Source organism: Myotis nattereri (assembly GCF_964212035.1).
Source record: "Myotis nattereri genome assembly, chromosome: 3".
NCBI classification, from domain to species: Eukaryota; Metazoa; Chordata; class Mammalia; order Chiroptera; family Vespertilionidae; genus Myotis; species Myotis nattereri.
In genome coordinates, this window is record NC_138077.1 from 148776215 (window position 1) to 148837162 (window position 60948).

General features: G+C 39.1%; 2 protein-coding genes across 2 annotated transcripts in view; both read left to right on the forward strand.

Moving 5' to 3' along the window:
* LOC308516719 (guanylate-binding protein 6-like) overlaps nucleotides 1-11792 on the forward strand; it is a 20932-nt gene extending 9140 nt beyond the window's left edge. Inside the window, exons 6-11 of the mRNA XM_081087778.1 lie at nucleotides 4218-4463; nucleotides 6261-6541; nucleotides 7247-7459; nucleotides 8622-8724; nucleotides 9042-9235; nucleotides 10191-11792. Of these exons, the coding sequence (XP_080943904.1) occupies nucleotides 4218-4463; nucleotides 6261-6541; nucleotides 7247-7459; nucleotides 8622-8724; nucleotides 9042-9235; nucleotides 10191-10418 (1265 nt within the window). The 3' untranslated portion in view covers nucleotides 10419-11792. The remainder of the gene's footprint in view (nucleotides 1-4217; nucleotides 4464-6260; nucleotides 6542-7246; nucleotides 7460-8621; nucleotides 8725-9041; nucleotides 9236-10190) is intronic.
* A 20080-nt stretch (nucleotides 11793-31872) lies between these two features.
* LOC308516716 (guanylate-binding protein 6-like) lies at nucleotides 31873-60724 on the forward strand. The gene is made up of 11 exons (XM_081087775.1): nucleotides 31873-32070; nucleotides 38543-38738; nucleotides 42065-42192; nucleotides 43519-43628; nucleotides 43816-44012; nucleotides 54519-54764; nucleotides 56073-56353; nucleotides 56997-57209; nucleotides 58863-58965; nucleotides 59300-59493; nucleotides 60451-60724. Exons 2-11 carry the CDS (start codon nucleotides 38549-38551, stop codon nucleotides 60670-60672), a joined length of 1884 nt encoding a protein of 627 aa, XP_080943901.1. The 5' UTR covers nucleotides 31873-32070; nucleotides 38543-38548; the 3' UTR covers nucleotides 60673-60724.
* Nucleotides 60725-60948: the final 224 nt, after the last annotated feature.

Consider the following 60948-nt stretch of genomic DNA (forward strand, 5'->3'; position numbering starts at 1 on the left):
GTTCACTTAAGAAAAGTAGAGCCTAAAGTAGAGTAAAACTATTCATAACCCATTTGTTCTTTACACTTGTCATTTAGAATCCAATTGTAACATTGAATACAGTGGTGGTAAAGCCTTCTAAAGACCAGACACTTATATTTATTACTTTAGTTTCTGCTTTTCCATGATGAGGAAAACAGCTGATCAGATACTTGGTAGGCATAAAATTATAATGAAAAGCCTATCTCATGAAAAAATATCTTTCATGTAATTAGATATAATTCATCTAAAATGGGTATATAACCTTTTAATGTCTTTATACATATGTAATCTATAAAAATGACTTTATGTTTTAATAAGCCTGAAGAAGTATGGTTTGTCTTTTCAATCTATCCATTTGTGTAATTTTTGATAATTATCAGAATATAATTATAATTTATATATCATAGATTTTTTATTTTAAAAATAATTTATTTTTCAATTGTAGTTTATACTCAATATCATCTTGTATTATTTTCAAATATATAGCATAGTGGTTAGATAATGCATACTTTACAACTAGATCCCACTAGATCCCTACTATATTTCAAGTAGTCACCTGGCACCATGCATAGTTATTACAATATTATGAACTACTAGACAGCCGGTGCACAAAATTCATGCACTGAGAAGGGGGGTATCCCTCAGCCCAGTCTGCACACTCTCCAATATGGGACCCCTCGGGGGATGTCTGACTGTTGGTTTAGGCCTGATCCCTGTTGGCCCAATCCCACTTGCCTGCCTGCCTGATTGACCCTAACTACTTCTGCCTGCCTGCCCGATTACCCCCTTACCACAGGCTGATTGATGCCTAACTGCTCCCCTGCCAGCCCAATCATCGCCAACTGCCCTCCCCTGCCAGCCTGGTCATCCCTAACTGCCTTCCCCTGCTGGCCTGGTCACCCCAAACGTTCCTCCCTCCTTTGCAGGCACGGTTGCCCCCAACTGCCCTCCCCTGCCAGCCTGGTCTCCCTTAACTGTCCTCTCCTGCTGGCCTGATCACCCATAACTGCCCTTCTCTTCCAGCCATCTTGTGGTGACCATCTTTTGACCACATGGGGCAACCATCTTTGACCACATGGGGGCAGCCATCATGTTGCAAGGGTGTGATGGTCAATTTGCATATTACTTTTTTATTCTATAGGATATTCCGTATGCTGTATTTTACATCCCCATGACTATTTTTGTAACTACCAACTTGTATTGGTTAATCCCTTCACCTTTTTCACACAGTGGTCCCCCCTCCCCTCCTCCTGTGCTCCTCTCTTATGCAGCCATCAGGTTTTTCTCTGTGTCTATTAATCTATTTTAATTTTGTTTGTTTATTTTGTTCTTTAGAATCAGATATAAGTAAAATCATTAGATATGTGTCTTTCTCTGTCGAAATTATTTCAGTGAGCATAGTACTCTCTAGATCAGCCGTGGGCAAACTACGGCCCGCGGGCTGGATCCGGCCCATTTGAAATGAATAAAACTATTGAAAAAAAAGACTGTACCTTTTTATGTAATGATGTTTACTTTGAATTTATATTAGTTCACACAAACACTCTATCCATGCTTTTGTTCCGGCCCTCCAGTCCAGTTTAAGAACCCATTGTGGCCCTCGAGTCAAAAAGTTTGCCCACCCCTGCTCTAGATTCATCCATGCTGTCTCAAAAGATACAATTTCATTCTTTTTTATGATCAAGTAGTATTCCATTGTGTATATATACTACCTATTCTTTATCTACTTGTCTGTTTTGGGGCACTTAGGTTATTTCCATATCTTGGCTATTGTAAATAATGCTGCAATGAATATAGGAGTCGTATATTCTTTTGAATTAGTGTTTTGGATTTCTTCAGATATATAACCAGAAGTGAGGTCACTGGCCCATAAGGTAGTTCTATTTCTAATTCTTTTGAGAAACCTCCATTCTTTTTTCCATAGTAACTGTACAAATATGCATATCCACCAACAGTGCCAACACTTATTCTTTGTTGATTTATTGATGAGAGCCACTCAGACAGGCATGAGGTGATATCTCATTGTGGTTTTAACTTGCATTTCTCTGATGATTAGCAAGGTTGAACATCTTTTCATACCTGTATTGGCCACCTGTATGTCCTCTTTGGAGAAATATTTATTCAGGTCCTCAGCTCACTTTTAAATCAGATTGTTTGTTCCTATGATGAATAGTATAAGTACTTTATAAATTTTGGATATTAACCCCTTATCAGATATGTCATTGGAGAATATATTCTCCAATTCAGGTGGTGGTTTATTTGTTTATGGGTTCCTTTGCTGTGCAAAAACTGTTTAGTTTGCTGTAGTCCCATTTGTTTATTTATTTTGTTTCCCTTACCAGAGGAGAGATATGAAAAGAAATACATTGCTAAGAAAAATATCTGAGGTTTTACTTCCTTTGTTTTCTTATAGTAATTTTGAGACTTACATTTAAGCCTTTAATCCATTTTAAGCTTATTCTTGTATATGGTTTAAGAAGGTCATGTAGTTTCATTTTTGTGTGTGTATTTGTCCAATTTTCCCCACACCATGTATTGAAAAAACTGTCTTTACCCCATTGTATGTTGTTTTGCCTCCTTTGTCATCTATTAATTGATCATATTTGTGTGGGTTTATTTCTGGACTCTGTTGTGTTCCGTTGATCTATATGTCTGTTTTTATTCAGCACTATGCTGTTTTGATAACCACAGCATAGATTATAGTTTGATATCAGGTAGCATGATACCTCCAACTTTGTCCTTCTTTCTCAGTATTTCTGTGTCTATTCAGGGTCTTTTTTGGTTTCATATACATTTTTGGGTTATTTATTGTAGTGATGTGAAAAACATCATTGGTATTTTGAGAGGGATTATGTTCAATATATAGATTGCTTTGGGCATTATAGACATCTTAATTATGTCAAATCTTTCTTTCTGTATCATAGCTTTTTTCCATTTCCACATATTTACCCATGCTATAATTTCTTTTTTAAAAAATATATTTTACTGATTTTTTACAGAGAGGAAGGGAGAGGGATAGAGAATTAGAAACATCGATGAGAGAGAAACATCGATCAGCTGCCCCCTGCACACCCTCTACTGGGGATGTGCCCGCAACTAAGGTACATGCCTTTGACCGGAATTGAACCCGGGACCCCTCAGTCAGCAGGCTGATGCTCTATCCATTGAGCCAAACCAGTCAGGGCTACCCATGCTATAATTTCAAAATAATAAAAATATATGAATGGGTTATATTTACATGGGCATGTAGGTATCTGATGAACCCTTGAAAGGAATATCACTTCTGATTTATACACTCTTGATTTCATGTTTCTGTTCATGCTTTCTCAAAAACAATGAGAAATAGGCTACACAGCAAAACTATAAGATTAAATATAGTTCTTTACCTTAAAGAATTTAGAGACTAATGGTGATATCTTAAAATTCCATTTTAGCCCTAACCAGTTTGGCTCAGTGGATAGAGCATTGGCCTGCGGACTGAAAGGTCCCAGGTTTGATTCCGGTCAAGGGCATGTACCTTGGTTGTGGGCACATCCCCAGTAGGAGGTGTGCAGAAGGCAGCTGATCAATGTTTCTCTCTCATTGATGTTTCTAACTCTCTATCCCTCTCCCTTCCTCTCTGTAAAAAATCAATAAAATATATTTTTTAAAATTACATTTTAGATACATTTACTCTTCACTCTTCAGAGGTTTTTATTTTTTTAAGAGCTAATGCTGTACACTTCATTTTTAGCATCTAAACAGTTTTCCTTAAATAATCTGCTGTTATTTCTAACATTGTTTCATTAAGTCTTGTTTGGGCTCTTCATTTTGATACATAGCTTCATTTCCCCATGTGATCAAGTAGACCAAAAACGTACATTTGACCCATGTTTTTGTTATTCATACAGTAAGCAATATAGACAATACACACAATACTCTACCATTTTTAGGTCTGATAGTAGCAACAGGTCATTGTTGTTGTTTTTTAACTATGTTGATCTCTTCAAAAAATTTTCCCTGGAGTTGTATCATGGTAAATTTTATGTTAAAGAAGAATTTGGATGTCCATGCTAGAGGAGTTATAAACAGAAGTTATACAGAGAGAATACAGCAAAGATCCAAAAATCCCTGTCATAAAAATCTTTAGGTCCCTTGTCCTTAGACTGCTTCTACTGTAATACCTGTTTTTGTTTTTCTTTGTTTTAATCTTTCAGGCATGAATCACAAAGCTCAAATATCTAATTTCCGAAGAGAGTGCATCCGGAATTTCTTTCCAAGACGGAAATGTTTTGTCTTTGACCGGCCAACAAATGACAAAAACCTCCTAGCCAATATTGAGAAGGTTGAGGACAAACAATTGGATCCTTACTTCAAGGAAGAAACAAAGAATTTCTGTTCTTACATCTTCACCCAGGCCAGGATCAAGACCCTCAGAGAGGGAATCATGGTCACTGGGAAACGTGAGTCTCCATTTCACATTTTGTGGGGCCTAATATTTTTTTAATATATTATAGGATGTGTTCTCCAGGATTTCTTTTTGATTCTATATAGAATTATGAGTCACAGATGTTCATACTCCATGATGACAAGTGTATATCACACTTTTGGGTGTTTATAAATTCCTCTCCAAAATTACAGCCTTTATCATCAAAATCTACAATATCCATACATATAAAAAAATCTTCTAATCTTAATGAATCACTAACTGGGGTTCTTTATAATGAACTAGTTGCCCAGTACACAAAATTTATGAACATTAAAAGGGAATTAATTAGAGGAAATATTTTAATATTGCTACTTGCCCTTTATAATAGAAGTGTCAGAGATGAAAGAAAATTAGTAAAATGTGTATGAAAATCTTCCTCTTGTTAGAGTCTGGGGTGCACTGCAGGACCCAGAGTCAAGTCCCCGCCCAACCGCGCATACCTCAGACCTGGCTGGCCCCACCCCCATTGGGAAAGATCCAGACCCGTCAAGCCCTGCCAGGCAGGGGGCCCAGCTTTAGGTCCCCCAGCTTGGTGCCAGGGTGGTGGCGCAGCCTGAGGTCCCCTGACACGGCACTGGGGCATGGGGCATGGACTGAAGTCCCCTGTCAAGTGCCACCAGGCGGGGATGCAGCCTCAGGTCCCTGCTGATTGCTTGTTAAGGCTTGTTATGGGAACTCGGCCTCTGCTGTGGGCACAGCCATCTTGACCATTACAGCATGATGGTCAATTTGCATATTCCCTCTTTATCAGATAAGATGAGAGTTGCAAGAGGTATACAGAGGATATTTTGAGTGTTTAGACCAATTTAATAATGCACATTAGCCCATAAAGCTCTGAAAATTTATGGGAATCTTGAGAATTCAGAAAAAAATAGGATCATCTGCCTCATCTGTCCACAATTTGCTGCTAAGATTTTCAATGGGAAATTATGTTTTTTCCATATATCCTTTAGTATGTTAGATAAAGGTTAATATTGAATTATGTTAGCCTTGTGGTCTGAAGAAACATACAAATTAAGAGTCAATGGGACAATAGTGTTACTGGAGGAAATATGTTCTTCTGTGGTGTTGTGTGAAAGGAATTTCAGGGACCCTGATGTAGGAGGAGTTTTACGTGATAGTGGCAAGTTTTATTAAAGTGAAAAGCAAAGTACATTCTCAGGAAGACAGAGAGCTGGCAGGCTAGTGGGCAGATACTCCCCTGGGGTATTTGTGAACCTTCCCCATTTTTATTTTTGGGTTTGGGAAAGGGCAGGCTTTCTTTACAACTATCCAGTCTCTTTCCTGTCTTCTTCAGGGCTTGTGCCCTTCACCTATGCAAACTTTTCCCAGATTTTCCCAGGTTTGTGCCCTCCCTCACTTATGGTCCGCATTTTGGCTCTTTTTGCACATGCTTCTTAGTTCCACTTGGTTATTTGGCTCTTACCTCCCAGGTACTTAGTATAGAAATTTTACCTCTGTGCCATTTTTCTCCCATCCTGGTTAGTTGGGTGGACTCCCCAGAGTGACTGTAAGGCTGTTTTTTTCCTACTTAATCAGGCTTTATCGGACTCTGATTTCATTAGCTCCCTGGTCTCTTGTTAATATCCAACTAACCTTGTACTCCAATAATAATAGAAGGAAGTTTTGGTGTGTTTGTGTGTGTGTGTGTGTGCACATATATGTGTGTTTGTGTGTGAGAGAAAGACACATTTAGAAATGTAATCTCACATAAATGGATCCTGTTGAGTGATAAATTGATATTTATCCCTTAAATTTCCTGGCTTATTAGGGCTAAGGATTCTGGTCGTGACTTATGTGGATGCCATCAACAATGGATCAGTGCCTTGTTTGGAGAATGCGATGACAACTCTGGCCCAGCTTGAGAACTCCAGAGCCGTTCAGAAGGCAGCCAACCACTACAGCGAGCAGATGGCCCAGAGACTGAGCTTCCCCACAGACACCATGCAGGAGCTGCTGGACCTGCACGCAGCCTGTGAGAAGGAAGCCATTGCAATCTTCATGGAGCACTCCTTCAAGGATGACAACCAGGCGTTCCAGAAGAAGCTTGTGGTACTTTGTCTTAGTATTTATTTACCCTTTGAGACCTTTCCATTGTAAATTAAACCTGGAAGATCTTTTCTGACCCCAGTCCTCCTCTCACTCATGGATCGAGTAGTCTGGATTCTTATGAGGGACAGAGTTCAAAAGACTGCAATTTCTTCTTCTTTTCCCCAAAAACCTCAGGTACTTTATGTAAAAATTTCTCTGGTCTATGATGCATAATTAGCATAGACATCTTTCTGCACTGAATACTTATATTGAATTCAAGCCTGCCCTGAATACCCAAAAGTCATTCCTTGGCTAGTCACTTTCTTGAGGACACTCTCCCATTCTCAGGAACCAAATGTCTCTCAACAGATTCTCATACCAGGCTATTTTCAACTCCTATGGCTCCTTGTTGTGTCATTGTGTCATTGAAGATGGAATTAACAAAAGTTACAGCTGCAAGGAGCCATAGAGAAAAGAAAATTCAACACCAACATTTTTTATGAAGGACCTGCGACCCAGGAAGTTAGAAGTTTCCCCTGCCTCACATGGAATTTTCAGGGTTGTGAGTAAATCTAGTCTTGTAATTCCTGTTTTATTCCATGTCCTTCTCCAACAGAATGCCTTTCTCATGAGGACCACAGCTAGACTTTCTTCCACCAGGTTCTTTGGAATTTTTTCTCCTCTGTTCCTTTCTCCTGGTGACAGCCCTCTATACTTCCCTTTCAGGAAATCATAAAGGATAAGCAGGATAAGATCTTGCTGCGGAATGAAGAGGCATCTGTTAAATACTGCCAGGAAAAACTTGAGCAGCTTTCCAAGTCTCTGATGGAAGGTATTTCAGCAGGCATTTTCTCTGTTCCTGGTGGTCACAAGCTCTACATGGAAACAAAGAAAAGGCTTGAACAGGACTACTGGCAAGTGCCCAGGAAAGGAGTGAAGGTGAGGAATAAGGGGAGCATAGGGATCCTCCAGATTAAAGTCAAGAGGGTCTCCTGGAAATTGGTCACAGCATCAGTTGTGGGTAATATGGGAACATGGGGATATCATGACTGTTTTAGCATCGAAGGCCAGTTATTTTGTCTTTCTTTCTATAGAGAATCAAAATGCCCATTCTCAAAAATGAATATAGATTTCTGAAATCCATAAAAGACACAGGAGAAATAATCATTTTCCATCCAACAATATTATATTCAGTGTGTCAAAGGCAGGCAAATTACAAGTTAAAGTCAGAGCCTTTGTGTTTAAGGCAGATCAAAAGAGAAAAGGAAGTCAAACATGTAGACAATTTCTAACACAGGGTTATCATAGTTATGAACCTGAGATAATTGGCTACGAAGGTGATGGTACAAGTAATAACATTAAATAACAATACAATTAATATTTATTGAACTCTTACTGTTAAGACATAATATTGAGCTCTTTCCCTAGAATTTGAATTATTATCCTTTATATAGCATTAGGATGCATCTATACTTTTTTTCAACATTTTACACATCTGAACTGAGAGGCAGATATGGGTTAAAATGACTTGCCTAGAGTTACAGTCAGCAAGTGGCAGAGGAGAGCAGAAGCACTAATTGGAGACAACATTTCTCCCTGGAAAAAAAATATACAAAAGCACCAGAGACAGTGGGTTTGTAGAACTGAACACGGTCTCACTGTCTGGAACGCAGAGTGAAGAGAAGAAAGTAACACTGGGAGAGAGACTGCAGGGAGTATGAAGAGCTCTGGTCACTCCAAGGAGCTTGGAAACTGTGAAATCATGATGCAGTTCTTTTTTAAAAAAATATTTTATTGATTTTTTACAGAGAGGAAGGAAGAGGGATAGAGAGTTAGAAACATCGATGAGAGAGAAACATTGATCAGCTGCCTCCTGCACACTCCCTAATGGGGATGTGCCCGCAACCAAGGCATATGCCCTTGACCGGAATCGAACCTGGGATCCTTGAGTCCACAGGCTGACGCTCTTTCTACTGAGCCAAACCGGTTAGGGCTGATGCAGTTTTAATCATGAAGGAAAAATTACATGGACATACTTCGTTTTGCAGCACTATTCTTCCCAGTGAAAATCAAAGTTCTTTGTTCCTTCTTGTCTCCTCAGGCACATGAGGTTCTCCAGAGGTTCCTGCAGTCGCAGGCAGCAACAGAGAATTCCATCCTGCAAGCAGACAAAGGGCTCACGCAGGAGATGAAGGCCCTGGCAGGTAAGGGGCAAGGCAGGGATCACAATGAGTGTCAGGTACCTGCAGTGTCCTTTGACAGCTGTGAGAACAAAACCCCCCAAAACAAGGAGCTTTCTCTCCTTCTGTGGGACATACTCTCTAACTCTGAAACCATCAGGGCATATCAGCCAGCAAGGGCCTTTCCCATCACACTCTGAAATGTGCTCTTGATGGTGTGGTAAGGGGGCAGTTCAGAGTCTTCCACCTCTCTTACCAGTTTTGTTTGTTCTCAGAGCTCAGAAGGGTAGAGATTAGTCCTCACCTAATTTTCTTCCCTCTGTCAAACCTCCCTGGGGCAGTGGAGCGGGCCAAGAAAGAGGCAGCTGAGAAGGAACAGGAGCTGATAAGACAGGAACTACAGGAGCAGCAGCAGCAGATGGAGGCACAGAAGAGGAGTCGCGAGGAAAATATATTGCAACTGCAGGAGAAGCTGGAGAGGGAAAGAGAGAATATATTAAGAGAGCAGAATATGATATTGGAGCATAAATTAAAGGTAAGTCCTGCCATAGCCTCAGTAGTGCTCCATGGTCATTGTCCTGGTACCTCAGGTGGCATGCAGAATGTTACAACAAGACCATGGAGGAAACATCACTGTCATTTACTACTTGTGATTTGTTAAAACCTTGAATCTTCCCCATGTTCGTTCCCTTTCTTTGTAAAAAATATCTTTGAAATCTACTCTGTGCATACACTCTGGAGTAGTCAGGACAAGCATCTCATCTCTGAATAGTTGTAGAATATAAATAGGGTTTGAGGTGATATTTTAGGTTATTTGGAAATGATCTTATTTGGCCTGAATAAATAGGTGTTTGAAATACATGTATTTGTTATTACCATCAACTGGTTTGCTTTACCAAGATCATTGCCTATTATCAGGAACCCTATTACCACCCAAAGACTCTAAGGTAGATCTGTGGTGACAATAAACTATCAGAAATGTCCAGATTAAAAAAACAAGGATGTGACAGCTTCAAACCTGCTGCGTTGTTCCCAAGTATGGAGAGTCTACCCAAGTTATCATATGGCAAAGAAAGAATGCCTGATTGGCTATCTGTACGTGTTCATAATAGAGTTCTAGAATATGTATAATTTCCCATTTTTTTCTGCATTTTGGTTGGTCATATTATTCCAAGTGGGACTGAGAATTAGTATGAGCAGATTAATGTTACTTCTCTACTGGTATTATGACTGGCACATAGTACATTTGTCCTCAGGCCAGGCTTAGCATCCTAGCAAAACCCTATGGATATGTGAATATTTGTAAGACTGTAAACTATGCTTTCTTTCAGCGTTTAGGTCCAAGACAGGATTATTCCTTGTTGCAAAATTATCTTTGGTTGTGTAACTGAGAACAATTTTAAGAGTAGAAGGAAAGAATTCTTAAATATAAAATGTAATTTTTGAAAAACATGGACATTTAAAACATTTTACTTCTCACCTTTTCTTAGGTTCAAGAAGATTTGCTTAGAGAAGGATTTAAAAGTAAATCTGAAGATATGAATGCAGAGATCAATCATTTGAGAAATATGATTGGTAGTACTCAAAGTGATAATAGTCCCTTGATGACACAAATCATGGATAGACTTGCCAGTGAAATTGACTCAATATTTTGTGCATCTGGTAAATTTTTCAGTAATGTTTTGAGAGGTTTTGGCTCACTATTTAAAGATAAATAGTTCTCCTTTGAAATGAAGTATAGAATGTAGATACATGCTATGGCTTGTTTTTGGTGTGTATCGTTTTGATTTCATTTATCCAAGTCTTAAACATGAAAAGTGCCTACTAAAAGATATCAATGTCTAGCCCTCATTAGATAGGATAAATGCCCATAGGCTTTGTTATAGCATGTTTACTTAATAAAACATACCAGTACATTTTTAAATAAATATACTTACAATTAATCAAGTTATCACTGTAAATGGCAAAAAACTGGAAACTACTAATAAATTCATCTATATAAATTGGTAATATAAATTTAACATTTGCATATGGTGGAATATTATGCATCCAGTAAATAGAGAATTCAACTCAATTTTTATAAATATACAACAATCTTAAAAATACATTTTAAAATGAGGTACACAAGAAGTGTATAATGTGTTTACAGGAAAAATGTAATTTCTGTGTGCAATCATATGTATGTGTACACATTGAATATCTATAGGAGCTCTCAAAGAAGTAATATCAGTTCCTACTTGGAAGAAGTGGGTGAGATCAGAGTAATCAAGTCACATGCTTTTCATGATATACTCTTTCTTTTGAATCCTGAAATGAAATTTTATAAATAAATAAATAACAAAGAAAATGTAAAGTGTAATACTAATCTATACTAATAAAAGTGTAATATGCTAATTATAAACTGGGAGACCAGCTAGGGAGGGCAGTTGGGGGCGATCAGACCAGTGGTGGGGTGGGGGGCAGTTGTGGTGACCAGGCTAGCATGCAGAGTGGTTAAAGTCAATCGGGCAGGCAGGCAGGTGAGCAGTTTGGAGCCAGCTGTCCTGTATTGCAAGAGGGATGTGAGACTGTCAGTTTAGGCCCACAGGGATCGAGCCTAAACCAGCAGTGGGCCATTCCCCGAGTGGTCCCAGATTAGAGAGGGCAGGTCAGTCTGAGGAACACCCCCATGCAAGAATTTCGTGCACTGGGCCACTAGTACTATCTAATAAAAGAGAAACATGGTAATTAGCCGTACCTCCACTACCCTTCCCATTGGCTAATCAGGGGGATATGCAAATTAACTTCCAGCCAAGATGGCGGCCGGCAGCCAGGCAGCTTAAAGCAAACATGAGGCTTGCTTGCTTCAGTGATGGAGGACTCCAACGCTCCCCGCCTGCCGCTGCCAGCCTCTGAGCTTGTAGTTTGAAACATTGTTACAAATATAGAAGCTAAACAAAACCCCAGAAACCTGCTTTCAGCCAGCCAGGATCTCAGAGCTGGAGTTGACACAGTGTTTCGATTATAGAACCCAAACAAACCAGATACCTGCTTTCAGCAGTGAAGGACTAAGAGCTGGAGCCAAGCCTCAGAGCTAAAGTGGAACTAGAATTAAAAAGAAAAAAGAAAAAAAGGAGAGGTTGGTAGCTTCAGTCATCCACCAGCCTTAAAACAGCCCTCAGCCCCTCACCCAGACTGGCCAGGCACCCTAGTGGGGACCCCCACCCTGAAAGGTGTGTGACCAGCTGCAAACAGCCATCATCCCCTCATCCAGGCTAGCCAGGCACCCCAGTGGGGACCCCCACCCTGATCCAGGACACCCTTCAGGGCAAACCAGCCAGCCCCCACCCGTGCACCAGGCCTCTATCCTATATAGTGAAAGGGTAATATGCCTCTCAGCACCGGGATCAGCGGAGCCGCAAGGCCTCCCGGCACCGGGATCAGTGTGACAGGGGGCAGCGCCCAAACCCCCTGATCGCCCTGGGGCTCTGTGTGTGACAGGGGGCGGTGCCCGAACACCCTGATCGCCCCTGCTCTGTGTGTGACAGGGGGTGGTGCCCCAACTCCCCTATCTGCCCTACTCTGTGAGTGACAGGGGGGAGCTCCTCAACCCCCTGATCGGCCCTGCTCTGTGCATGACAGGGGGGAACTCCCCAACACCCTGATTAGCCCTGCTCTGTGCATGACAGGGGGTGGCGCTGCAACCTCCCCATCGACCCTGCCTTGTGTGTGACAGGGGGCAGTGCCTCAGCCCGCCAATCGGCCCTATCCTGACCGTGACTGAGGGTGGCATCGCAACCTCCCGATCCACCCTGCTCTGTACATGACAGGGGGTGGCGCCCCAACTCCCCAATCAGCCCTGCTCTGACCCTGACCAAGGGCTGCACCTAGGGATTGGGCCTGCCCTCTGCCAGGCCTAAACCAGCAGGTCGTTATCTCCTGAGGGGTCCCAGACTGCGAGAGGGCACAGCCCGGGCTGAGGGACCCCCTCCCCCGAGTGCACAAATTTTTGTGCACCGGGCCTCTAGTCTATATATATAAAAGGCTAATATGCTAAGTGTCTGACCATTCATTCGACTGGTCCCTATGATGCCCACTGACCACCAAGGGGCAGATGCTCCTACCAGTAGGTTAGCTTGCTGCTGGGGTCTGGCTGATTGGGATTGGGTGACCTGGATCCCTCCAGCTATCCCTTCCTGGCCTCAATCATGCACCAGGACTGCACTCTCTTTAAATCTGTGACCCCTGGGGGGATGTTGGAGAGCCTGCTTTGGCCCGATCTGTGCAGGCCAGGCCAAGGGACCCCCACTGGTGCACAAATCCATGCATTGGGCCTCTAGTAATGATAAAAAATGACAAGAAAATGTTAAAAATGGCTATTAGATGATGAAAGCTCTCAAGGCTTCTAGATATGACATCAGCCTGCACAATTAGGAGTTTTAGATTAAGTCAAAGTATAAAATTTGCATCCTCATCTTGTTTTCCTTTTTGGCCTGGTTCTCAATCCATTATATTTGCTTCAAAACTAAGATATACACTTTCCTATCTCTCTTGGAAATCTCAGCTAAAAAACATAAAAAAAATCTCAGGTAGAGTAGCTTCTACTTCCTATCCTGAATTATACTTTTAAGCTATTAGAAGCCAATTACCAAACATAAGAACATGCACTGGTGAGAGAGAGCCTATCATCCTTAAAAGTGCAATGGTGGCCTCTATGCTATAAGCAAGAGCCAAGGAGACATGTGCCATTGCAGAACTGCATGGCCTGCTGGTGTTGGGGATGATAAGTCTTGGCACATGGAGCTCAGGTGGTGGCACTTAAATACCAGAAGCCAAGCCCATACAATGATTGCAATCAGTATCATGGTTTGTCTTAGCTCAGGCTGCTACAAAAAGTTACCATATATTGTGTGTCTTAGAAAGCAAATATTTATTTCTTCTAGTTCTTGAGGCTGCTAGTTCCAAATCAGCATGCCAGCACTGGGGGGTTCTTGGTCAGAATTCTCTTCCTGATTTGCTGAGGGCTGCTTTCTTGTTGTGTCTTCACATGATGGGAAGAGTTAATAGGAGCTCTCATAATTTGTATTATAAGGGTAGTCAAACAATAGTGCAAAAGAGAGAATGTAAGGTAGTGAAATATCATTTTTAACCTAAATGTATGGCAGAAAAAATTACTTCCAAAAATGGGTGCAAAATTTATATTTGGAGGAGAGCTTTTCTTAAATAAGTCAAGGAAGTTCTAAATGTTTCAGCTTAGGCAAAAATAAAAATAGCTTAAATATAAAGTCTGCAGTACAAAAGTAAATGCAGATCCAAAACAGCAGTGGATATAAAAACAGTAAATATTAACTTAATAAAAACATCATAATAATGTACTCTGTATTAAAGAGAGGAGATAAAATAATTCGGGAAGAGTCTGTATGTAGATTAAGTATTAGAAGCCCTTTGAATTGTTTTGAGGAGAATAAGGTGAGTAATTTTGAGTTTCATGATTTAAGTCTAAATAGTGCCATTTATAATGTAATCAATTAAAGAACAGAGAAAGTTTTTAATTTCTATATTTGGAGACATAAAAATGATTTTCACAAATCTCAGTAAATAAAAAAATAACACAAAAAATGTCAAGTAAAGTTAGAAAATATATTTAAAAGATGAACAAATTTGGCCTAATGTATAAATGTATAACCCTACACCTAACAATAATAGAATATGCTTTTTTGTAAAGCACACTAAGAAACATCACATAAATTTTACCTGTACCAAACCACAAAGCAGGAATAGTTGTCTTATGTCAGACTCTCTAGATGCAGAGGCTTGGTGATGGGTTTGTGTTCATGTGATTCATTGAGGGCTGCTTTCAATAGAAGGGGTCTAAGGGAAGTGGGAGAGGGCAAGAAAATAGAAATGAAGAGAGGATATGGTTGCAGGGAAAAAATGGCTTCAAGCTGATCCACTGGGATCTCTGTGGCACAAACAGCATGAGAGCTTGTCCCTCCTTGAAGCAAAGTTCTAGATATTTGTACCCCATTAGGCATTGTTGGAGGCTTTCCATCTTGAGCAGAGCAGCTACCAGGCTGTTAAGGGAAATTCTCCAAAGGAAAGAGCAGCTGTGAGCTTTTTAGGAATGAACACCCACAGCAATAGCAGGATGGATGCAAGGCCTTGTAAGATGATCAAATTGAGGCACTAACAGCAAACAGCAACACTATAAAGATTAATATTTGCAGACCTACCCTGTGCCAAGGTCTATGCACACTACCACCCCACATTGGTGGGGTTCCTGTGATCCAGGCAGCCAATTATATAGATCTAGAATCCTTTTGCAGAATTTTAATTTTCAGAGCTCTCTGGGTACAATCTACTATGGACTGAATTCCTTATTAAGCAAATTCTGGGATGGAAATTTGCATATAAAATGTTTATTAGGGAAAACTCCTGGGACAAGCACTTATAATAGAATGTAGAAGGAAATTGGACTGGGAAGGAAGGGAAGTTTAGCTATAGTCTTAACAGTTGCTTCACCCATTTTAATGGAGAACTCTGGACTTTAGTAATCATCTCATTTCCCCCAGTTTTTAAGAGATTGGTCCTTGAATAATGAAGATCCTATGAATGGTTGAATTTAGGCAAAGTGACTATTCAGAAGAGAGCCGAACACATGTGTTTGCAGGAGAACTTGTATTTCAGAACAAGGAATATAAGAAGGTTAGGGGACATGGGAGAGATGAAAAGTGGTGAGAACAATGGACATATACTTCATTGAGGTTCAAGAGAATTTGTGTAGGAGTTGTAGAAGAAGGGCTCACAATACAAAAAGAAACCATGATGGGCAAAGAATTGAATTTGCAATGGCAAGTTTCATAAGTGGAAATGTTATTGTTACTTCCAAAATTTAACCTTGTGTAGCAGTTAGGGTTCTACAAACAAACAAAGAAAACAAAACAAACCCAGAACCAATAGGATGTGTATATATATATAGAAAGAAATTTATTGAAAGGAACTGGCTCAAATAATTATGGAGGTTATCAAGTCCAAAACCTGCAAGGTAAGCCAGCAGGCCCAGGAGAGCTGATGTTCCAATTCTAGTCTGAAGGCCAGGAAGAGCCAAAGTTGCAGATGAAGTTCAGAGTCTACTAGAGACTTTAGTACACAGGTACCTATTATCCTATATAATAAAAGGCTAATATGCAAATCGACCGAACGGTGGAATGACGGTCACTATGATGCGCACTGACCACCAGGGGACAGATGCTCAACACAGGAGCTGCCCCCTGGTGGCCAGTGCACTCCCACAGTGGTTGCACCACTCAGACAGAAGCTGGGCTCTCTGCTGGCAAGTGCAGAGGTGGTGGCAGAAGCCAGCAGTTAGATATCCCCCAAGGGCTCCCATACTGCAACAGGGTGCAGACCAGGCTGAGGGACCTCCCGACTGCACGAATTTCTTGCACTGGGCCTCTAGTTTACAAATAAATGCCTCCTTGCAACTCCCACCCAGATAAAAATATAAAGCATTACTTGAATCCCAGTAATGTTTCTACTTCTAGTTACCCAAGATTAACTACTACTCTGACTTCTATCACCAAGCAAAGTTTAGTCTGTTTCTTAACTTCATATAACACAACTTCATGTACTCTTTTCAGAGTTCTTTGCTCAATGTTTTGTTTGTGACAGTCATCCTTGTTGCAAGCAGAAGCTCATTCCCTTCATTGCTTTACAAAATATTTCTCAGCCTTAGCACTCTTGACATTTTGGGCTTGAAAATTCTTTTTTTGTGGGAGCTGTCTTGGGCATCGTAGGATGTTTAACAGGCAGGCTGACTTCTAAACACTGGGTGCACCTGTTCTGCTAAACAACCCAGTTGTGACAACCAAATATGTTTCCAGTCATTGCTAAATGCTAGCTGGGGCAAAATCACCACCTTTAGGAGCTATTAAGCTTGAATAATTAAAACCATCTCTATAAAATCACATCCCGATCTCATAATAAGTATTCCAGAGTCTAAACAGAAAAGTGTGGAAGAAGGTGCCACTTACCAATGCCTAAGGCCGATGTCTTCTTTATCTCAAAATATATTTAACTTGCCTGGCACTGTGGAGAAGATAAAAGTACCATAATTGAAACTACCAACTCACTTGTACTCCCTCAGGTCTCAGTTTTTTGTCATTGTTGTTGTTTTATAAATGAGTAAGGAAGTGTGTGCTATTTTATTAAATTTTTAACGTTTTTTATTTTTTATTCAGAATGATACTAAGTAAATAACTTAACCCAGAATAAAACCCAAATCCGCAATATTAATACAAAGCAAATGTAAGCACACTCTCTAAAGTTCCTTGGTTTAGCATAATACAATTCTCGCTTAGAGATAAGGGCTTTGTTTGAGTGACAAAAACCAACAAAGACAAACCTAACATAGATGGTGATCGTGATGATAACAATAGTGATGATGGTGATGATAATGATAACAATGATGACAGGAACAAATATAGTATTAACCAGAACTCACCTTCATCAGTTCATGTTTTGTTTATTGTTAATGAATTTTGATAATTTTCACAAGGTTACAATGCAGAAAAAAAGTACTCAAATGTAGTCCTGACTGACATAAAATGGGTACATTTTTTTAAAAAAAATCTTTATTGCTGAAAGTATTACATATGTCCTCCCTCAACCCCCCATTGACTGACCCTTCTAACCTGCCTGCAGCCCAGGCTTTACCATCTATTGTCTGTGTCCATGGGTTATACATATATGCATACAAGCTCTTTGGTTGATCTCTTCTCCACGGCCCCCAATCCCTATCTTCCCTCTGAGAGGGTACTTTTGAACATGACCGCATTTAATCACTCAATAAATATGCACTGACCACTGACCATGGCTGAGCTTTGGGGAAGGCATTGGGAAGGCATTGAGGATTCTATGATAAGCACAACAGCTATGGTCCCTCTGCTCATGCATTATTTTTATCTCAGAAAGAAGACATTAAAACAAGTAATACAAACAAATGTAATATTTGAATGCTTAATAGGCATTGTAAAGGAAGCATACAGAAGGCTATGAGTAAGTGTAGAAAGGAGACTGCATTTGGATTATTCAGTCAGCAATCCTTCTCAGGAAAAATGAGAGGTAAGATGCATTTCTGGTGAACACAGGGAAAAATGACGGAAGAGTTTCAGACAGAGGAGAGCTTGTGTACAAAAGTCCCGATTGGTGAAGATTTGGGTGTGCTTGGTGTCTGAATGAAGGTCCATGTGCTGAAGCTGAGATAACATGTAATGGGGAGAGGGGCACGCAGAAGCCTGATTGTGTAGCAACTTGCAGCCATGGTATTGAGAATGAAACCTTCTAAGGCTTTAGGACTTTGGGTAGAAAAAGTGACAAAACAATTTGTTTTAATAAACTCATAGGGACTACTGTGTGAACATCTATTAGAACTGCCCAAACTGGCCATGCCTTCAGACCTAAAAATAGGCAAACTAGCAGCTTCTTAAAATTACCAGCCTGTTTGTTAAAGATTCAAAATGCTAAAAATAAATAAATAAATAAATAAATGAAACAAACAAACGAATGAATAAAATACTGAGTGTCATATATTTGCTCTAGAAAACGGAAATGAGAGGTTCTGGAAACCTTAAATACAATGTTTTTCCTCTTCTCTTCAAATTTCACACCATGACAGTCATTGTCCCTTACCCCAGTTTTAGTAAAATATAATTGACATATATATAACACATATGAGTTTAAGCTGAACAGTAAGTAGGTTTTAAAATGATCTAATCTAAAGGCTTTCCAGCCAGAAAAACAATCTCTTAGGTTATTCGAGGCCACTGGAAATTGCATTTCATGGAAACAATTCATACTGAAACTGAAAGCAGTGAAGAGCTACTTTTATCACAGGCTCATTTGCAAAAAATCAGCTGCCTTTCTGTAGGAACAATCCTTGAGCCTGGTTTTGACTATCTAAATCCATATCAGAGTGTGTAAAAGTGTTCAGACAATTAAAACACTCTCCCCAATGTGCTTTGCACACTCTCTTTGGACTCCACATTCTTCCCCTGGGGCCCACTTGTATTTCATGGGCAAAAAAATTCATGGAATGTGCAACTGCTGCTTGTTTGGGAACTTGACTAAAACTGCAGAAAGCTGCGGGGACTTTAATTTACACTGCATGTGCCTGTTTTGCTGTGGTACAATTTACTGTAGAGTTTCCAAAACAAAAGCGTCTGGGCACTATTTGCACTCTTAGAGTTGTTCACACACAGCCTCCTTCTTTCTTATAGCAGAATAGATATTGGGATGCCATATTATAAAAAAGATGAAAGGAAGGTTTATTATTTTAACATTTGACCTCGAGTTACCTTTAAAAAATTAGTTTGGGAGAAAGAGGAAGGGAGAGGGAAAGAGAAACTTTGATGTGAAAAAGAACCACCCCCCAAATTTACCCAAACCTGGGATAGAACCTACAACTGGGTATGTGCCTTTACTGGGAATTAAACCTACAACTCTTCCATGCATGGGACATTGCTCCAACAAACTGAGCCCTACTGGCCAGGGCTGACCTCCAGTTCTTTTTAAAAATATATATATATTTTATTGATCTTTTACAAAGCGGAAGGGAGAGGGATAGAGAGTTAGAAACATTGATGAGAGAGAAACACCGATCAGCTGCCTCCTACACACTTCTCACTGGGGATGTGCCCGCAACCAAGGTACATGCCCTTGACTGGACTCGAACCTGGGACCCTGGAGACGGCAGGCCAATGCTCTATCCACTGATCCAAACCGGTTAGGGCCCCAGTTCTTCATAGAGAGGAATATGTGTGTGTTTTCAAAAATCATTAATGACTGTTGAAGAAGAGGGGAGAATACAAGTATGTGTCAGCAGAAACCTCAGCTGGGCACCATAAAAAGTGGTGCCCCGTGCTTTGTTAGGAAAGTTTAATTGCTCCTAAAAGCAAGGTAGTGAGTTAAGGATAGACTAGGATAGGGAGAGGAAAGAGGAACCAGCAAGGTAAAAAGGGCTTGGTTTCGATGGGTTGAAGAGTTCATGGTTCCCTTCAAAACCATGATGGGCAAAGAAATCATAGGGCAAAAGACGTCCTTTTCCATTTTCAGTAAAATCTATTACACTCACATAAGCTTTTTGCATAGTCTTGCATTTGGCAATGAGGTTATAGGAGGTGATATATGCAGTTCTATGTCTGATTGAAGTACCATCCAGGAGAGGTCATTTCTGCAAAAGTCATGCTGTGAGGAAGGAGACAGTGACACAGCATGGTCTCAGCTAGTCCCTGAAATTTCCCCAATGTCACAGGAAATAATGGGAATCATTCCTTTGTCTGCTTTGCCCTTTGGGATGCCAGGTAATTGAAGACATAAGTTTGTATTAGATAAATTGGCTTTTTTTCTAATGAGTAACCTAAGCAGAATGAAGTTCAATGTGAAGTAGCAGACAGGCGCTTTGAGAGTGGATTGCTAGGGAAGAGAATGGAGGATCAGCCACCTATTCTTGGGCTGTTCCAAGTTCTTTACTATGTCTCATGTGTTCATGTTAGGGGCAGAAATAGAGTATTAGAAATTAAGTTAAGAAATTTTAATCATGCTCCATTAACTATGATTGCTCTTTTTTGATTAGAGAATACACATTCTAACCTTGCTGAAAGTTGTATGCCTTAGGACATGGGAGCTAACATGGGAATGCAGTCTGTCCTTCTTCTGAGAACTGCCTATCATTATGGAAAGACTTACAACGTCATAGCACCTAGTCCTGGAGGCACCTGCTCTTTACAACCCTCAGCCCCTATTACCTGTAATCTGGTCCTGCTCAGGGTACCCAGAGGTGCACCCTCTCTGTGATTCCCCTCCAGCCCGCATGACTTGTAATCTGTAATGATTATCCCACGCCTACTTTCCCATACTTGTAATTCCTACTTCCCCATGTAATCTTGTCCTACCCAATATAAGCAGTTTGCTTATGGTGGGGTGGAGGGCAGATTTTTGTGGCTGCTCTCCTATACTGCCAGCATTATTGGAGTAAAAGCTCATATATGATTCAATCCTGTCTCTGCTTAATTGGCTGAAATAGTGACAGGCAGCCCGGACCCCTGGGTTGTCCGGTTATGAAGGGACTGGAGTCTAAATAACTAGTCAGCCACTGAGCCCTCCACACCTACTTGACTGCCTCCAATTACAATACTGGATATCAAGGCTTGGGTGGGCTGCCCCGGTTGGCAATATCCCATATGTGTTGTCACATGTGGTTTCTGAGAGAACTAGATGCTGTTCTGGGAGAAGACAATTGGAAGTCTGTGCTTGGCCTTTCCTGGACTTTAAGCTATGCCCCCTTTGCTTTGGTTGGCTTTAATTTCTAGCCTTTCACTGTAATGAACTGTTGTTCCTCTATGAATGAAACTTTTTAAGAGTGTAATTTTGGAAATCATTGAACCGGAGGGCTGGTTTTGGGGACTCTTGAGTCCAGTTGTTCCTTAAAATGGGATTTTCTGGAGTAACTCTGACTCACTGAAACATAGCAAAAGCATGGTTTGGGAAAAAGAAGTGGTGGTGTTAGGATGGTCTCCTTGTGCACCAACTGTGTAGGCATTTAGTCTTCTTGATCTTTGTATAACCATTTAATAGGACTTTAGCTACAATGATCAAAAAAATATGAAATAGATCCATTGTCTCTTGAATGTATCAGATTTGCCCTAATATGAAATACACATTGCGGAAAGCCCAAAAGTTGTGTTTGTTTCTAGATCTGTCTGTATCAACCTAAAAGGCACTGAAGGAAACTCTTTCTTTGATCAACATGGAGCTTGATAATTCATTTTCCTTACAGGACCAGCATTCTATTATATTTCATTTGTTTTGGGATTGCAACCTCTTTTGGGATTGAGAATTAATTAGCATCATACTTATATTACCTCTCAAAGAGCATCATTTCACTGACATTTTACAGGGATATTTTACAGGCCTCACCTATTAACCTAGCCCCAGCCCCAGTGAGGAGATGATGAAGGAATCTTAATAATGTTCAAATCATGGATATTCCCAGTATCCAATTTCACACATATGGAAATATTGGATGACCTTGTGAAAATGTACTCTAAGGTAGTAGAGAAGTAGGCACACATGCTTAGCTGTTGATAAATACAAAATCCCAACTCTTGGGATAATTGGAGATTTTAAAGAGTGAACTCTCTTTTTTGTAATTCCAAGAAGAACTGCTTACTGAAGGATTTAGAAAGAAATCTGAGAAATAAAGTAACATATATCAACTAAAAACAGCAAGAGATTGAAAGAACTAATGCAATGAAAGCTTATTGCTGCAAAGTCCCTTGATGAAAGTGGCAGTGTGTTCGTTATGGGACTAACACGGTACTGCTAAGATAGTTGGTGTACTGAGCCAAAAATGAAATAGGCTTTAGAATTACTGTTAGTAAATTATAAAATGAAGCTTTTTCTGTTTTAATAGTTTAGTGTTGTGCCTCACTTTTAAAATATATATGTCATGTTTTCTTTATTCAATGGAATAAATTCAATGGAAATTTTTTAAAGTAAACCATAATTTCTAAAAATTCTTAGAAACTGTAATATAGAAAACAAATTGTATGTTGATTGAAATAATTTGAAAAAAATGGGAAACAAGTTAGAAAATGTAATGAAAGACAGAAAAAATTTACAATATCATCAAAAAATGGATGTTTTATTTATTTTTATTAAATATATATATTTTTTATTTCAGAGAAAAAGGGAGAGGGAGAGAGAGAGAAACATCAATGATGAGAGAGCATCATTAATCAGCTGCTTCCCTCATACATTTGATATGATTCAAATAAATATGGCAAAAATATTTTTTGGAAGTAGAAATACTATTTTATACTATATATATATACTAAAAGCAAGAATTTCCAATGCAATTTTGAAACAAAGATGAGGGACTCAACAGTAATCATATGATAAAACATTTCAAAAAATTCGCACAATGGTACTGACATCTAAACATTTAAACAGCAATCAAAGACTTGAAAATTGTAAGAGGGCTCAAATTCACCTGAAAATTTAGTACACAATCGATTTTGTATTTAGCACTAGTGAAGAATTATGAAATATTCAGTAAATATTATTTGGATTATAGGTAGCCATTTGAAAAATATAAAGTTGGAAATTTTCTTATTTTTACATATGTTTCAGATGGATCAAAGTGAAATATGAAAAATTGAACTAAAAACTTAGATAAACTACTTAAGCTTTTAACAAGAGTTTTGTATAAAGAGGTCACTTTTAAGTGTGATAAGAAAAAAGACATAAAAGAAAAGATTTAATAAATTCACTTATATAAAATAATGAAATTCTTTTTAAAAATATGTAAGTCCTGGTTGGGTGACTCAGTTGGTTGGAACATCTATCCATCCACCAAATGTTGTGGGTTCAATCCCTGGTGGCATACAGGAGGCAGCCAATTGATGTTTCTCTCTCACATCAATGTTTCTCTCTCTCTCTCTCTTTTCCTCTCTCTAAAATCAATAAACATATTATTGGGTGAGGATTAAAAATTAGATAGATATAGGTATAGATGCAGTATTGATATAGATAGATAGCCTGGCTGGTGTGGCTCAGTGTTTGAGCATCAACCTATGAGCCAAGAGGTCCCTGGTTTGATTCCTGGTCAGGGCACGTGCAAGGAGGCAGCTGATCAATGTCTCTCTCATCAATGTTTCTATTTCTTTATCCTCTCCTTTCCTCTCTCTCTAAAATAAAAACATATTAAAACATATTAAAAACTTCTAATTAAAAAAGAAGTGATAGCTGCTATTATACACGTGCGTGCGTGCACACACACACACACACACACACACACACAGACACACAAACAAGAGATAAATGGAAAGTAAAGAAAATATTTGCCATTTATATCAGACAAAGAAATAATTTCTTTATGCTATAAGGAGCCCTTTACATATCAGTGAGAAAAGAGCAATGACCATATTAAAAAACTGGGCAAATATAGTACACAAAAATAAAGATGCTTCTTTACACTTACTGATAATAAGGAGATGTGCAAGTTAAAACTATGAGTTACCTGTTTCACTTCTAATATTAGCAAATAATAAAACATTTGCTAGGACAATGGGTTGGCAAGGGTTTGGGGAATCTTTCATATTTCCTAGAGATAGTGCAAATTGTACAATTACATATCAACAATTTAAATGCACCTAAAGCTCTGATCCAGGAAGTCCACATACAGGAATCTATCTTATGGATATATTTGTTCTAGAGAAAGATGACATATGTACTAGGATGTTCCAGGATGTTAGTTGCAGTGTTATTGAAACCGCAAATTGTTGAAACAACTCTAAAGTCATCTGTCAGGAACTAGTAATGTAAACCATGGGATATATGTACAGAACAATACTCCACTGTCACTAAAATAAAGAGGGGAAATACTATTTTTACTAATATGAGTAAATTTCTAAAATATATCATAAAGTGAAAAAAAGATGTAGAAACTATATCATTTAAATTATCACAAAGAAAAAAATAATAATAATTTGTCCCAGTTCCAACCTGCTATTTTCATGAAGTTTTGCCTATTTATTTGCTCACCAGAATAAAATACTTTTTTTGGTCTCTGCAAATCTATCAAAAGCCCAGCTTCTGTCCAAACCACCAGGACCAATATAAATGCTCTTTCTGATGGTGAAAATGAAACATTCTGGGGGGCTAGCAATCTGAATCTGTGCCAGTAACCTAATGAACATTCCTGTTAGCCTATAGTCTCTAGTCACTGCCCCTTCTTTAATTATCTGGTCCTGCAAGACCTGTTTACCTAAGTACTATTCCCATTTTAGAAAGGCCATAAGCCATGAACAATACACAACCCCCAGACGCCAAGCCAGGCCTTTAGATGTGGTCTCATGGCCCCCACCCCAATATACAAGGCTTTTTGCACAGCCCATGAAAGGCCCGGAAGTCCCATCTCATATTTGGGGGACAAAGAAACAAAAGAGTATAAAGGGAAAGCTTCCACCATATTGGCTTGCTCAGGATTTGGAGAGAAACAGTCTCCCCTGAATCACATGTGAAACGTTTGGAAATAAATGGGTTTTTCCTGGGCCTCTGGTACTCCTGCGTATTTTTCGGTCACCTGGTAAATTCTGTAACAATTCCAAGCCACCTTTCCTATCTGACCTACCTTAATATAAAAGACATAAATATACCCAGTTATGTCCTAATGGGAGAGAGAGAGTTCTGGTTGTAGTCAGTGCTTATTAACTACTTGTCTGACCACTAAGTACCTGTTGATTTGCAATAGTGAGAAAAAACATTTTCTTTTTTAAAATGGAAAATATTTTATTATATATGTGTACTTTTATGTTGAAAAAATAACACTCATTGAAAATAAATTCCTAATGCACACAAAATTATAAAAATAACTAATTATTTTAGTGGCCGAGAAATACTGTTAATTTTAGTGTACATGTTGAAGGGTTTTATCTACACCTTATTAATTTATAAGTTTTTTAATAAATAGACTTCTACTCTACATACCATTAATTAAATGATTCTTACAGACAGTTCCAAGTCTAGGTGCATGCAATGTGTAACTTTAGCTTATCTGGAAAGTAGTTCAGAAGATTGGCAAAAATTTTAGGTCACAAAGTCCATGAAAACATTCAGTTATTTCTGGAGCTCTGTTTGCTTCCCTGACATAAACACAGACTTTATTGGTCAGAAGAACAAGCAGCTGATTTCTTAGCATTAGTTTGCTTTCAAAGTAGCCCTGCTCTTGCTTTCATTTTCACCTTTATTAATAGAAAGTTAAGTAACAATTTTTGTCCTGAAATTGACACCAGACCCTTGCATTCACAGAAGGGTGAGGGTGAACTTTAGACCTTATCCTCTGCAAATATTAATCCGTATTAGAGAAGGCAAGAGGAGAGACAGTCAGACCTGGTAAGTTTTCCCCCAGTTTCCCTCAGGGGAGAGTTGCATATTGCCCCCAAATGTATTGATGTACTGGTCATTTTCACATCTGAGACTATGTTACTGGAAGCTTGAGAAAGAATCTGAATTTTAGATCAGATTTTAAATTGTCTAGTAGCCTTTTGATTAGTATAAGAACTTTTACTATAATATTTCACCTTTGAAAGCATAACTTATAAACAGAAAGTTCTAAGCTCAAACATATGCAGTAGATGAAACACACAAAATGAACACATCCCTGTGATTTTTATCTTGGTTTTTAAAGAAGGAGCACTTCCACCTGGCCGGTGTGGCTCAGTATTTGAGTGTAGACTCTTGAACCAGGAGATCACGGTTTGATTTCCGGTCAGTGCACATGCCCGGGCTTCGGGCTCAATCAGTAAAGGGCATACAGGAGGCAGCCGATTGATGATTCTCTCTCATCACTGATGTTTCTCTCCCTTTCCCTTCCTCTCTCTAAAAAAAAAATAAAAACACCATAAAAAAAGGAGCACTCCCAAATCCCAGAAACTTTCTTGGGCTCTTTTTATGCAATAATCACTCCATCCTGATCCAAGATGCTCACTATTATTACTTTTCTCATCAAAGACTAAGTTTGCCTATTTGCCAACTTTATATAAATGGAATAAAATAACATATATTTTCTAGTATGCAATTTGTTTTATTTACCATTATGACTGTCAGATAAATCTATGTTGTGTTTAGGTGTAGTTTGATTATTTTCATTACTATTACATATTCCACTATCCAATATCACAAAGTTTATTTAGCTATTTTAGATGGACATTTAGTCATATTCGGTTTGGAGCTTTTATCCATATTCGTACTATGATCATTCTCTGCAAGTTTTTATGCACATGTATCCACATTTCTGCTGGACCTATACTTAGTTTGAAGCGGCCAGGTCGTATGGAACTTCAGTTTAACTTAAGTATATGTTTCCAAATAATTTTCCTGAGAGTGCTTCAAAACATCTTGACATTTACAATGGTTTCTAAAAGAGAAACAGCTTTTCTAGAGTCTTAATCTGAAATAATTTGTGTATATTTGATTCCGCAACTTCATAACGGCAGATAACCAATACAGTTTATATTTGCTTGGAAATGAAGACACCATGACAACCAGCAGAATAATGTGTGGAATGCTTGGCTGTAAACAGAAATGTCTGATTCACCAGGCTCTGCATAATATCCCAAGAAGCGGGAGGTGTAAAAGGACTGGAGAGGAGAGAAGAGAAGGACAAGATAGGTGGAAATGAACAGAGAATGCTGATTCTGCCAAACTTTGGTGAAATGTACTGGACATATAATCTTAAGAAAAATTAGCATCACGTTCAAAATAACAGCTCCTCTCAGTTACAAGACTTGAAGTCTGTTGGGGCTGACCAGCAGACGCTGAGCAATGGATGAATAATTACTCTGACACATGTTTCTGTGAAAGAGAGGGCTAAGGGACTGATTGGCTTGAGAAACTAAACAGCCCCAGTCTCCTGCCTCCTTAGGCTTTTACTGTAGCAACAGCTTGAACTAAAATTAACTAGACACTATCAGCAGGGTAAGCATCCTTGAGAAGACACATGCGTCTGCAGTGTCCTTTAAGCAAGGACGTCTAAGGACTAAACATAAAGATTCCAGTAAAACACCGGGGGCTCAGACTTGTTCAGAAAAGTCAAGGCAGGAGTTGCCGCCTTTGGCAAGTTCTCCATAGAGGCCCCGACCTTCGGAGATTCCTCCTTACAAACTTTCCAACCAAGTCCTGTGCTTCCCCACTGAAGTCCACCTTCAGGCTTGGTCATATTCTACTATTTGGGAAGGGTAATTCCTGGGTAGCTCTCCACTCATTGACCTAACTGACCTGTTCAAATTGGGACTGGAGAACCTCAAATTTCATGGAATAAGCCCATCTACATACAGAACTCAGGACATTCGGGGATCTTGGACCCTTCAGAGAGCGCTCAGGAGGAGTCTGGATCAAGGAATGCAAAGATGAGTACACTTTCTGGAGTGAACCTTTTCTGAGACTGTGCTACTTCTCATAAGTCTTTTCCTTCAGCACATGCTCGTTTTGAAGACATTGGAGGTATAAAAAGGATAAGCACATCCTATGTAAATCAGTAGCTTTTGCCAGCAGAGCCACAGCTTAAAAATTCTGTAGCTTAGCTCAGCCGGCTTGAGTCAGTGGTTGAGCTTTGACCTATGACCCAGGAGGTATCAGTTTGATTCCGTGGTCAGGGCATATGCCAGGGCTGAAGGCTCCACCCTCAGTGTTCAGCGTGCAGCGTGCAGGAGGCAGCTGACTAATGATTCTCCCTCATCATTGATGTTTCTTTCTCTTCCTTTCCCTTCTTCTCTGAAATCAATAAAAATATATTTTTTAAATTATTTAGCTTAAAATGAATTATCCTTGAAAAGTTTTGGGCACATTTATTAAAAGGCATTTCCAGCAGTAGAATTTAATAGTCATTCCATACATATTTATCATTATCTCAAACCAGATGTCACAGGCCCTGTAGGGAGGCCAATCTGTGCCGGGAGCCGGTCCATCCTTGCTGTTTCAAGGGACCCGGCATATATGGCATACTGTTGTTAATATGTTTGCTCACCTTCTTGGCACTATGTGTTTTAACCAAGGTCTCTGAGAAAGGTTGTTTCCCCAGGTAGGGATTTTCCCCTGAAGTTAGGGAGGGAATAAAACCTCTTAACTAAGTGCCAGGTGGGTAATTAATCACTTTAACTACGAACAATCATGCTTAAACTACATAATCTTTACTCCCTGGAATGGAGATAAGAAACGCCCTAACCTTTGAAATAGAGATTGATAGGATTGGAATCAACTGGTATAAATACAGATGTAACAAGTCAGAACTTAAGAGACAGAGAGAGAGACAGAACCTAGGCACAGAACCTACACAGAACGTTCTCTAGAGACAGAAGAACTTCGCGGGAGAGAACATGGCAAAAGATCCTGGACAGAAACTGGCCTCAGAACCTAGAGACAGAACCTAGCGAGAGAACATGGCAAAAGATCCTGGACTGAACCTGACTACAGAAATTGGCAAGAGAACCTGACTAGAACCTGGTGACTGAACCTGGTTGGAGAACCTGGACAGAACCTGGCTGGAGAACCTAGCAAGAGACCATGGACACAGAACCTGGCTGGAGATCCTAAACAGAACTTCACTGGAGATCCAGACCAGAACTTGGCTGGAGATCCTGGCTAGGCTGCTGATCAACTGAACGCTGTCTCCGTGTCATTCCTTCCTCGCCGACTCCGTCCACACCTTTGGGGATCCCTGGACCTGCTGGGGTTGGACCCTGGCAAATCTGTTGTTTTAATTTCATAAATTGGAACTTGGACTCAGGAGTGAAGATACTACACTCAACACAAATTTTGAACTGAAACTGCTTTAAGTTTGTGCTTCTCTGGAAAGACTGGTATATCAGCAGTTTTATGGTCTTCTACCAAGCTCTGTGTACAGCGTGTTAAAATGAGACTCTTCCTGTCTGAGAATTCCTATCAGTCCCTAAAACCTAGTATACTTGATGCCAAATAAACATACTTTCTAAAACAATTGCAGATAAATTAGGAGAACATGCAAAAATTTCATTTCAGTTAAATCTAGTCTCATTAACCTCCATCGGTTTTGGAAATAATTTTAATAGTTCTTCCTTCACCAATATTACACATTGTGACTTACAGGTTTAGAATATATTTTTAAAGATTTTTTTCTTGAAACCATGTACCACTATGGAAAGAAAGACTCCTAATATATTTTTCTTCAACAATAATAGGAGTAGTAATACATTAAAAATAATATAAATTAGTTAAAACATTAAAAATGATGAATAATAACAACGATAGAATAGTGACTTAAAGGTCAAAAGAACTAACTAGTCTTATATTCTTCATCACCTCTCATCCCACACCATCAATCAATCTCTGTGTCAGTAGTATAGGTTCACTATACTTAACCCAGCTTATGCTCAACTCTAGAAATTGCCAAGTTAAATTAAAGGTCTTTTAATATCTTTTGATATTATTGCATATACTTTTAGAGCTATGACAGAATTTTTGGCTCCAAATATTATATTACTCCATATAATAAGATGAGCTTATAGTAACCTTTGTAGTAGACATTACACCTTTCTAGCTGCTCTTGCATCTAGGTGTGGCCATGTGCACATGCAGTATAACCAGAAGTACATGTATATTATTTGTGGGTTCTCAACCAGTCACTTTTTTCCATCTAACTGTCTGGATATTGCATTCAACCTTTGACCTTGCATATGTGTACAATGCCTTCCTGGATATAGAAGAACAGAATGGAAAGTACCTGAATGCCTGAATTCCTTTGTGGAACCTAGAATGGGGGACTGTGATATACTTTCTAAGCTGTAGCACCAGCCTCTTAAGTGATCTTGTTCTCCAGTGTTCTCAGTTTATTCACTCTCTACTCCTTCCATCAGAGAAATACAATTCAAAATGGCTCAGAGCATGTCCAGTAATCTTTAAAGTCTCACCTGCTTGTGCAACATAGCCCATGATTCAGGTCTCAATCAATCTTTCTACATTATTCTCTGAGAGTCTGTTAATACTGGCTGCATTGGACCAGACTGATTCCTAGCATCCAGTCCCTACTTTCGTATATTTGCTAGTTTCTATCCTTTGCTTTAAAATATCTTTCCTTCAATCACTCTTGTTTCAAAAGTGAGTCATTCTTTAAGATCCAACAGAAATCGGACCTTCTCTATAAAGCCACATACAACCCTTACTAACATAATTATACTACTGCTTTTGTAGTGACCAACACTTCATTTGTAACATCATTTTAGCACTTATCACTTCTGTCTTTATTTTGTATTTGCCTCCTACAAGGTGTAAATTGTCTAAAGGTGAGAACCTTACTCTATTCATCTTTCAATATGCAAAGGCAATGGGCCTCATAATTGTATTAGTTGTACCAGTGAAATGCAGCATCATGTGTTTCAGGAAAACCATACTGTTACCCAAATTAAAAATAGCAAATAAAGATAATTTATAAAAATTGTGCAACAGCATGACACAATAAGAATATATTTTAACTCTGAAAATAGGAAATCTTGGATATAAACTCATACTAAAAGGTAAACATTCCAATAAAAATATGATTGGTAATATTACCTCACATATTTAAAGAAATAAAGAAATTTAAAATTTTCATTTTCAATGTATTTTATGATATTGTATTCAATGTAACAACTTTCTTGGAACAAGATTTTCATTTTAGTAATATATTGTTGATCATGCTATGAAAATGGATATCTGACATTGAACTGTTGTTACTTAGTTTTTACCATGCTTTCAAAGAGCCAATTTCAACCAAACAGATTGATGAAAGTGGAATTAACATTTTACTGTCTTTGAAAGCAACTCAAAATATTGTAGGCAGAGAAAAATAGGCAATGAAACTAACCCCAAATTGGTTCCATTACAGAACCCCTACATATATTCATCCAGAAGGCAACAGATGAAGCAGGGGCCTAATTTGAACTACAGAGTTTGATTCAATGTAATGCCTTAAATTATATATTTATTTTTCTGAATTAATGCTCATACTAAAATTCAAACATGAAGGGGAAAGTTTAATAGGACATAATAAAACCAGACAAGTGAGAGAAAATATGACATTATCAGCTTTTAAAAATGCGATGATTGTGATTTCTTTGCTCATTTTAAATAAATACTCACTTTTGAAATTTTTATAGTATTTTATTTATTTAAAGCAAACACTCAAAATATATAAATTCAGAACCTTTATAATCTCCCACAGAGCTAACACACACACACACACACGAAATGGAAGAATACGTTTCAATACAGCGATTATCTCTGACTGTAAAATTCTTTAATGAAGAATGACTTGTTAATAATAAGAGTACTTAAAATGAGAGACAGAAATGAAATAGTCTAAACGAAAAATTAAAACAAGCAAAACACCCATATTGCCCCCCAAAGTACCCCTGAGAGAAGCAGGAGCCCCCTGGCAGCCTGCTGCTGCTGGCTGGCATTCAGCCTGCGACCCTGTGTTCACTGTGGGGTCAGGGGACACCAGACAGCTGAGGAGCAAGGACAGGAGGCGGATCTCCAAGGAGGAACCAACAGGGATCGCCCACCTCCGTGCGCCTCCACGCTTGGACCGCTCGTCTCCGCTAACAAACATGAGAACCCTTCACAGTTAAAACCACTAGACACTCACTCGTGTGCTTTCGATTTTGACTCTCCCCGACCCGACCCATATAACTGCTTGGCCATAACATTTTCAGGATCTAAAGAGAGTAGTCGGTGCCGGAGGATCCAGACGCAGAAGGAGCGCGGAGGAAGAGCAAGGACAGCTGAGTACTGGCCCCCGGGCGGGGGCACACGCACCACGTAAGTTCGCTCCTAGTCTTGGTCTTCCACACACATGTTCGTAAAACAACGGCCACGCGTGCCCAAGCGCGCACCCTGCACAGGAGGCGCAGGCTGGGCAGGCACCGTGGTCGGTGGGGAAGCAGCGGAGGCGGGTGCGGGAGGCGGGCGCTGGCGGGGCAGGCGGCCAGGCGCTTTGCTCCGGAGCCTCAGCTTTTGCCAAAGGACCCAAGGCGGCTGCAGGGCCACAGCAATGTGTCCCCGGGAGAAACCGCTCCTCCTGGGGCAGCCGCTCACGGCTGCGCAAAGAGCCCTGTATTGGAGAAGCGTCTCTGATCTCGTCGGTGGAAAGGGACTGCAGTCCCCTGGGACTGATGGACTAAACCCTGACTTTGCAGAGGTGCTGGGTGAGGTCCATTCCTTCCCCTTCTCCCTCGCTGCTTCAGACTGGCCCCTGCTAGACACTGGAGAAAAAGAAAAAGGTGGTCCTCAACCTACACTATAATATTTAAAAGTTATTTTTGTATTAACCATATTTAGTATTCAAAAAATTCTAACACGCTCTATTTATAGAAAATAATTCATTCTCAGTCTCTTTAATCAACTGTTAAAAACTCTAAGGTATAAGCCTGTTTTTTATCCTGCACTGTTTCTGAATGTGTGGTCCCTACCAAAATAAAATTAAAAAGACAGAAATTACATTTAATTTCAAATTTTTGCTCCGTTTTCTTTCCACCTTCTATAAACTAGCGAGAGAAAAGCCGGAGTGGGGGAGGGAGCAAGGAGGAGTGAGAAACAGCTGGGAGCTTGATCTTTGACACACTGGCCTGAGGAGCTGAGGGGCAGAAATGCGAATCCTTCAACATTTCTTTGCATGCAACTTGATCTTGAGCTTAAACCTCTCAATTTCTGATTGAAAATGGTCCCTGAGGAATAGGGAGGTAAGAGCCCCTGTAGCCTTAAGGACAGGCTCGACTGCAGGGTTCAGTTGCTGGCTTTCTTCTGGGGAAGCTCAGCTTCCCCCTTTGGAGCAGTGGTCGCTATAAAGTGACAGCCTCGTAGGATGTCACATAACCAGGACAGCAGCAAGTGAAGAGATAAGAGATTATTCTTCTCCTGGCTGTTTAATGGGATGGGGTGGGGGTGGTGAAGGCAGTTTCTTCATCCATGTTCCTCATTATAATTTGCATTAGGATGGATTTATCACTGGTTCTTAGTCTTAACTCCACATAGATTAGATTCACCTCCTATACTCTCTCTTTTTGCATCAAGAGCAGACTGACTCAGAGACTCTGGCTGCCTTCATTTATTGGAGAGGAAAATGATAAAGGAGAACCCCAAACAAATGGGCTGCCTATGGATTACAGCCTCATCCCCATCCCCAGTCTCATCTCTAAAAGTTGGAAACCAGATATTGGCTGTAAATCACTGCTCAGGCCCAAGCTTGCTTTGGACCCCAGGGGCAGCTTCTTTGTTGGTACATCCTGAAAACTGGGCAGAAGCAACTCAGCACTTCCTGGAAAATAAGTAGTTCTTTCCTTCTCCCTAATGAAATTCTATGGCAGATATTTCCAAGAGTTATGCAGACCTACCCAAGGGCAGCTGGGTTCTGAGTCATTCCATGTGGATATTTTTTTTTAAATATATTTTATTGATTTTTCACAGAGAGGAAGGGAGAGAGATAGAAAGTTAGAAACATCGATCAGCTGCCTCCCGCACATCCGCCACTGGGGATGTGCCCGCAACCCAGGTACATGCCCTTGACCGGAATCGAACCTGGGAACTTTCAGTCCGCAGGCCAACGCTCTATCCACTGAGCCAAACCGGTTTCGGACACGTGGATATTTTTGAACATTTACATGGAGAGTGCAGAAATTGAGAGGTTTTCTTGTTATTTTTCATTGGCATATATATATCTTTTTATTAATATATACTTTTTATTGGCCCTTAATATATATCTATTTCTTTATTTTGATGCACAAATCAATCTCCCAGTGACTCAATTTCCCCACATGGGATGAATTTTGAACTTTGTGGGCAAAAGGATTTTAATGACTTCTTAAAAAGGAGAAAAATCAAAAGCTGTTTCCCTTCTGAAACCTAAATTCCTCAGTCCCTTTAGTATTATAAATGGTTCTATAGATATTACATTTCATTGATCTGTCATATGTCAAGTTGAATTGTCAATTTAAAAACTCAGATTTTGATGAATACTTGCCATACTTATTACAATTTTTATAGCTGCTCTCAACAACTAGGACCGTGAGACACAAGAGATGTATGAAGTCTTTGGCTTAACAATTAAATTCATGGCTGTGTCCCTAGGTCATTCCAGTGCCAGGTCCTTCCTCAGCATCATAAGCCTCACTATTCTCTTAAGAACTGGTTAAGCCTTAGGTTTTAGGACACTGGTGCGGTGATGGCTTTGCTTCTCACTGATGATGACCCTGCTTTGGATAGAGCCTCTCTACAGCACTATAGACGTGGCTGTCCAGTGACAGCAATAACATTCAATCTGAGATCCTCACCAAGTTGGGAGCACTTTGGCCCTTTCAGGGATTGTAAGGGCAAAACCAAAAAGGAGAAATTTTTTATTGCAAAATTTTTATGAAATTTTTTAGCCTATGCTTACTGTGCCATGAATGTGACAGGAAAGAACAACTAAACTCAGCCTGCCAAAGTATAGCCTAGATATGAAAACCTTATTTCCAGAGAAGCACAAGGTGGTAATTATCACTGTTATGGTTGGAATGGTGATTGGGGACCACCCAGGAGAAGCTGTTGATATTAGCAGTCCCTTTTGGTTGCTCATTTTGTGTCTCTTTCCTTACAGTTTCCCTGAAAAATAATTAATGGTGAAATTTATACCAGGACCAAATTGTGGGCTCAGAAGCCATCAGGGTGTAGATGGACTTTTTAAGGGAAAGGGGCAAGCATTTACAGTTACCCGAGTCGTGCTTTAGTAAGAACACTCTCCTTTTGTCAGTCTGTGGCTTAGACAACAGACTCCCCGCTCCCCCTTTGGGTCCCTGAGCTATTCACATGAAGGTGATCAAGGAAAAATCCTGTATTGGGGATAGCTGAGATTCTCTTAGGTCCTTTCTCTGCCCATTTGTTTCATGACAGCAGCACCAGCAGAATAAATATCTTGATAAAGGTAAATACATGGCCAATTATAACTGATAGTGTTATTGTAACAACATTCTGTCGCTCCACTTTTTGTTTTCAACTATATTTAAGAGGTCAACAACTAAAAACCATAAAAATGGCTTAAATGAGAAAGTATTTGTATGTTATTGACATTGAACTGGTTTAAATTTAAATTAGGGTGTGATCATTTTAAGATGTTAAATAAAATTACCATGGTAACCGAAAATATAATAGCTATAAGATATACACAAAAGGAAATGATTGGAGCATTAAAATCTTTTAGTATAAAAAATTCAACTGGACATGAAAGAGGGATAAAAAACTATAAGGCATATAGAAAACAAATAGCAAAATGATAGAAGTAATTCATCTTTATAAGTAACTAGAGGCCTGGTGCATGAAATTTGTACACTTGGGCGGGGGAGCATCCCTCAGCCCCGCCTGTGCCTTCTTGCAGTCTGGGATCCCTCGGAGAGTGGGCCTAAGCCATCAGTCGGACATCCTTAGCGCTTCCATGGAGGCGGGAGAAGCTCCCGCCACCACCGCTGCTCTTGCCAGCTGTGAGCCTGGCTCTGTGTTAAGTGTCTGTCCCCTGGTGGTCAGTGCACATCATAGCAACCAGTCATTCTGCCATTCAGTTGATTTGCATATTAGCCTTTTATTAAGGATTACTCTACATGTAAATGAATTAAAGTCTACCATCAAGAGGTAGAAATTGGCAGAATTTATTTTAAAACAAACATGTTAAAACTACATGGTGTCTACAAGAGACTTACTTTATATTCAAAAACACAAATAGTCTGAAAGTGAAATGGTGGAAAAGATGTTTCATGAAAACAGTTACAAAAGGAAAGCACGGGTGGATATATGAATATCAGACAAACTAGACTTTAAAAGTCAGAAAAGTTACAAAAAGCATAGAAAGACATTATATATTAAGAAGAGGTTCAATATAGTAAGAAGTATAGTAAGTGTAAGCATTTACACACCTAATAACAGAAATTCAAAACATACAAGGCAAAAATTGAATAGACATGAAAATAAACAGTACTATTAAAATAGTTGGAGGCTTCAATATCTCACTTTCAATGATGGATAGAAAAATCAGGCAGAAGATAATTAAAGAAATAGAGGAGTTGAACAATGCAATAAACCACTTAGGTCTAACAGAGCTTCTATAAATAACAGCAGAATACACATTCATCTCAAGAGCACATAGGACATTTTCCAGAATAGAACACATGTTAACCAAAAATTAAGTCTTAATAAATATAAAAAGATAGATACCATACAGAGTACCTTCCCTGATTAAAATGGATATAGTTAGAAATCAGTAACAGAAGTAAAACTGGAAAGTTAACTAATTTGTGGAAATAGACAACACACTCATACAACCAATAGATCAAAGAAAATCACTTGAGAAATTGAAAAATATTTAGAGACAAATAATAATAACACAACATACCAAAACTTATGGGATACAGTGAAAGCAGTACTAAGGGGGAGGGGGGAGTTAAAGGTATAAATATTTACATTAAAAAAGAAAAAAATCTCAAATAAAAAAATCTAACTTTTTTTTCTAATCTAAAGAACTAGAAAAAGGAGAACAAACTGAACAGAAGGAAGTAAATAATGAAGATTAGAGTAGAGAATAGAAAGACAATAGAGAAAATCAATAAAACCAAAAGCTGGTTATTTGAAGTGATCAATCAATTGACAAACCTTTAGGTAGCTTGATTAAAAAAAGAGAGAGAAGGCACTAATACTGAAATGAGAAAGTTATTTACATAGACCCTTTTCCATAGGATAATCCCAGAAAAGAGATTACTACCAATTCTGTAGGAAACAGATGAAAGAGCACTATGAACAGCAGCACACCAACAAATTAGATAACTTAGATGAAATGGACAAATTCCTAGGAAACAAAATCTGCAAAGGTGAAATCACAAAGAAAATTATTTTTGACCTACAGTCGGTAAGGATATTTAATTAGTAATAAAAAATCTCCTGACCAAAAAAACCCCAAAACAAAACAAAAAAAAACACCCAATGGCTACTGTTGATTCCTACCAAGCATTGAAGAACTAACACCAATTCTCAAACAATTAAAAACAATTGAAGAGGAGGAAATTCTTCCTCACTCATTCTATGAGGTTAATATTATACTGATACCAAAAATACATAATGAGACTACCAGAAAGGAGACCTATTGACCAATGTCCCTGATGAATATCAATGCAAAAATCTTCCATAAAATACCAGCAAACCAAATTTAGTAGCACATTAAACGAATTATACTCTATGACCCTTCATGACCAAGTGGTGTTTATTCTTAATAAATGTAGTATAGACTAAATTAATAGAATAAGGGGGGAGCACATGATTTTCTCTAGCTATGCAGAAAAAAACATTTCACAAAAGTCAACACTCTTTCACCCAGCAAAGTAGGAATTGAAGAAAACTACCTCCATGTAAAAAAGCCATATATGAGAAACCCACAGCACACATCATAATGGTGAAAGATTGAAAGATTTTTCTCTACAATCAGGAAGTAGACATGAATGCCTGCTTTCACCACTTTCATTTCGACACTGTACTGAAAATTTTAGCCAGAGCATTTGGCAAGAAAAAGAAAGGCATCCAAATTGGAAAGGAAGAAGTAAAATTATTTCTGTTCACAGATGATATGATTATATGTGTAGAAAACTAAAGATTCCACACACAAAAACGTTAAAAATAATAAGCAAATTTAGCAAAGTAGCAGGATACATAGTCAACATGCAAACATTAGTTGCATTTCTATATACTAACTATGAACAGACTTAAAAGGAAATTAAGAAAACAATTTCTAGGAGTATATGGAATACTCAATGTTGTTAAGAAAGATTCTCCCAGATTAGTGATTGCAAAGCATGGAATAGTGACATAGACTCTCTTGGTTTCAAATCCAGGACCTACCACTTGTTCACATATAAATTTGAGCATATCCCTCAGTCTTTCTGAACTGTATTGATTACATATGCAAAGTGGATATAATAAGTCCAAATTTGCAAGGTTTATATAATGAGCAGTGAGGTCAGCTTTGTAATGCATCTGTCACAGAGCTCAGCAATGAATGAGAATCATTGCTTGAATTTTATTTTTATTATGGAAGTAAAACTTTGGAGGCTGATAGTATCTACTGTTTCATCAATACCATCAAATGCTATCCTACATTTTGTGCCATAGAAAAGTACAGAGGTCCCACCAGCCCTCTGCTGATGCACACAGGCTTTGATTAACCTTGAATCAGAGAATGAATTTGTGATGTTATTGCTACAGAGAAACTATTTTGGGTTTGCAGGTTGCCATGACATCTGGACCCATCATGTTGGTCCCCATGTGTTTGGTGGAAAACAAGGATGAGCAGATGTCAGTGAACGAGAAAGCCTTAAAGATTCTTCACAAGATTTCTCAACCAGTGGTGGTTGTGGCCATCGTTGGGCTGTATCGCACAGGAAAATCCTATTTGATGAACTGTCTTGCAAGAGAAAAGTGTGGTAAGTGAAGTCCTGTGACAGAAGCTGTTTGCTTAACTCCAGCTGAATCTCAGCTTCTCACTACTTCTCTAGGGTCACAGGAAGGGAGATCCCACATTTCTTATTAGACACATTTTCTAATTCTAGTTCTCACCAGCAAACTTGCAACTTGACCTTTTTCTGTTCCTAATTCTTACTTCTATGTTTCTGCTTCCTATAAAAGGAAAATCTCCCAAACTAGTGCTCTCAGAGACATCTTTTCTAACCCACCAGACACTAAGCTCTTGAAGTTATGTCTCCCACATGAAATTTTGATTTCTATTACTGTGATATTCTTATTAACTAACCAGCATGCTTGAATATCTGTCATCTTAAAATTTCTCTCTGGACTCCATATCTCATTATGACTACCACCTCCTTTTTTCTTTTTACTCCTCTTCAAGCTAAAATGTTTTGTCTGTCTTAATTTCCTTTCCCGATCCTACTCTTCCCACCTCTCTTTTCAATTGACTTCTCACTGTTTTTAACCCTAACAGTCCACTGAATGCTCTTATTATATTTACCAATGAACTTCATTTTGTACGATCAATGGATGTTTCTTTGGATCCATCTTAGTTCCCTGTCTGACATCTTATCTCATAGTTGATATCTCTCTGCTCCTTGAAATTCTTTCTTTACGCGGCTTCTGTGGCACCACACTCTTTTGGGTTTCTTTTTATCCCTGTGTCTAGTTCTCTTCAATCTCTTTACTGGCCTCCAACTTTTCATCCGCTCATCTGAATTGTAGGTCCCTCCAGGACTTGGCCCTGAGATCTTTTCTCTCCTCTGTTTATACTTTCTCAGTTTGATCTCATCCAGTCTCTGGACTTTAAATGCCACTTTTATTCTCATATCTCTGCAATGGATATTTCTTGCCTCAATATCTCTTCTGACATTCAGACTCATTAATCAATAACTAACTTGTTCTTTTTGAAAGTTTTCCACTTAAAGTTATGTTCACAATAAAAGTCTAGATCAATCCCCACTTTGAAACCCAAATGAAACCAAACCAAACAAAGCAAAGTGACAGCACACTTTCTGCTTTCTCAATCATTTTCTTCCCAGTAGTGTACCAACCTCCAGTTTGAAACTTGATAGCCTCTAACTTGATAGCCCTCACTTAGCTTATCTCCCACATCCAATTCATACATTCCCCTCTTGTTACTCTTACTAAATATATCTCAAATCTGTTTTTCTATTTTTATCTTACTATTTTCATTTGTTTTTAATCCTCACTGGAATACAGGCTCAGTGATTTTAGAGACAGGGGAAAGGATAGAGGTGGGGAGGGAGGGAAGGAGAGAGAGAGAGAGAGAGAGAGAGAGAGAGAGAGAGAGAGAGAGATCAATTGCCTTCCAGTGCTTGCTCCAATGGGGGGATCTAATCCACAACATAGGTATGTATGTGCCCTGACCAAGAATTGAACCCACAACTCTTAGGTGTATAGGACGACACTCCAACCAACTGAGCCACACCGACCAGGACTATTTTAAGATTTTTATTTATGAGGCTAAGTCAGTCTAATCTTTTGCCTGAAATCCTTTCTTTTTTTTTTTCTGAAGTGTCCTTTTTCTACTTTGACCCTCTCTAATAAATTATCTTCAAAGCAGCCAAGCAAAGTTTCATCTAGCTGCTTTTAATGCCTGCCATACGCTTGCATTATTCTTACATAAAATCCATACTCCTCAGAGGCCCACTGTGACCTAGTCTTTCCAGGACCTTATACATTTTCCCCATCACTGGTTATGATACAACCATACCAGCCTCCTTGTTGCCCTTGCAAATTGCAAGCCCTTTCCTATCTCCAGTTCATTGAACCTGTGCTTCACTCTGCTTGCAATACTTGCTTCTTCTTTACCCAGCTGGCTCCTTTTATTCAAGGCTCTGAACAAATGTCCCAGTTATCAAAGAAGTCTTCCCTGCCCGTCCTGTATCATGTTGCCTCTCCATTTAAATTTAACACAATATGAACATATTTTATATAATTATATATTTACTTGTTTTTCTTTTTATATTAAAATTAAAATCAGTAGAGGAAAAAAACCTTACCTGGAGTCTTTGCTACAAATTTGCGGAAACAAGTATAGTGTGTAGAACATAGTAAGCACACAGTAAGTGCTTCTTTAATTGAGTAAGAGAAACATAAATCAGAATGTTTATCTTTTAGGTCACTGCTATTTTTATATGACTTTAGCTAGCCTTCATAAAAATTCTGATTAGAGCACTGTACCTTGGTGTTGCAGAATATCTTGTAGACTAGCATATCCAAATACTAAAAAGCCCATGAATATGGTTTACTGTAAAGAGAATCTGACCCTGGGAATATAAAATAAGTCATAAGAAAAATAGAGGACAACATACTGAGATCCATGGGCAGAAAATGAGAATATAGAAACAGCATCAACCACACATCAACATCTTTTCTATTCTGGTTCAATGTGGGGCTCTCAGAAGTTCTATTTTCCCTCAAAATAGAAAAAAAATCAGAATAAATGTGATGTGATAATGTTTCTCTTAAAGAATGTTTTCATTGTTGCTGGGATTCCTTGAATTAGTTGTGATTCACAGCATCTTCAAAACAAGTAAAAGGTGAGATGCAGCCACAGTCCTTTATGAGGGCTTATAAAGTATGCTTATTAATTATTTATTTATTTGTTTATTTGTTATTTATCTATTTTTCCGTCCCTGTCTCTCCATAGTCCCATCCATTAAGACCAGATTTCACATGCCTGGCTCATAAACTGGTTATAAGTTACCAGGGTCTTAGCCTTCATTGGCTATAAGACTCCAAAGAGAAGGTGTTTCTGTATCTTTTAGCCACTGCGGTGTCTCCTGAGCCTTGAACATACCCCCAATGCCAAGAACATAATGGGTGCTTAATAAATAATGTTAAATAAGTTGCCCTGTTCATTCCTCAGACTATTGAAAGGCCTTGATCTAATTACAGTACATTCAACTCACTTCTTTAGGGAGTCATGATTGTTGAATGGATAAAAACCAAAGCTTTCTTATATGTAACATACTCCTTTTCTCATCCAGTGTGTGGGTAGGGCCACATAGACATGAACAGGGATATATTTACTTTGCAAAATTGAATTAGCAGTCTGAATAAACCAAACTTATGTGAAAAAGTATTACTGCTAGTGAAAGTATGCGTAGATGGTATACAAACGTAGACACCCTTGAAAGAGAGAAAGCACTGTATTGTATCTTAGGGCATTTATAGCCCTGTACGTCTCATTTTGTGGCCCATGGGCTTCTTGGACTCTCTGTTGTCACTCTGTGTTGCATTTGCCATTCCCTTGCAGGTTTCCCTCTTGGCTCCACGGTGCAGTCGGAAACCAAAGGCATCTGGATGTGGTGTGTGCCCCATCCCTCCAAGCCCAACCACACCCTAGTCCTTCTGGACACTGAAGGCCTGGGTGATGTGGCAAAAGTAAGGCAGGGTCACAAGCAGATCCTTTTTGTCCTGGATTTTCTTCTTATCTTTTCATGATCCTTTATAATTTAACTGTGGTGATCTATTCTTGAAATGCTGAAATCTAACTATATTGAACGAGGCAGACTTTGGCCTCTTTGAAACTTATTTCTGGGTTAAATAAAATAATGTGGAATATTAGATAAGATCTTTTATTTCTGAGCACTGAAGTAAATAGTTTTACCCTTTGTAATAAGCCTTTATTGAGAAACTGAATTCAAGGGTTTTGAGCTGAGTTATACATTGTTTATACTACAACTAATTGCTGGCTTCTGCAATAATTTAGTCAACCAAAAATTTGTGGCTGTCTTCAAGGCTCTTCATTATTCTTCACAGGAGTTTGCTTTTGAGCTTTATCTTCTCTACCTACCTTCTGCTCTGTGCCACTCAGAACAATAACTATACTTATTGCATTCTAACTCTCATTTTGCTTCTGCAGATCTTTCTACTTGCAGGCTTCTTTCATTTCTTCAAGTCAAGATTTTATAAATCCTTTAACATCCAGCACAAAATTTTTAGGGATATTTCATATTATAAACCCACTCTTTCTCTAACTCCAGTATATTTTGTTCCTTTTTGACTGACCCATCATTTAAAAATATATATATATATATTTTTATTGATTTCAGAGAGGAAGGGAGAGAAAGAGAGATGAAACATCAATGATGAGAGAGAATCATTGATTGGCTGCTTTTTTATTTTATATAATGGCTGTTGGTTTTACTAACATTCACTATTACTGTGTAACCTTTACATTATATTGTTGTCATCTTCATTGCATTTGTTTTTAAATGTTTGTAAATACCATGAAATAGTTATCTCAAGTCTAACAATTATATTCACCTTTGCTTCCCTATAACTAAGAAAAATATATAACTTTTAGCCGTAGTTCATAAATATTTAATTTACTTGGTTTTATTTTGAGAGTTCAATTGTGACTAGCATAGTAGTTATTTTACAGTTCACTTTTTGTTAAATGAACATGTGGTGTCACTTATGAACTATGAATTGTTCAAAATGATCGTGTTTACTCCCACTTAGAAACAAAGAACACTGGAAGGAAAGCATAATTAGAATTCTTTTATAGGTGAGGAAACTGAGATCACAAGAAATGTCAATGTAATTGCCAAAGCTGAGATTTGCCTTTAATTCTGATTTCAAGGTTTTTTCTTTGTACCAAGCACACTATGATCTGAAATAATAAATTAAAAATGATTAAACAAATAACTGAATGAGTTTCTGAAAATAACACTCCTAAATGTTTTTTTCTAACATGTTTTCTAGGGTGATCCTAAGAATGACTCATGGATCTTTGCCCTGGCTGTGCTTCTGAGTAGCACTTTCATCTATAACAGCATGAGCACTATCAACAATGATGCCTTAGAGAAACTGCAGTATCCTTCCCAGTTTTATTGAGAAATCGATGGGAATGGAGACAAAGCTGAATTCTCTTTCCCTGCGGCTGAGTGGCCTTTGGTGGAGCAGAGGGAACCCAGGCAAAAGACAATGTTTATAATAATTCTTTTGAAGAAAGTGTAAGAATTGTGGGTAGAAAGTTCCTTTTCCTTAGCCAGGTCCTAGTTATGTGACAGAGTTGACAGAACTCATCAGGGCAAAGTCTTCTCCTAGACACGGTGGAGTAGAAGATGCCACAGAGTTTGTGAGTTTCTTTCCAGACTTTATCTGGGTCGTACGGGATTTCACCCTAGAGCTGAAGTTAAATGGTCACCCTATCACAGAAGATGAGTACCTGGAGAATTCCTTGAAGCTGATTCCAGGTAACAGGTTGGCTGGGCAGTGGATGGTCCAATACAGGGAGAGGGGGTGTATTAAACATTGTCTATTATCTCTAATATTTGCATTTGTATTTTAAGATTAGATCGAGCCCCATAGAATTGGTTTTTGGAACCTAGGTTGCTATTTGTTGGTAAGATCTAGTAACTACATAGTTAAGCTCACCCAAGAAGACAGGGGCTTAATGTAGAGTGCAAATTATTCAAAACTAAATTTCACCTAAGATAATTTATACCTTAACATTAAAATATAATGGATGCTAAAACTTTCCAAAGACCAGACACTTTTGTTCTTTATTATGCTTCTCCCTTTTTTGTTGTTGATGAAAGCAATGACCTGTATAATTGTTAGCCATCAAATCCCACGGAAGTACATATTTCACTCAGTTCTTACTTTTCTCAAGGAGAAACATAAATATCTAGTGCGAGAATAGTTGGATCTTGCACAAAAAATTTACAGCCTAAATAGACCTGAGGATCTACTATCAATGCATATGTTTTCATTATATCTCTCACTTTTTTGTTGTAAATTGGGGTATAATTGACATACTACGTGGGTAGAATTATTACCTGCACTATCCAAGTGCATGGGGAATATAAACAATGGCACTCCTGGCTCCTTCGTCATGATTGGTTCTTTTAGATTTTGGGAGGCTCATATATTTCCCCTATCTTCTCTGTATGGTCTCTCTCTCTTCTTTGTTGCACAGAAGCTCTTCAATTGTCCTTCAGTTGTCTCTCAGGAGGAATTGCTCTAAATATAAGTGCACATTTAGTGTGTTCATGCACCTGCATCTTTTTCTAGTTTCTTGAGGTGTAAAGTAAAGTTGTTTATTTGAGATTTTCTTGTTTCTTGTGTTAGACATCACTATGAACTTCTCTCTTAGAACTGCATTTGCTGACTCCCATATTTTGGCCAGTTGTATTTCCATTTTCATTTGTGGTAAGGTATTTCCTTATTTCTCTTTTGACTTCTTCATTGACCCATTGGTGGTTTAGAAGCATGTTGTTTAATATCCACATATTAGTGAAATTTTTAGTTTTCTTCTTGTAATTGAAATTTTTTGTTGTTTTCTACCATTGTGGTCAGAAAAGATGCTTGATATGAATTCAATCTTTCTAAATTTGTTAAGACTTGTTTTGTGACTTAACCTATGATAGATCCTAGAGAAGTCATGTGTGCTTGAGAACAACGAGCATTCTGATAATTTTGGGTAAAATGTTCTGTTTATACCTGTTAAGTCCTTCTGATTTAATGTGTCATTTAGGTGATTGTTTTTGTATTAATTTCCTGTCTCCATGAGCCACTTATTGATATAAGTGGGACATTAACATCCCTTACTACTATTGTATCGCTGTCTAGTTCCCCCTAGGTCTGTTCATGATTGCTTTATATATTTAAATAGGGATATATATTCTCTGTTCTAAGTGCATAAATAACTACAAATGTATATCCTCATGTTGGATTTATGCCATTATATAATGTCTGCCTTTTTTTGGTTTCTTATCACATTCTTTGTCTTAAAGTCTTTTTGTCTAATATCAGTCTCACTACTTTAAATTCCTTTTAGTTTCCAATTGCATGGAATATCTTTTATCATTTCTTCACTTTCAGTCTATCATGTCCTTACATCTGAAGTGCATCTCTTGTAGGCAGTATATAGATGGGTCATATTTTTTATTTTTATTTTTTTTAAAATATATTTTATTGATTTTTTAAAAATATATATTTTATTGATTTTTCAGAGAGGAAGGGAGAGGGATAGAGAGCTAGAAACATTGATGAGAGAGAAACATCGATCAGCTGCCTTTTGCACACCCCCCACAGGGTGCATGTCCTTGACCCGAATCGAACCTGGGACTTCAGTCCACAGGCCGACGCTCTGTCCACTGAGCCAAACCTATCAGGGCTATTTTATTGATTTTTTACAGAGAGGAAGGGAGAGGGATAGAGAGTTAGAAACATTCTTGAGAAAGAAACATCAATCAGCTGCCTCCTGCACACCCCTACTGGGGATGTGCCCGCAACCAAGGTACTTGCCCTTGACCAGAATCGAACCTGGGACCCTTCAGTCCTCAGGCTGACGTTCTATCCACTGAGCCAAACCTGTTAAGGCGAGTCTTATTTTTTGAAAAATTCATTTAACCTCTCTATGCTTTTTTGACAAATTAGTTCATTTACATATAAAGTAATTATTGATAGGTATGTACTTATTGAATTTGTTAATTGTTTTCTGGCCATATTGTAGTTCCTCTCTTCCTTTCTTCTTTTCTTGCTACCTATCTTTGTGGTTTGATGACTTCCTTTGTGTATCTATTATAAGTTCTTGCTTTGTCGGTACCATGAGGTTGATATATAACAGCATATTTATAACAGTTTGTTTTAAGCTGATAACAATTTATGTTTGAAAACATTCTAAACTCTACATTTTTAGTCTCCCCCACCACATTTTATGTTTTTGATGTCACATTTTAAATATTTTTATCTTGGGTATTCCATAACTAATTATTGTGGTTATAGTAATTATTATTTATTTGGCCCATCTTTCCTTTTTTTCTGTTGATGAGTCTGGCTGAAGGTTATCAATTTTGTTTATCTTTTCAAAGAACCAGCTCTTAATTTTATTGATCTCTTACTTTCTTGTTTTGTCTCTATTTTATTTGTATTCTGGTCTTTATTATTTCCTCCCCTTTACTTACTTTGGGTTTTGTTTTTTCTTTTTTTTTTTTTCTTTTTTTTAAAATATATTTTATTGATTTTTTACAGAGAGGAAGGGAGAGAGATAGAGAGCCAGAAACATCGATGAGAGAGAAACATCAATCAGCTGCCTCCTGCACATCTCCCACTGGGGATGTGCCCACAACCCATGCACATGCCCTTCACCGGAATCAAACCTGGGACCTTTCAGTCCGCAGGCCGACGCTCTATCCACTGAGCCAAACCGGTTTCGGCGGGTTTTGTTTTTTCTAATGCGTTAAGTGTAAGACATTCCTTTCAAAATAATTGGTTTTTTGAAATTTTCTTGTTTCTGGAGGTGGGCTTGTATAGCTATGAACTTCCCTCTTAGAACTTCTTCTGTTGCAGCCCATAGATTTTGGAGAGTTATGTTTTCATTTTTACCTGTCTCAAGATAGTTTTTGGTTTTCTAGCTGATTTTCTCTTTAATTTATGGGTTGTTTAATAGCATGTTGACTAGTCTCCGTGTGTGTGTGTGTGTGTGTGTGTGTGTGTGTGTGTGTGTGTGTGTGTTTTCCATTTCTTGTGGTTTATTTCTATTTATATGGTGTTTTGGTAAGAAAAGATATGTGGTATGATTTTAATCTTCTTAAATATATTGAAACTGTTCTATGGCCTAACATGTAATCTATTGTGAAGATGTTCCATATGTACTTTAAAAAATGTTTAACCTGCACACTTTGTATGAAATGTTATATAAATAACTATTAAATCCATCTGGTTTAATTTTTTTGTTTGTTTAAGAACAATGTGTACTTATTGATTTTCTGTATGCATTATCTATTCACTTATTTAAGTGGGTTATTAAAATCCCCTTTTATTATTGTTCTGCTGGCAATCTCTCCTTTTATGTCTATTAATATTTGCTGAATATATTAACATGCCTTTATGTTGGGTGTGTAAATATTTGTGAATGTTTTATCTTCTTCTTGGATTGACAGCTTTATCATTTTGTAATGCCCTTCTTTGTTTCTTTTTATAGTTTTTGTTTTAAAGTTTATTTTGTTTTTATCAGTTTTATTACCCCCACTTTAAAAAAAAATTTATTTGCATGGAATATTATTTTCCATCCTTCACTTATAGTCTATATGTGTGTTTTGATCCTAAGTGAATCTTTTGTAGGCAATATTTAGATGGATCATGGTTTTTTTATTCATTTAGCCACACTATGTCTTTTGATTAGAGCATTTAGTTAATTTACATTTAAAGTAATTGTTGATAGGTATGTACTTATTACCATTTTCTTGATTGATTTTTTGGTTGTTTTTGTAGTTCTTCTCTGTTCTTTCCTTTTTTTCTTGGTTTCTTCCCCTGTGATGTTTTGCTTCCCTTTAGTGTTATGTTTGGGTTCCTTTCTCTTTATTTTACATATCTTTTATAGGTTTTTTTGTTACCATGAGGTTCATATACATATGTATTATAAGCTGATAGGTATTTAAGTTTGAAAACTTTAAAAGTACCTTTTTACTCACCCTCCACACTTTGTTTTCAACATAATGTTTTAGATCTTTTTGTTTTGTGTATTCCCTAACTACTTATGTATTTATATTTGATTTTGCTTTGCCTTTTAACCTTCATACTAGCTTATTAAGTGTCTGATCCACTGTCTTTACTATATACTTGCCTTTATGATATATTTCCTTACCTGTATTTTTAAAATTTATGATTGTGCTTTAAGTTTTACTTAAAGAAGACCCATGATGAATTCCGTTTTTGTTTTTTTTTTTCTTTTTGGGAAAACTATCTATCCTTCAATCCTGAAGGTTAAACTTAGCTCCCTGGAGTATTCTATGTTATAAGTTCTTTCCTTTTAGCAACTTAAACATACACTGTCTCTACCTTCTGGCCTTTAAAATTTCAGTTGAAAAATTGTCTGATGACCTTATAGGGATTCCCTTTTATGATTCTAGTTGTATTCCTCTTTCTGTTTTCAAGATTCTCTTTTAACTTTTGCCATTTAAATGTAATATTTTTTGGTGTGGAACTCTTTGATTCATCTTGCTTGGAACTCTCTGTGCTTCCTGGAACTGGTTGTCTATTTCCTTCCCCAGGTTAGGAAAGGTTTTAGCCATTTACAAAAAGAAAAAAGCTTTCTATCCTTTTCTTTTCTCTCCTTCAGGAATCCCTATAAAGTGAGTGGTAGTGCACTTGAGATTGTCCCAGAATATTTTTTAAGTATTCTTTATTCTTTGTGATGTTCTGATTGGGTGATTTCCACTATTCTTTCTTCTGGGTACTAATCATTTCTTCTCTATTCTCTAATCTGCTTTTGATCCCCTCTAGTATATTTTGCATTTCAGTTACTATATTCCTCAGCTCTAAATGGTTCTTTATTATTTTTCTAACTCTTTCCTAAAGTTCTAAATGAGTTCCTCTATTCTTCTCCCAAATCCAGTGAGCATCCTTATAACTGTTAATTTTAATTCTTTATCGGGCAAAATATTTATCTCCATTTCATTAGGGATTTTTCCATTTTTCTTTTTTTCTCCTTTTGGAATATATTCCTCTAGCTTCTCCCTTTTGCTTGACTTTCTGTCTTTGCTTCTACAAATTAGATGAAACAGCTATCTCTCCAGTCTTTAAGGAGTGACCTTGTGTAGGAGTGACTTCTGTGTAGATTGTATGAGTTGGATGCTTTGGCAGGTCAGCTGAAGTGGGTCTGTGTAGTGCCTGGGGTCCTCTGGATATCTAGCTGGCTGATGCTTCAGCAGGAACTGGCTGAGTGATTCAGCATGCAGGGCTTCAGGGGTGCCTGAGGCTACAGCAGATTATTGCTGAGGCAGCTTGAGACATGGGTCTCTGGAGTACTTTAGAGAGCTCGTTGGTAGGGCCTACAGTGGGCACTGGCTAAGGTCATTCTGAGAAGGGGGCTGTTTGTACTCTGGAAAACCAACTGTCTGGGGCTGCAGTGGACATTTGCTGAGGTAACTCTGGCTGCATGACTCTGGATGTGCCTGGGGGTGTGTGGGGGGCGGGGTGCCTAGTCAGGGCTGCAGCAGTGCTGGCTGTGGTAGCCCTGGGGCATGCCCTGTAGGCTTTGCCTGCATGCTAGAGCTCTTGTTTGAGCTCTGCCCCCACTATCTATAAGGAGGGTAATGAAGGGTAACATAAACAATGGTGATGGCTAGCAACTCTGATCCCAGAGAATTCCCACAGAACCTGGAGAGTTCCTGCAGTTCCCATACATTTGACAGGCATCTAGTCATTAGTAGATTTTTTAAATGTACAGTCTAAGTGCTTTTAAAATCACCTTGTGTTTTTTTCTGTGCCCCAGAGGAGGCATGTCTGCCTATGTGAGCCCCACAATGATATCCTTCCTTACTGCAGGTCTTCCTGTCTGGAAAGGGTTCACATGGATACCACCTTCTCTTTATGATCCCTCTCATTTTGTTGTGCAAAAGTTATTCAATCAGCCCTCATTTCTTCAGGAGGAATTTCTCTATATGTAAGTGTATATTTGTGTGTCCATGTGAGGAGGTGAGTTTAGACTTTTTCTATGCCACCACCTTGAAGCCCTCTCTTGTTCCTTTTGTTGCTCTGATTGGGTGAGTTCCTCTTCCCTGTCGTCAAATTCACTTATTTTTCTTCTGCTTCATCTAGTTTGCTTCTACTGTATTTTTCAGTTTAGATATTATATTTTCAGCTCTATAACTTCTGTTTGGCACTTTTTAATATCTCATGTCTCTTTGTTGAAGTTCTCACAGTTTTATCTATTCTTCTTTCATTTGGTGGGCATCTTTATGACCATTACTTTCAACTTTTTATTGGGTAAATTACTTATCTCCATTTCATTAAGTTTTTTTTCTGAGGTTTTATTTTGATATCACATTTGGAACATATTCCTGTGTTTCCACATCTTGATTGACTCTCTCTATTGGTTTCTATGCTTTAGATGAAACCACCACCTCTCCTGTTCTTGAAGTAGTGGCCTGGTGTAGATGAACCTTATTGTTCAGCCTGCCCTTGCTCTGGCTTTTTTTTTTCAATCCTTTGTGATTGTCCAAGCAGCTTATTTTTGTTTTTAATGTTCCCATTAGTTTAGGGTATGACATGACCTGTCAGTGTCCCAAAGAGAAGGCTGCACCTAGATTCAGGTTGATTGGAAGTGAGATCTTCAGGCAGCAGATTTTTTTAAATGCAATCCTAAGGGACTTCAAGCATAAGCCCCCAGGCCACCAGAACCAGATGATCTGTAGGTGTTTGCTGGGCAGTAGTCCCAAAATTGGGGCTCCAGACAGAAGTCTAAGCTTCTTTCGGGGAGATGCTAATAATCTGTAGCAAGGCAGAGACTACAAAGATGGTGTCCCCCAACCTCTGTTCTCTAATTGTGTCAAAAATGATTTTTGCTCTTATGGCAAAAGCTCCAAGACAAGAAAGTTTTTTTCAAAAATACTGAGTGTGTGTGTTTTAATCTTCTGTCTGTATAGTATCCTGGGAGTGGTGGCCTGCCACAAACTGTCTCTCTGATTTGTACAGTCTCATGGGACACAGGAACACAAGCACCCCTGGCTAATGCGTCTAGGCCAGTGGTCGGCAAACTCATTAGTCAACAGAGCCAAATATCAACAGTACTTCTTCAAAATAGACTTGCCCAGGCCTAAAACCGACTTCTGCTCACGGGCCACGAAGTTTCAATCGCAGTGTACATGCGCCCGCACGTGGTATTTTGTGGAAGAGCCACACTCAAGGGGCCAAAGAGCAACATGTGGCTCTCGAGCCGCAGTTTGCCGACTACGGGTCTAGGCAATCAAGGGGTATCCCCTGTGTGGCAATCACAAAAACCAAGGTACAAAATGTAAAAAGTGGGTCATGGAACACATTTAAAAACTCCCTTCCAAGAGATGCTGGTGCTCTGGAGTGTGGCAGAGGAACAATATAATACCTGCCCTCTGACTTCTCTGGAGAGGATTACAGTCAGCCCTCAGATGTTTATTTCATTAGAAACCTGCTCCTCATACTGCAGCTTGAATGTAAGCTACCAGGTCTCTTGCAGAAAGACTCAGCTCCTGGGTCTGTTGTCTTTTTCTGTGCCCTGGCAGTGGTAGTTGTTTAAGGACTCATTCTCCCTGGGACACACATGTATAAGCCCGCTGGCCACCATTACCAGGAGATACAGAGGTGTCCCCTGGCAGCAACCACAAAAATCAGGACACCAGACAAGGTTATATGATCCTTTCTGGAAGATACCAGTAAGTTAGAATAAGGCTGAGGAAGAATATAAAGATTGTGTCCACCAGCCTCCATTCCTTGAGAGCACCTCCATAGTAAGTGTGCCAAACCAGAAGCTTGGCCCTCAGGCCGAAGTTCCTGGACAAGCAAAGAAGACTCTTCAGAAAGACTAGGGGTGTGTTTCAGTCCATCTCTGCAGTGCCCTTACAGCAGCAGTGTGCCAAGAACTGTCTCTTCAATTATTACAGTGCCCTGGGACCCAGTAACCTAAATCCCCTCACCTCCAAAGCCAGACAATCATGGGGCATCTCCTGGATGGCAGGCTCAAAAACTGGGTCACAAAGCATAAAAACCAGACCAGCAGAAATGTTTAGGAGCTCTGTCCTGGAGATGATGGTAGTGTGGAGCACAGCAGAGAGAGAATACAAAGATATTGTCCACTGGAAAAAGGAAAAGAAACAAAAAGAGAAAAAATGATGGTGCCCATTGGCTTTAGGAAGGTAGAGGGAGAATAGGAAGATGGCATTCACCAGCTTCTATCCCCAGAGAGGATCTCAGCAGCTCCTTTTCCTTCAGACCAATGCTTTAAAGTTTTGCAAATAATTATTTTTCTCTTTTCAAAGAGTTTCTGCACTGAGCCCTGGGGTGGGTGGGTCTGCATGTGAACCCTTTAAGAACTCACCACAGCCCTATGTGTCTTGTGGGTGTGAGCCCTGCTTGTTTTCAAAGCCAGATGTTCTGGGTTGCCGGGGTCCAACCCCAGCAGGTCCAGGGGTTCCCAAAGGCGTAGACGGAGTCGGCAAAGAAGGAATGACACGGAGACAGCGTTCAGTTGATCAGCAGCCTACCCAGGATCTCCAGCCAAGTTCTGGTCTCGATCTCCAGAGAGGTTCTGCCTAGGATCTCCAGCCAGGTTCTGGATCTCCAGGTTCTCCAGCCAGGTTCTGTAGCCATGTTCCCTTGCTAGGTTCTCCAGCCAGGTTCTGTGTCCATGTTCTCTTGCTAGGTTCTCCAGGTTCTGTAGCCAGGTTCCCTCGCTAGGTTCTCCAGCCAGGTTCTGCCCAGGTTCTCCAGTCAGGTTCAGTCACCAGGTTCTAGTCAGGTTCTCTTGCCAATTTCTGTAGTCAGGTTCAGTCCAGGATCTTTTGCCATGTTCTCTCCAGTGAAGTTCTTCTGTCTGTAGGTTCTGTGTAGGTTCTGTCTTCTTTCTGTCTCCTGCTGTCTTGTTACATCTGTATTTATACCAGTTGATTCAATCCTATCAATCTCTATTACAAAGTTTAGGGCATTTCTTATCTCCATTCCAGGGAGTAAAGATTATGTAGCTTAAGCATGATTGTTCGTAGTTAAAGTGATTAATTACCCGCCTGGCACTTAGTTAAGAGGTTTTATTCCCTCCCTAACTTCAGGGGAAAATCCCTACCTGGGGAAACAACCTTTCTCAGAGAGGAGACCTTGGTTAAAACACATAGTGCCAAGAAGGTGAGCAAACATATTAAGAACAGTATGCCATATATGCCAGGTCCCTTGAAACAGCAAGGATGGACTGCCTCCCCTCACTGGGTCTCATCTCAAGTGCTGCTCTTAAACATTGGGGTGCCTGATGTGAGATACAAGCCCTTCACTCTTCAGGGAGAAGTTCCAGGTTTAGAGTTCCTTCCAGACCATGGGTCACTGTGCCGGGGGTGGGGCTTATGGTGAGATTGTATCTCAGCTTTTCTACCCACTTCAATGTGGTTACCATTTCATTTGCCCATTGTAAAGGTATTGCTTCACCAGTTTTTAATTTATTTGTTTGTTTTTCACCAAGAAGAAATTGCTCCATACATAGCTGTAGTTTCAGTGTCTGTGGGAAGTGAGTTGAGGATCTTCCTACATCGCCATCTTAAACTGGAACAATTTTTTTAAAATTATTTCTGAAAACAGCCAGATTCTCCATTTTACTTTCCTCATAATATCCTCCTTTGTATGCCAATATATTTATTCACTTTGACACTATTTTAAGTAAATAACTTATTTTAATTAATTGCATTTATGTAGGTGAGTACTTGACACAACCAATGTGTTTTTGGAGTAGTGGTGAGTTTTTCAGATTACATTTATGTAGAGTTTAGTCTTTAGATTTTCTGCAAAAAAATAGCTAGTCTAATTTGTAGTATGTGAATTCAATCAATGCAGTTCTTCTTAACTGAACAAGTTGTCATATGTCCTATGTTAATCATTACTCCATTGTCATTGTAACTTCTCTTTATTTTGTTCCTACAGTTTACTTCCAACATGGATTGGAGTAGACCAGAAATTGAAATTTGACCATTATTCATTAGATAAACATTTGATAATCCAATCACCATGTTTGATTTTGTGGATACCAGCCATAAATTTCTTTTTCTTGGGCATATGTTTCCTAAAATTTCTCTTTAGTAACATGTCATTCATATGAGTTTAATTTGTAATGTGTATGAATATGTTAAAGGAGTTCTATGAGTATAGAAATCACCAAAGATCAAAAATTCCCAGTCATAAAAATATTTAGCTGTCTTGTCCCAAGACTGTGCTGACTGTAACTATGCTTTCCTTTTCCTCAGGTTTAAATCCCAAAGCTAAAATTTCCAACATACCCAGGGAGTGTATCAGGCGTTATTTTCCAAAACGGAAGTGTTTTGTCTTTGACCGGCCAACACAAGACACAAGTCTCCTAGCCAAAATTGAGAATATTTTGGAAAGCCAACTGGATCCTAAATTCCGGCAACAATCAGATAATTTCTGTTATTATATCTTCACCCATGCAAAGACAAAGACCCTCAGGGAAGGAGTCAAGGTCACGGGGAATCGTGAGTCTTCTTTTCTAAAACCATATTTCTGAGTGGCCTCATATGTGTTAATTATTTAATTACTAGAGGTCCGGTGCACAAAATCCAGTGGGATCAGGCCTAAACCGGCAGTTGGACATCCCTCTTACAATCTGGGACCTCTGGCTCCTAATTGCTCCCCTGCCTACCAGCCTGGTCGCTCCTAACTGCCCCACCCCCACAAGCCTGGTCACCTCTTACTGCCCCCCCCCCCCGCCAGCCTAATTGCTCCTCACTTCCCCCCATGCCAGCCTAATTGCCCACAGCTGCCCCCCCTGCTGGGCTGGTCACCCCCAACTGCACCCCCCCACCCCCCCGCTCGCCTGGTTGCCCCTAACTGCCTCCATGTCAGTCTGGTCACCTCTTACTGTCCCACTGCCGGCCTGGTTACCCCTACCTGTGCCCCCCACCAGCATGGTCACCTCTAACCTCCCCCCCCCCCCCACCACCAGCCTGGTCACCCCACGCAGCCTGCTGTTCAATCTTTTGGTCGTCTCTCACTGATCCCCCTGCTGGTCTGGTTGCCCCACGCAGCCTGCTTGTTCAGTCATTTGGTCATCCCTCACTAACCCCCTGGCCAGCCTGGTCGTAGGGCACGAGGGTCAATTTGCATAATACCTCTTTATTATATAGGATAATATGTGTTTTTCAGTAGTTTTGTTTTATTTTACATAAAAAATGTGTACTTATAAATATTCATACTACATAGAGAAATGTGTATGTGCTTTTAAATTATCTCTTGTCATGTGATTAACAAATCCTTTCCCAAAACTCCCAATATTATCACTTATATCTTGGAATCCCACATTTAAGAAGAACCCCACCACTGATAATAAAACCACTAACTGGGTATAAAAACAGAGTATGTTGTATTTTCAGGGGAAGTCTAATATAGTAAGTGTTTTTTCTCAAAGAGACTTCTTGGGAGTTTAAACCAGTCCAAAATAAACACTTGTTTCTGAGTACCTGAAATCTATTGAAAGCTTAAGAATTAGGAACAATTATTATCTGAATTATTTTTCCTATCTCTTTACCTGTGTAGTATATTTTTCTTTTATTTGTGTAATGTATAATAATTATTCAGACACCTCTGATTATGTTAGATAAAGGTAGGTATTTAACCTTTTTTGTGATGTCCTGTAGAACACTAGAATAATGAATAATGAATAAATGTGAAAATGAAGGTGTGATAGAAGTAGGTGTGTGTGTGGTTTCAGAATTATAATATCAGATTCTTGGATCTCATTGAGTGATAAATTTATATTGATCCCTATTTCCTATTTTATTCAGGGTTGGGGACTCTGGTGGTGACTTACGTAGATACCATCAATAAAGGATCAGTGCCTTGTTTGGAGAACGCAGTGACAACTCTGGCCCAGCTTGAGAACTCAGCGGCTGTGCAGAAGGCAGCTGACCACTACAGCGAGCAGATGGGCCAGCGAGTGATCTTTCCCACAGATACGCTCCAGGAATTGCTGGACCTGCATGCAGCCTGTGAGAGGGAAGCCATTGCAATCTTCCTGGAGCACTCCTTCAAGGATGACCAGAGGGAGTTTCAGAAGAAGCTCACGGTATTTTGTCTTGGTATTTGTCCTTACTAATTCTTGCCCTTCTGGGATGATGCCTTCAGTTCTACAGATTCATCTCATAGCTCATCTCCTATTCAGCATAAAGTAGTCTGCATTTTCCAGAGAGGGAGAATATTTGCTTCTTTTTTCTTCAAACTCAGGAAAGATATTAAAGATCTGTCTGATCTCTCAAGAAAACCAGCATTGGTTTCTCCTTTAGTGAATTGTGGCATGACTCCTGACCTCCTCAAAGTCATTTCTGAGCTGGTTAATCTCCAGGTATATGCACTCCTATTTTAGACACTTGATTTCCTTAGCATACTCTCTTAACAGGTAATTATTTATATTAATTTAGTTGTGTCATTTTTATCAAAGATAGATTCACAGGATACTACAGTTACTAGGAACTACAAAGAATATATAATGCAATCTCAACATTTCACAGGTGAAGATGAAGCCCAGGGAGGTTAAGAAGCTTTAACAGGGTCTTGTAGAGAGTTTTCAGAGTTGGAAATAAATTTGATTTTGGCTACGTTGACTGGATGCTTTTATTAAGAGGACCACAGAGTACCCAGCTAATAAATTCTTTGGAATTTTATCTTCTATGTTCCTTTCTCTGGTGACACCCATCTACATTCCCATACAGGAAATCATAAAGAATAAGAAGGAGAGTTTATTGCTGAAGAATGAAGAGGCTTCTGAGAAATATTGCCAGTATGTACTTGATCAGCTTTCAATGGCCCTAATGGAAAGTATTTCAGACGGAACTTTCTCTGTTTCTGGAGGGCACAAGAACTACAGGAGTGCAAAGGGAAGGATTGAACGGCGATATTGGGAAGTACCCAGAAAAGGAGTGAAGGTCAGAATTAAGGGGAACATAGGGATACTACAGATTAAAGTCAAGAGGGTCTCCTGAAAATATGAGAGCACAGCACCAGTTTTGGGTAATATGAGAGTATGGGGATAGCATGACTGCTTTAGCTTTTAAGGTCCACGATTTGCTCTTTCTTCCTAAGTAGAGTAGAAATGTCCATCCTCAAAAATGAGTATAAATTTCTGAAATTTATGAGAGCAGAAATTATGCATTTCATTGTCTAACAATATGACATTTAGTGTACTATGTTTTGAGGCTTTATGATGGAAAGCTAGAATCTTTGCACTCAAACTGATCAAAGTGAGAAAGTCAAATAAATGGACAATTATATACAGTGGTAACATGTATGTACCTGTGACTCTGGGGTACACTGGTGATGGTAATAAATGTAATAATAACAATACAATTGACATATCAAATTACTACTAATAGTTACTACTTATTGGCAGAATATTAAGCTTTTTCTCTTAACATTTTAATTTGACCATCCAAAATGTTATGAAACATTTATTTTCTTACTCACATTTTATAGATGTGAATTAGGAGGCACAGGTAGGTTATATAATTTGCTTAAAGTTGCACATGTAGCAAGTGCCTAGGGAGAACAGCAACATAGATTAGAGTCTACATTTCACACAGGGCATATCCTATATAATCCTATATAATAAAAACCTAATATGCAAATCAATCTAACAACAGAAGGACCAGTGTAATGACCAGTTGCTATGATGTGCACTGACCATCAGGGGGCAGATGCTCAATGCAAGAGCTGCCCCAAGCCCTCAGGTCCCAGGCCAGCCAAGGCGGGTGCCAGTCGGGCACCACCCCCCGCCCCCAGTCACCTCACAGATCAGCCCTGATTGCCTAGGGACACTACCCGTGCACAAATTTTGTGCACCGGGCCTCTAGTCCTATATAATAAAAGGCTAATATGCAAATCAACCAAACAGCGGAACAACCAGTTGCTATGAGGTGCACTGACCACCAGAGGGCAGATGCTCAATGCAGGAGCTGCCCCCTGGTGGTCAATGTGCTCCCACAGGGAGAGCACCACTCAGCCACAAGCTGTGCTCATGGCTGGTGAGTGCAGAGGGGGTGACGGGAGCCTTTCCCACCTCCATTGCAGAGCTAAGGATGTCTGACTGTCGGATTAGGCCTACTCCCCACCGTCAGTTGGACATCCCTTGAGGGCTCCCAGACTGAGAGAGGGTGTAGGCCTTGCTGAAGGACCTCCCCCTTCGAGTGCACAAATTTCATGCACTGGGCCTCTAGTAGTCTATAAAATCTTCCCAAAGAGGAGGGGATGCAAAGTTTGAAATATTTGTACATGTTGTCTGGGTTGAATGTTATTCAAAGGAAAGAGCTGCAAATTCATAACAGAACCAAAGTTGTTATGGGTTTGTGCAACAGCACATAATTCTGACTGACTGACCTTGAGCATGTGGAATGAAGTAGTACTGGAAGAGGGAATGGAGGAAGACATAGAGAGTCTTTGGTTACAGTAAAGTGCTTGGACTCTTTGTAGAGGATCTTGGAGCATTTTAAACAAAAGATAAAAATGACACATATGGACTTGTTTGCACAGAACAAATCTCCTCAGTGGAACTCTAAGTTCTTTGTCCCTTCTTGTGTCCTCAGGCAACAGAGGTCTTCCAACGCTTCCTGACATCACAGGTATCAATAGAGAAATCCATCCTGCAGGCAGATAAAGCCCTGACCCAAGGGGAGAAGGCCATAGCAGGTATGGGGCATAATGCAACTCTCAGTGTGGTGGCATTTCCTGAAGTGCTCTCTGACAGATCACATTAAGATCTTTCCAAAACAACAATTTTTTCCTTCTGTGGAATTTACACTCTGCCGAATCTGAACATAACAAGCAGAGTGTGGTTGTATGTCAACCAGACAGTCAAGGTCTTTTCCATTACATTATCAAACCTGCTCTTGATGGTGTAGCCATTGGGTGAAATCCGAGATTCCTCATCTCTTTCAAATTTGATTTGTTCTCTAATCTCAAAATGTTAGAGTTCAGGCCTGATCTTATACTTTCTTCTTTTTCTAAAATTGTCATGGGGCAGAGGAGCGGGCCAAGAAGGAGCAAGCTGAGAAGGAACAGGAGTGGCTAAGACAGAAGCACAAGGAGCAGCAACAGCAGATTGAGGCGCAAAATAGGAGTCTGGAGGAAAACATAGTCCAACTGAGAAAGAAGCTGGAGAAGGACAGAGACGAGGCCCTGAGAGAACAGACAAGGATACTGGAACACAAGCTGAAGGTAAGCCTGGCCATGGCCTCAATAGTTGCTCATGGTCATCACCTTGGTAAATGAGAAAGGAATAGGTGAAAATTAATACAAAGTTAAAAAGAAAACTACTGCTATTTACTGCACTTGATTCACCAAAAGTACCAAATCCTGCATTTCCAAGAGGCCTTTGAGCTTTGCTCCACACCGAGACTCTGGAGAGGCCAATAAGACCTTGGGTCCTCCAAGTCCTTGGAGAATATGAATAGCCTCCCCAAAGTTCAAGTGTCTACATTAGTGGGATTCTAGGGTGATCCCATGAAGCCCTAATTAAACAAGGTTTTTAATAGATTATCAAGTAGATATTCTAACCAGATGTTGCTTTTAATATAAGCAGCAACTGGGTACTTCACCAAGATTACTGTCAATTATCCAGAACTCTACTACCAGCAAAGACCCTGATTTGGGCCCATGCTGGCCTAAAACTATCAGATATATCTAGACGTAGAAATATGGGGAACTGACACCTTCTAAACCTGCTTCGGTTGTCTCCAAGTGTGGATAGTTTGCCTAAGTCACCACATAGCATTGGGAGAATTCTCTTTTTTCTCATCTAGAAGTGTTTACATCAGATTTTTTGATCAGCTTATATGTTCCTATTATTATTTCTACAATATGGGGACCATGCCACTTGTACAAGTGGAATAATGGTTCTCTCTTAATCCATACTTTTGGTTGGAACACATTATTGCATTGTTCTTCATGCCTGGCTAAGTAAGGTTGAAACCTATCCTTCCTCTCATTGATCAGGTCTAACCCAGAAGATACTGCCTGCTCCAAATATTATCCTCTAATAATCTAATTAGAGAGACTACTTTTATGTAGAAAATAAAGAAAATTTAATAACATTCTTACATATAAAATTTTACTATTTAGAAATTGGGATTTTCAAAAGTTTACTTTTCCCTCTCTCCATACCCTTTATTTTAGATCCAAGAGGAATTGCTTAACGAAGGATTCAAGAAGAAATCTGATGAGATGGAGGCAGAGATAAATCGTCTGAAAAATTTGATTGAAAGTACTAAAAAGGATAAAACTCCCTTGATTGCACGGGCCCTGGACACACTTGCAGATGAACTCTCTGCAACCCTAGCTATCCCTGGTAAACTAATTGGCAAGGGTCTGAATGCTCTGAGCTCACTCTTTAAATAAGATTAGTTTTCTTTAAAGAAAATTATAGAATGTGCATATATGCTCTGCCCTATTTTTCGTGTGTATGGTTTTTAATTTTACAAAAGTTTTAAACATAAAAAGTGCCTACTAGAGGATTTTAGTGCCTGACATACATTGATAGATTGAGAGTTGGTTTTATTCATTTAAATTGAAAAACAAGCATCAATTTATAACAGACGTTGGCAAAGTTGGCCTACAGGCTAAACCTATCCTGCTGCCTGTTATTGTAAATAAAGTTTTATTGAAACATCACCG

Excerpts from the sequence above, each read along its gene's own strand:
- LOC308516716 (XM_081087775.1), top strand. The coding sequence starts at position 38,549 with ATGACATCTGGACCCATCATGTTGGTCCCCATGTGTTTGGTGGAAAAC. Across the intron at positions 43,629-43,815 it reads GATGCCTTAGAGAAACTGCA|TTATGTGACAGAGTTGACAG; the intron begins GTATCCTTCCCA and ends GCCAGGTCCTAG. Across the intron at positions 44,013-54,518 it reads TTCCTTGAAGCTGATTCCAG|GTTTAAATCCCAAAGCTAAA; the intron begins GTAACAGGTTGG and ends CCTTTTCCTCAG.